At 31.3% G+C, this 72089-nt stretch overlaps 5 protein-coding genes across 6 annotated transcripts in view; 2 read left to right on the forward strand and 3 right to left on the reverse strand.

The window, feature by feature from the left end:
• Positions 1–692, reverse strand: part of LOC114164814 (uncharacterized) — a 769-nt gene extending 77 nt beyond the window's left edge. Inside the window, exons 1-3 of one of the 2 annotated variants that reach the window (XR_014984304.1) lie at positions 532–692; positions 164–409; positions 1–72 (exon numbers count right to left, since the gene is read on the reverse strand). The exon at positions 1–72 is cut by the window's left edge and continues 77 nt beyond it. Coding sequence is in view for 1 of the 2 variants with exons in the window: in XM_028049588.2 (XP_027905389.2) it covers positions 234–409; positions 532–607 (252 nt within the window). In the remaining variant the exon portion in view is untranslated. Of the gene's footprint in view, positions 410–531 lie in introns of both variants that reach the window. The other variant, XM_028049588.2, reaches the window with a different exon arrangement.
• A 12000-nt stretch (positions 693–12692) lies between these two features.
• On the reverse strand, positions 12693–13725 carry LOC114164686 (protein GOLVEN 2). The gene is made up of 2 exons (XM_028049433.2): positions 13435–13725; positions 12693–13127 (listed from the first exon to the last, which is right to left on the reverse strand). Exons 1-2 carry the CDS (start codon positions 13508–13510, stop codon positions 12961–12963), a joined length of 243 nt encoding a protein of 80 aa, XP_027905234.1. The 5' UTR covers positions 13511–13725; the 3' UTR covers positions 12693–12960.
• A 31363-nt stretch (positions 13726–45088) lies between these two features.
• Positions 45089–46165, forward strand: LOC146883892 (uncharacterized). The gene is made up of 2 exons (XM_085666767.1): positions 45089–45541; positions 45641–46165. Exons 1-2 carry the CDS (start codon positions 45089–45091, stop codon positions 46163–46165), a joined length of 978 nt encoding a protein of 325 aa, XP_085522893.1.
• Positions 46166–53264: 7099 nt separating this feature from the next.
• Positions 53265–58110, reverse strand: LOC114195902 (putative serine/threonine-protein kinase At1g54610). Its single transcript, XM_028086342.2, has 7 exons — positions 56848–58110; positions 56443–56727; positions 56013–56324; positions 54233–54454; positions 54070–54164; positions 53883–53997; positions 53265–53796 (listed from the first exon to the last, which is right to left on the reverse strand). Exons 1-7 carry the CDS (start codon positions 57256–57258, stop codon positions 53464–53466), a joined length of 1773 nt encoding a protein of 590 aa, XP_027942143.2. The 5' UTR covers positions 57259–58110; the 3' UTR covers positions 53265–53463.
• Positions 58111–58148: 38 nt separating this feature from the next.
• LOC146883893 (uncharacterized) lies at positions 58149–59274 on the forward strand. The gene is made up of 3 exons (XM_085666768.1): positions 58149–58238; positions 58363–58890; positions 59047–59274. Exons 1-3 carry the CDS (start codon positions 58149–58151, stop codon positions 59272–59274), a joined length of 846 nt encoding a protein of 281 aa, XP_085522894.1.
• The last annotated feature ends 12815 nt before the right edge of the window (positions 59275–72089 follow it).

Consider the following 72089-nt stretch of genomic DNA (forward strand, 5'->3'; position numbering starts at 1 on the left):
GATCTTTAACATAGGAAGAAATCGAACAAAGTGAAGATAATTTCAATCACTTAGTTGACACCGAAAGTTTCACTGTTGCCAAAAAATGATAATACTTATATTAATTACCTTATGTTCAAGCTATTATAGTAATTAACCTTTGTACAAAAAAAGCACAACTTACTTATTCTTGAATATGAGTACAATTTTTTTTTTCTGCACTATCTACTTTCTTTACCAAAATTGCCAAGTATTTAATTGTGAATCGGTGGTTTTCTGGAGGCTGGAGTGTAATCCGCTGCGAACACATCACCACCAACGTTAACATCCTCGTCTTTGGGCTTAAACACCTCAGCATGCGATTCCTTACTATGCTGAACTGTGCTGGCATCCCCACTAGTTATATTGGTTTTTTCTTTCCACGTTCGAGCTGCATACACAAAAAAATGAAAACAAAACATTAATAAAAAAAAAAACTTGAAAGAAATTAACAGGATATATACTGAAACATGGGAATATTAATGTTCTGACAGTCTGTGACAAAAGAAGTACCTATTATTTGGTTGGAGAAGAGGCAGAGGATGACGAAAGCCAGTAATAGAATGCGGTTGTTGTGTGAAACAGCCATGTTAAGGAAAAGTATTAGACTTGTGGTGTGGTCTATTATTTCTTAATTGACTCTTTATCTGAATGTGCTCTACCTATGCTTGTTCCACTCTTATTTATAGACGCAAGAATGACACATGCCACTGAGATGATTAGGTACGTATCCATAGACAACAATGGTAATTTGTACATGAGGCTAATGGTCTACGAGGCTGTCACATCGACACTGTCTGGCTTGAAATAGATGGCTATATGTGCTTTGTTGGGGAAAGCATTCAAACGAGAAAAACAGAAATCAACCATCTACATGTGAAGCTCGAACTGTGTATACTGTATACGTGTATTTCATGCCCTTCTTCTTATTCCTATACATCTATATATTAATATTGTTCCCCAACTGTTCCATGCATATTGGTTAGTGATAGCTTTTGTCCCTAAATCTGGAACAAAAGTTAGGGGTTTTATCTTTTCAACCGGTGTTCTGTCACATGCGAGAAACTCCCATATAGGACTCTTGTCTCTGTCTACTGATTCAATTAAGTATAAGCAAACTAATTATTAATGTGCATGCAGAGTTTATAAGTAGTAGCTATATGCTGATGTTGTAGTGTAATGGTATCGGTATGAGTCTAGAGCAATAATAGATGCTGAAATTTACATGTGAACTAGTTCTTGGAAATTTGAAGTTACGTTGAAGAAGTGATAACCAGTTGAAAATATGAGATACATCTAGGCCAGAAGAAAATGACATTCATGATTCAAGTTGGTACAGTTTAGGAGAAAAATATGTGAAAAAATTGGAATTGGGCCATTGGATCTGTGTGGCAGAATGTGCAGACAAGATAACATCTTGAAGCCTGCAACATTGAGGCGGGGCCCTATGTCAGGCCTGCAACCTGTTTACCCTGCCAATCTCAGGCATTGTACCTCACCTTGTCAATCTCTTAATTCACAATGTGAAAAGATTTAGTGAAGCATTAGAGGTAAACAATTTCTCCCTCTTTTATTGATTAATAATTGAATGATTTGGTGAAATATGTGTCCTTTGTCAATCAATCTCAATCTCTATAGGAAGGGGCCCTTGTGGAAATTGTAATTAGTTAATTAATTAATTAATTAATTGTAAGTAATGATTCAAATGATTAATATGACACTCACACATAGTTGGAAGCGGGGTATGTATTTTCCTGCTAATAATTCCTGGCCATGATAAAGTAATGAGAAGTAGTTAATTAACTAATAAAGTTTGCAAGTTCATGCATTATTCGGGGGCTGGTGTGAATGATTGAGTTTCTAGGGTGATGAAGGTTTGATTTAGTTATTAATTGCTTAGTGAGTCACAGATAATGGAGGTTTTGTTTGTTGTGGGTGTTTTCTTGCGCTGGATTTGATTAATTAATGATGGAAGATACAAAGCATTAATGAATGGAGGGAGAAAAGGCGACATTGGTGAGACTAAGATCAGTGTCAGATAAGACATTGGACAATGTTTTTCTTCTTTGGAAGAGTAAGACAATGGACAGTGTTCGTATATATCACATGGGACGACTCCAGCGATTATCTACTTGGTAGGCCTCCCTTGTCGCTTGCAAATTGCACATGGACCCAACATCATTTACAGCCTCTGTCATCATCCACACAATACACAATACACAACAACAACAACAACAATAACCCACACCAAGTAGCCACGCTATTGCGATGTGCAAGTTTCACCATACACTTTTCCTTCCTTTGCCTCAACTATTACTGAAAAATACCAACCCACAACTTCACTTTTCGTTATTCAATTTCAAACTAGTGCCATTATTACTATACATTTAGCTGCCGTCAACTCAATATCATCACGTCGCTGCCTTCTACTTTCTTCTCCCTTCTATCAATTTTGGGATAGTGCCTTCAACACATCATCTTATACACTACACTTTCTCAATACTATGAACTATCTTCACATCAAATCTAAATCTAAAGTATCTACTTAGAACCAGTGTCACAAAAAAAGTTGCTTTGTTTTAAAATTGAAAGTTATATTCCTCTTATTTATGATTTATGACTGAGATTGTGATTAGGGCAATTCTATATATCCTCTTCTATTCTACAAGTTATAAAACATTAATTGATACTTCGGAAGCTTATACATTATAGGCTTTCTATGGATCATGTAGTCTAACATACAGACATTTCTCTATGTTCTAAATATACCTTAATTATGAGGTATTCATGTATAAATATTGATGCTTTTTGTTTTTTGTTTTAATGTTCCTCGGTGATGAATCTGGTTGAAAAGCATTTTTTTTATGTATTTATTGGAGATTAGTTGATGCTGGTGCAATTTATTCGAAGACCAGTCCATCTTATTGCGGTTAGCTTTGATAATTTTTTCTATTTTGATGATACGACTTATCCACAATGTGGAAGATTTCAAAAACTTATATATCGTAAATAATTATGTTTGGTTTGTTGGAAATTTGTTTAAAAAATCTGTGCATAACAACATAAAAAACACTACAACATTTTGTAGTTTAGACCACACTAAATTAGACAACAGCTAAATAAATGTGGTCTATGTGGTTGGGCTCAGGTCTCATTGGTGTTGTATCCCCCAGTGAATCCCCTCTGTAAGTGGTATCAGAGCCGATGGTTAAAATCGGCTCAGACGAGTACAATATGGTCATAGTATCGAAAGTCTTCCTACCTAGGTTTCCAGGTAATGCGTGTCCCGTTAAGAAGAACGGCAGTACAGAAAAGCGCAGAAAAGGAGTACTCGTGGTTGAAAATGCTTCCGCTGGAGGGAGAGTGTACCAATGTGGTTGAAGGGACTCACCCTTGAGGGGGAGATGGTTAGGAATCCAAGTGTGAGTCTAAGTCCCACATTGGCTAGAAATGAGAAAGTAGAACACTATATAAAAATAAAGACCCATAAACCTGTTGCCTTAAGGTTTTGGGTTGAGAGTGGTGTTAATGCCTTATGTGGTTGGGCTCAGGTCTCATTGGTATTGTATCTCCCCAATGAACCCCTATGTAAACCTAACAGTCTAAACAATATAATAAACAATATTTTTATAAATATTGTATAAATTTTATGAAAGCCCATGATTATATATTTGTTGCTTTAAACTATGTGGGCAAAACTAATAAAAATGTGGTCTAAAAATATAGATGAGGTCTAAAATCAACCTGAAAAACTGTTGTTTATTGTGAGGATTTTAAGCAACGATTTTAAATGTATTGTCGTACTAAAAACCGTTGTCTATTACCTATAGTTACACTCACTTATACCACGTCTAAAAAACTTTGGTCTAATCTTTAAACCACAATTTTTATAATTTAGATCACAATTTTCTATTGTTGTCTAAAGTGATTTTTATTGTAGTGAAATTTTCTGGTATTGATATTCAGCCTCGTAAATCTAATTTTCAATATTCAAGTTTTATGGCAGTTTTCTATGGGTAATTGAATCAAAATAAATACAAATGATTCTGTAAGGGATTGTCTTGAATTTGCAACCTGTGAAGGTACTTTCAAATGTAGTATAGGAGAATTTCAAAGTTGATGGGTGTGATTTTGGTGATAGAGTATGCTTGAAGTGTTAATTTCATAAAGTTTTAGATCGAATGTGATTCTACTTTCGCATGTTTACTTTCCCTTCTACTTTGGTTGTGCCTTGGATGCAAGGAAATGCTTACATTTCTATAGAAATATGCAATTTTGATTTTCTCATATTTTTTAGTAAGGTAATCATAGTAGATAAATTGGTTGCTTTGGATTTAATACATAGAGAAGATTATACTTGGTATCCTATTTTGTATTGATTATAAGTTTATATTATTTTTCCATCGAGTAAACTCATTTTTTTGAGTATGATGATTTATGAAGATTATAAACAGTCTTTATCCATTAGGTGTACAAATCCAAAATTTTTATTATAAAGTAATATGAATAAACATGATCATTTATAATCCTTAAAAAAAGAATAAGATGATTGTTAATACTTTTAAAATAGGAAAGTTTAACAAGAAAACAAATTTGAATTTTTATTTTTGAAGGGCTCATGAAATAAATGCTTCAAATACAAAAAAAAAAAAAAAAAAAATTCAGGGTGACATAACTTTCTTCATCTTCATGAATAAAAATTGAATTAAACCAAGTTTCAAAAGTTTCTCCTTGTCTTAGACTTATTTTTCAAAGAGATAAAGATAATCAACTTCGAATGTTCTTCCTTCCTAAAGTGAATTATGAAATTTTATATCTAAAGAAATTAAAAAATAGTCATATAACTCAGATCTTATATTAATTACGTATATATAACATATTACATAATTAATTTGGAACATGATTATTGTGAAAAATCAGAATTACGCATAGAAGCTTCCTAGGAATATAAAAAATCAGAATTTTTACAAGGTAATATGCCTCGATTCTGTTTTAACCGAGGTAGATGAATCTCTATGCCTCGGTTTCAAATTAACCGAGGAAGTAGCTCTTCGTTGGGTTAAAAACCCTAAATCATTTTATTGTTGCATAACGTCTTCTTCATTTCGTTAGCAGCATCTCCATTGCAGCGTGCCAACCACTCCTTTTCGCCTTCCACCATCGTTGCACTGTCGAAGAGGCTATTCTGGCGTTGCCTCCATTGCCTTCGTTCAATCCCGCTCCTTTGTTATGGTTTATTTTTACGTTTTGGGTCATTTTTGGTTTTATTTTTTGCATTTTTTGTATGTTCTCGGGTTTTCAATCTTGAATTGTAGATTATGATGATATATGTTAGAAATTGGGTTTGTATTTTGATGGAGGTTGAGTTTGTAAATTGTTTTTGGCTTGTAGAGATGAGATTGTTGATGATGGAAAATAGTTTGGTTTTAAAAATAGGATTTATGATGATGAACTTTGCTTGCTTTTCCAAATTACATAAATTACTTTGGACTCTAGGAGTTAGTATGCATTGATTTCATCAGAGTTTATTTTAAACTTTTGTTAGTGTTCACTTACTATTGCCCCACATTGTCAGACTGTGGGTACGGTTGATTCTACTCCATTGTTGCTCACGTTTCATTCCGGTTGGACACTTTAAGAAGATTAATCACTTTTTAGTAGTTCATTAGAGCATATATATATATATATATATATATATATATATATATATATATATATATATATTAATATACATATCTTAATATTCATGAATATTTGTCATCTATGTTTTGGTATTGATCTTTAGGTGCATATTTGATTGTGTTTGATAATGACACACTTTTATATATGGTGAAACTTCTGAAACATAGGCAGTATGTATCTTTTTGAAAATTCTTCATATTCAAGGAATATGTGTAAGTCACTACTAGAAATAAGTTTTTTAGCGACCAAAATTAGCGACCGCAAAAATTAGGTTGCTATTTGCGACCGAAATAGGTACTGAACAATATTTGTTGCAAATTTGCCACTGAAATAGTAACGGATTACCTTTCAAGTGACAACAATATGGTTAGCAACTAAAATAGCGACCGGATTTTTCAGTAGCAAAAATCTAGTGGCTAAATCGGTTGCTATTTATTCAATTTGGAAGCAATATTTTTAGCAACCGAATTAGCGACCAATATGGGTCTTGTATTAGCGACTGAATATTTGGTGGTCGCTAAATATATACAATATGTTAATTAGCGACCGAAGTACTTTGGTCGCTAAGTATAATGTATTTAGTGACCGAATTAGCGACCAAATAAATATTTTATTAGCAACCGAAAAATTGGTGGTCACAAAATATGTATGATGAGGTAATTAGCGACCAAACAATTTCGGTCGCTAAATATAATGTTTTTGGTGACCGAATTAGTGACCAAAAAGTTTTAGTCGCTAAATATGTTTCAAGTTTTAATTACTAACTAAAATATAACTAAATAAATGTGTAATGATATTAATTTGTGTAACAACTAAAACAATGATCGATAATATTATTAACAAAATATCTACCACGATGACTATATAATTTGAAATAAAAGTTTTGTTTCTGAATTATATAAAATGCTAAAATCTTTGTCTTGTTCAAAAAAAAACTTTGTAATTTGGGAAGTTTCCAAATTGTTCGATATGGACTTAAGTTTTAGGATGTTGATTATTGTTATTGTCATGATTATCACATTTTGATGGTGAAAATATCACATAGTCATAACAAAGATAATTGTGTGGTAACAAATATAATTATGATTTAAAAATATTTATGATCAAGTATTAATTTTAACATTAATATATTTATGTATGTTGCTCTCTTAATGTATAAAAAATAACTAAAGAAATTCACAAACATAATATTTTTCTTTCAATTTTTTTTCAGAAACATGTATTTATCATTATTATTGCTTTGATATGCTTTGATCTGCTAGACATAGATCGTAATAGTCTCGTTAGGTCGAATCCGAACCAACTTGACTGTTGTTCATGGCTAGCAAACATAGTTGAAGGGAAGAAAATTTGAACGAAGATTATTCTCGTACATGTATATTTAAGTCATTGTCCTCTATATAAGCACTTAACTATGATTTTTCTAAAATATTAGTTTCCCTTACTTGGATTGCATATCCAAAATAGTTTTATTATCAATATAATAATATAATTAGAAATTAGATTTATAACAAATAATTAACGGGCATAAAAAATATTTATTTAAATTTTACTTAAATCTTATTTAACTATGCAAAAATTTAAAATATTTATATATTATTTCAATAATAATTTTGAAGATAATTATTTATTTTTAAATTCATAAAATTATTTAAAATTAGATAAATATATAAAAAACCTTATGTAATTCTTTTAAAAATATTATACTTATTATTACATTTAAATTATAATTAAAGAAAAATTATATATTATTAAATTAATTTCTAAATCTTTTTTTTTTCCAAACCCTCTCCCGCCTCGTAAAAAAGAAAAATTCATTAGTTAAATCTTGTTTCCCTCCCTTTCATCTTTGAAACCCTCTCATTTCCCCCATTCCTCTGTTTCATGTTCCTTCCGACAAACCCTGGAAATGCTCCACAACATTGGATTCAACTACATTCTCGACTTCATTCAGGGTGACCATTGTCGCAAGCACCACTCACAAGCGCCACTCTCACAAGGGCTTTCTCCTTTTCTCTCTAGCACCAATTGGGATTTTGATTTTCGTGGCTAGGGTTTGTATTCAAGCGTTTGTGGAGGTTGAGGCGAATCACCTTGTGGTTGATTTCAACCATTTCAACGAGATTTACGAGGTAAGGATAGAAACCCTTCTTTAATTTGTTGATTATTTTTTATTGACAAACCCTAATGAATCCCCTAATATTGAACTCGAACGTGAGGTATTCGTGAGGAAATAGAATTGAGGTTCTTGACACAGCCATCATGTGCCTCCTCGAGGCGTACACGGAGAAGTTCACACAGCTGAATCGGGGAAACCTAAGAGGAAGGAGTTGGGAGGAGGTTGCGTTTGTGGTGAGCGAACGGTGTGAGAACCAATCGAAGAGCGTGGAACAGTGTAAGAACAAGGTAGATAACCTAAAAAAGAGGTACAAATTGGAGCGACAAAAAATGAACAGTGGCTGCATTTCTACCAGTCACTGGCCTTGGTTCAAACAATTAGAGCAGATCGTCGAAAATTCTCTTCTGGCCAAATTCTTAGATGAGGATAAAGCGGTTGTTTCTGTCGGAACTTCGCTTAGACAATCAAAGAGGTATTCTATTCAGCATGCAGCGCAGAAATATTTAATAGTTGTGTCACTGCTTTTGCTAACGAGTATTAGTAGTTCATGTTGATAGTTATTGCCTTATTATATTCACCATAGGATTTGTTTTTTTTTTTTTTCTGATTTGGTTTGGTACTCTAGTGCCCGAATCTGTTTGTTGGCTGCATCATAAATACTTAGTTTAACCGAGATGCTTGAAGACTGGAATATTGTATAGGTTTATGATATTACTTTGCGGTACAACTATGCAGATGTTATAGTTAGTAGAATGTAGAATGTTTTCTTTTACATCGTGTAGGTTTTTTTTCATTCTTTTCGTGGACTAGACTTTAGAATTGGTTCTTGTAATAAATATGGGTGTGGTGTTTGAATTGAATCAGAACTTTGGAGGTATTGCTGCATTTTAACAAAGTGTCACTAATACGCTTTTAGTTTAGGAAACTTAAAATGGTCATGGCGTTACTTTAGTTACCTGTATTGTGTTATTGTCTCGATGTAGTCATTTAGTCACATAATATAATAGTCACATGGAAACAATTTTATTTTTGTTATTCATTTAGTCATAAAAATATAATAGTCACTAAATTCTTCTAAATTTGAAAATTATTTTAATTAAAATAAAATAATATATCTATTAGCGACCAAAAAATAATGGTTGTTGTATTATCATATCTGCGACCGAATTAGTAACTGATTTTTTTTCAAATTTAATAATTTTTCCATGTTAGCCACCGAAAAAGAGAGTTGCTAATTTTTTTTCATTTTTGCGACTGAATTAGCGACCAAATATTTAGTGGCTAAATTGGTCTCATTGAATAAGGTGACCAATCCTTTTAGTGACGGATTAGCGACTGAAATTTCGGTTGCTATTTAGCAACTGATTTGTAATTCGGTTGCTAATTGATTTGCCACCAAGGTTTTCGCAACTATATATTTTCGGTTGTTATTTCGGTCGCTAACGGTTTAGCGACTGATTTTATACCTTTTAGCGACCAAAATGGTTGGTTGCTAAAATGCATTTTTTTTGTAGTGAGTTTAAAAAAGCACTTTGTATTACCTATTGTCGATTATATAATGATGAAATTAGCAATATAACACTTATTAATTCAGGTCTTTACAGTCAGACTTTCTAAACTTCAAATGTTGAAAATATGGAGTAAAAAAATAACTTTGAGTAATTTTGGTTCATTAAAGGAAAAAAGTATAAGTAATTTCATTTTTTTTCTCTAGCTTAACAAATTTATCGTTTCTCTTGCTCTCCTTAATTTCAAATATGATCCTAAAAAGCTCCGTGGATCATCAATTGTTGTAATTCATGACCACACAAGTCTTAATGTCTTAGCGACAAGTCTAAACTTTAATAATAAAATCCCTACTATCTTAACAATTTTTATTATAAGTTCGCATTAATGATCAAAATTCTAACGTTACGATAAAGATTTTAAGTTGGGTTATGTTGTAAGTGTCTCCATAGCATAAAAAAGCATATTAATTTAGACACTTATCAAAGGCTTAAATTGTTTTTATCAAGGAAACAAACCCTTCTTTACTTACATTAATTAATATCCTCCTTTGATGAAGGAAAAATGTGAAAACTAAGGAAATCACACTATTTTGTAGGAGAAAAGAGAGAGAAATCATGCACTAAGCTAAGCCACTATTAAGGAGCTCACCCACGATAATTGAGAATTCAGAACAGTCACAAGGATTCTTTGGCTGAGCCTAACAAGTGTCGTTGAACTACACATGAGCTTGAAATCAATAATGAGGTGCATTACATGGAACTAACAGTGAAGTGAAACCTCAAACATCAAAATAACAGAAGGGGTTCATGCGGCTAAGCACAAAAGTAGCAAAACTTAGAAAAGAAGTTCATGTGGCTAAACCTAGAAACTTGGTTAAGCAACACCCACATCAAAATATAAAACAAGACCCTCTTCTCTGGCTAGATCATCATATCTGTAGAGAATATGCCTCCTCTTTTGTAAATTCTTTAGAAATATTGTTTAGGGATAGAGAAAGTGGAGATTAAGTGGACTCATGTGTATTAATGGGGTTAATCTCCATCATGTGTGGCTAAAACTCAAAGTGCAAGGTTGGATGTATTTGAAATTAACCTTTTTTTTGCATATGATTAATCTTCTCATGTATCTATTTCTATTATGGTTCATTAGACTGTGAATTGTGTTAATTATCTTTAATTATTCTAACTAGTTCAAATTGAGTTGGGAAGCTGGTTTGAATGTTGGGCAGAAAAATCTTGAGCAATAAAGTAGAAATTTATTCTACCAAGAGAAAAGAAATCACCTTGGGTCTAAATTTTTCTAGGTTCTAAATTGCAGGAATGCATCTAGATCTACCTATATAGAGTACTTCGAGAGCAATAATCCATGATAGATCTTAGATGAAAGAAGGAAAATCAAAACAAAATTTGGGAAAGGGAAAAAACATTTAACCTTGTCACTTGATTTTATCATACTTCTTACTAGTATTTCTTATTTGAAGCTTAACAACAATCAACAGAAGCATCATTGTAGTATAAATAGTAGTAAACTTTGACAAATCTCTATGGATACGATACTTGAATTTTACTACAAAACACCAGTGCGCTTGTTGAAATTGACTTTTAAAGAAAAGACATCAGGTCATGAATTCCAACAAAATGATCCACGAAGGTTTATAATCATATTTAAAATTAAGGAGAGCAAGAAAAATGAATTTTTTTTAAGTTAGAGATTAGAATGAAGTAACTTCCTTTAATGAACCAAAATTACTCAAAGTTAATCTTTTACTCCATATTTTCAACATTTCAAGTTTAGAATAACGACCTTAATTAGTAAGTGTTATATTGCTATTTTCATCATTATATAATCAGTGAAAGGTAATACAAAGTGCTTTTTTAAACTTATACACATATTCCTTGTATATGAAATTTTTTTAAAAAGAAACGCACCGTCTATGTTTCAGAAGTTTCACCATATATAAAAATGTATAATTACATACACACTCTATTTGTATTTTTTTAGAGATCATAAAATAAAACTCGATTGCTCCTCATTATCCTTTACTCACGTGTAATACACAGTCGCAAGTGTAAAGACCACAAAACATAACAAAAATAAAGCTTAAGTTAGTGACAATTGAACAAAATTACATAAACCATCAACTCACTCAAACAATATTCATCTTATCACGCTCTCTGCATCCCTATCATAAAATTTGATTCAAACAAAAATTAACCTTACAAACAAGATTCATCATCAATTTTACTTGATCGTTAGCAACAAGAATCAAATGTCTATCATAGCATAGCCAATATTTTTAAGGTTAATTAATAAATTCTTCATCATAATTAAAGTCGTACACTCACATATTCTTAGTAGTTAAATGCATGAAATGGCTGCATCTACACCTACTTAATTAAAGAGTGACATATATCGTACGTTTTGTGATGGCTTAAAGATTTAATATATATATATATATATATATATATATATATATATATATATATATTCACTCTATTATTTCCGCATAGTATTTTTTTTCTTATATATATTTATTGACTTACGTTTACTTTATCTTAATTTAATCAAGGGAATTTAATATTATATATTCTTTTTCCTTCTTATCAACAAACATGCCACAGGAACAGTTGTCTGGAATGATTCAATAATAATAAGTGATGGAATAATGAAATAAACTGATATGTTTGGAATCATGCTCCATAATTTACTATTTGTTTCTCAGTTTTCGCCAATTAATATTTTTTACCGTTCGTTTTTTTCCCCATGTATTAATTCATCTCCATAAAATCGTCAACTTATTAATTTGTATTCTTATTAATAATAATTAAGCATACAAATTAAAAAGTTTGGGGTGGTTTCTTTCTTCTGAGCGTTCTCGCTTCGTTGGCTCCAGTTTATAACATGATTACATTCTAAATGAAGTAAATGATTGATACTCATGAAATCATGAGAATCTTATAACTATGCAAATTTGGTATTGAAATATACTATTACATTTGTTGACATATCTTTGTCTTCATATGTACTATATACTTTTGGTTATAAATATAATGCACATAATTTAATAATAATGGCTGTGATGACTGATCCACTCATTTGTGTCTGCATATACTGTTTCATTTACCTTCATGCATTTCTACAGCTTCTACATTAAGTTCTAATTAATATGGGTTTGACTTCAATCATTCCCAGATTTTAGTTACCCACCAACATTTCGATTGATGTTTCAAGTTGATTAAATCTCCATCGTTGCTACTCTTTCAAATTGTTTACAACATGATCATATATCTTTATTTTTTCATCTGCTCCAATCCAGTTAATTACCTGAGATGTATTCCAATGCGATTCTTGGGGAAGAAAATAATAAAGGTTTGAGAATCGAAAAGACAAGAATGATTATATTATGCATCTGTGTTCTTTATGATTGGCACCTCTGCAAATTCTATCAACTCTATGCCCCCCTTAGCTGAAGACCTATTTACATAGTTCTAACTTCTAAGTTCATGAAGTTACTAGTTCTTGATCAAAACAACTAGGTAGAACTTGCTAGTTTCATCAAAGTTCAGAATCCCAGAAAAAGCATTAATTGTATGCTCTTCCTAACAAAACTGAAAAATAAAAGAAGCTAAGAACTAATTATGAATTGGAGGGTTCTTTTTTGCAGGAGTGTAGTCCATTGTTGTCAAGTCACCAGTGTCTTGTTCCTGTTCCCCTCCTTGGTTTACCTTAACTTGATTTTCATGGCTCTTTTCTGCAGAAACTGGAGCTAATTCATCCTTAGTCTCTCTTAAACTTCTGGCTGTAACCAAAAATCAAAGAACAACCAAATTATACACTCAGATTATACACATAGTAATTGTATTGGTTACTGGTTAGAAGAGTAAAACATGTTTTTACTCCAATTGATACTAATTAATGCAGTTCTAATTTTCCTTTTTTTTTAAAGATAGTTCTGGCTACCCAGTTAATGATAGTCGAAATGTTACCATTAAATGGGACAACATCATTAAAATTAACAAGTTTTAAAAAAAATTCAAAACAACACGAAGTTAAATTTAGAACCAGAAAAATGTAATTTGTAAAGACGCATATGAAAGTAAAGGTACCTGTAGCATTAATGGAAAGAAAACAAAGGAAGAGAAGAGCAAGGAGAAAGAAGCGTTTGGTGGGTAACATAGCCATGGTAGTTGAATATGTATGGAATTGGAGAGAAACCTTGAACTTGGTTGAAAATGTTCTGGTTGGCCTCTTTTTATAGGCAAAAATAGAAGTTGTTTCCAATAGGATGTGAAGACATGTGATGCACTGCACTCTTGAGGACAAGAAAAACAATGGCTACAATTTTGGTTCAAATCATTGTCTCCTGCTCTGTCCTGCCTGAAAATGACACCCTTTTGCTTGGGAAAGAGGATCCAAGCTAAGACCATGAATGGCTTCGTTAACTTCTTATTATTTAGTTGGCACCATGAATCTATGAACACTTCGCACTTTGCCATTCGTTAATCAACAAAGATCTGCAACCTAAAAGAAAGTAAATAATTCTAAAGTTAAGGACCAGTTTGATAAATATACGATTTTTTTTTCTTATAAGAAGAGAGACTCCATTCGTATATACAAGTACAAGGGACTTATTAAATATGTACTTATAACAACGAAAAGATAATCAACTTGGGTTAGGTTTAGAGAAAAAGGGTTTAGTTCTTGTAATGGGCAGTGGTTTGAGTCAAGTTATGACTTGTCTCTAAATTTTGCTTATAACAGGTATTTACTTATTTTTATTTTAATCCATTCACTATTAAAAATTTTCATATTATATATAAAAATTTTATTGTAGATTTGTTAAAAGAATTTGTAAGAAAATATTTTTTTTACTATTTATTTTTTTAATTTTAATTAGCAGGTAATTCTTTTGTGAATAATTATTTTCTAAAACATTATAAAATTCGTAAGTATTTGCTACAAAATTTGTTGCGAAAAGTATTTTATACAAAATATTTTAACAAAATTTAATAACAAGTTCCTGCAATTTTTTTCTCATAACAAAATTTATAAACATTTAAAAAAAAATTTAAAACAAAATTGACAGAAAATATAACTTTTTTAATAATATACTAAAATCACTGATTTTTTATTTTGATTTACGATATTATTAAATCTTTTACAGGCGTGATCTAATTGAATTCATAATGAATTTTCACTTTCTATTAATATGGTTGGAATTTCGAAAGTACTCACACTTAGACGGGAATGATTTTTCGAAACAGAATTATACATGTATGATATTATATAAATGGAAAATGATATTTTAACTCACTCTTTTTGACCTACTTTTAACTCATTGTTTCAATTACTATTGGGTTATCTTTTTTAATTTTTTTTAGTGATGTGATGTGATGATCTAATGGTAATTAAAATAATGAATTAAAAGTGAGTCAAAAAAAATGAGTTAAAATATCATTGTCCTATATAAATTAAATGATAGTTTCTTACAATTCTTAAAAGTGAATAGTTTTGACATAAATTAAATTATAAAAAAATAGTTTAAAAATACTGACAAAAGAGTTAATAGGTTGGAATCTTTAGTAGAAAAATAAAAATATTAATATTTACTGCAAAAAATAAAATATAACTAGTTGGGTGTGAGATAAGACGCATTGAGATAGAAGTATTCTGTTTTTCTTTAAGTTTTTTTTTCCTAAAGTTTCATTGGAGTTATTTTTCAGATTGCAACTTTTTTTTACTATTAAAATTTCATCATTTTAAATATAATTCAACCTTCAAAATTAATTAGGATGATATTTGCACTTGCTCATATATATATATATATATATATATATATATATATATATATATATATATATATATATATATATATATATATAAATATATATTATAATTCAATTTTATTTTAAGTTAATGTATAATTTCTAATACACTTTTATATCGATAAATTAAATATTTTGAGTGTAACACTAAATATTTATTGATAATAATCTAATACAAAATGTATACTAAATTTTGTTAAGAAAAACTTTGGTGTGAAAGTACGAAGTCATATTTTAAGCCTATAACTCGGTATATAAAAAATCAACAGGTTATAAAATGAGATATTTATTTATATATTATACTTTAATTTGATTTTAAGTTGATGTAAGATATAATGAGTGATATATGATAGTGGAGATGTTTATTTATTAGGATAGATGAGAGCGGAGCATTAGATTAGATTGGATCTTTCACATCTGGAGACTATTTACATCATATACATAACTAAAATTTTAATTCTTGCCATAAGTTTTGTCTATATGTAATATGTACATGTTCCAAACGACAATGTCTGAGATAAAGAAAAACATCAAAGCTATCACCTTTTTCTTTCATATGTTTCAAGAACATAAAATTGGTGAATTTTAATTTTCCCTACATATATATATGTCAGCGTGACGCAATTTGTGAAATTTCTTCATCTGGTATATGTCTATAAATAAATAAATAAAGAGACGTTATAGCTATGTTATTTTAGTACTACTGTGTAAAATTAGGTAGGAAGTATCTGAAAAAAGATTTGGATTAATTATTTGAGCATCATCTACTTTTGAATTCTAATCTTAAAAATTGTTAGTTTTGATATTTTGAGTATGAGAAATTTTGGCAGATATTTTATGTGGCCACCATTTCCAGGTGAAGAATCTTGGTTGAGTGCAAAAGGTGCAGCGTAAGAAATTCAGAATCTGCATTCATCATCGTACTAAGCACACGGCGGTTGGAGTACCACATGCATGGAGTGGTTGATATAGATCCATGCATATATAGAGAGAGAGAGAGAGAGAGAGAGAGAGAGAGAAATTATAAGGATAGAAAAAGAGGAAGAGCTTCATTCAGTGAAGGCACTCTCTTATCATTTCCATTAATCATGCATAGTTCTTGACTAAACAAGAAAGGAAACAACATAACGAACCACAAAAGATAACCGACATTGATGGGGGCTATTCCTTCCTTTTCACACAAAAATCACGTGCCAGGACTCATTGTGGGGCTGCATTGTCCCTTAATTGCTTCTCAATTAAACATCAATTTATATTATTCATGACAACTATCAGAGACAAAACACTGATGGAAAACAAGGATTACCATTTAATAAATTAATAAACCAAGAGATATACCCTTTACCTAAGCAATTACCCATAAACTAATGTTCACAATATCCTGTTAATTAATATTCTAAACAATTCAATTACTTTTTACTGTAATTAAATTCTTTATTAACAACTGTAATTAAATTATTATTATGATACTGATGTGGAATAGGTTGATAAAGGGAACAGATTTGACAAACAATAACAGTAGATCTTCTTACTATTTAGGTTGCTAGCTATAGTTTTGATCGTAATAGAAACAATACCTAACCCAATAAGATATTATTTTAAGAACATATTTGAAACGTATGACAAAAAGAGGATATGTTTGATAATGCTTTCCCATGCAGGATCACTTGGTGGAACTTCTCGCAAAAGATCACTTGATAATGTTTTTACTCCAAATTTTTTAAAGGGTTGTTTTTAGTTTTAAAATGCTTTTTATATTTTGCCTTCTGTATTTCTCTTCTATTAACATGTTGTTCTCTTTGAATTTGATGGAGTGATATATAAGTCACTAACGCTACAAAATTGTTTAGGACTAAAAAGCGAAAATTAAGAGAAAGAGTACGTAATAGATAAATTCAATTGTATTGACATGTCACATGATTGTTGTAGATATTAGTATAATTCTACCAAAATGGTAACAATATACAATACCATATATAGTACCCAATTCTCTTTTTTATTTCAAAAACAAAAATGAATTTCAAGTATTTTTTTTTTCCTTCTTTCTTCTACTCCTCTCTCGTATAATCAGATATATTATTAAAAACCAGTTTATATGTTTGAATCATTTAGCTACCAATTCACAAGTTGGGAAGGAGTGTTTCCTATTCTAATGTGATCTAAAAAATATGACTCATTTCAAATAGGGATGCTTGATAAATAGATATAGGTTAGTGAACTAACGAATTGGCTCGTAAAAAGATAGAAAGAGAAAAAGTTTAAAATTTGTATTTTATGAAATTAAGTTGACAAATTTAGTTGAAATATCTAAAACACATTAAAAATTTCACTTAAAGTTAGGTTGAATTGGTAATGGAGAAATTAATATTATAAAATAAACTAGCAACAAAAACGAATATTACTCCGGTGTCTAAACGATTAATATTATTTTTATATCATTTTTTCAAAATTATTTTAAATAGGTTTGTTCATATCCAATTTATTTTGTCCTCTATAAAGAAAAATAATCACCTTCCCAAATATTTGTGTGATTTCATATAAGAATGCTTAAAGATAGAAAACAAAAGAAAAATATATATATTTTTTTAAATAAGTAGTAAAACAAAAAAGTTTTATCAATCTAAACTAATTAAGATCTTAGTTTACTATTTAAACCCTTAAGATTCATCAAGTAACGATAAGTTTGAATAAATTTATGAAATTATTGATTCAAATCCCAATAATGATTTGCATCAAGAAAAAAATTTAAAATTAAAAAATGTGATTTTAATTCTTATTCTTTTATATAAAGTTGATTTTAGGAAATATATGTAAAATTGATTTTATTAACTTGGAAATAAATTGTCATTTAGCATTAAACTTAAATATTAAAAATATTAATGAATGTTTTTAAAAGTTAAAAGAGTAATTTACTAGACGTCGAGTAAACAAATTTTCAAACAAAGATTGAAAAAAAAAACACATTTTGTATTTGCCAGCGTGTTGGCTTTGGAATATATAGTTTACAGTAAGTGGTTTAGAAAATATAATATAAAGTAAATGGAGAATGAAATATTGTTTAATAAATAGGTTTAAAATAATCTGTTATTCATATTTTATAACTATTATTTTTCTAAATTTTGTAATTCAGCGCCTATTTTTCTCATTATTAAATTACACTTTGTGATATAATGAAAAATAGATCAATAAATCAATCATAATCTTGAGTTCGATAAGTTCCTAATTTCCCTACAATTAGTGGTATTTTTATTCTTTTTTTAAGTATTTGAAGTTTTATACTTCATCTTTATGAATTAACTACAAAATAAAAAAATTTCTGGATATTTGAAAAAGTGGAGGTGAATATTTAATATAGGTTGAAGTATAGAACTTTCTCTATTTAGAAGTCTATTTAAAGAGAAATTAATAATTTATATTTGTACAATTAATTTGTTTAAGATGCATCGAAAGTGTTACGAATTTTATTTCTATGGATTTAAAATACATGGAATTTAATATGATTAAGCTAATTTTAACTATTGATTGAATTAATCTTATTTAGCTCGAGTTATTCTATAGTTAAACTTGAGTAGAAAAATATTTGATTGCAATTACAAAATCATGTGAGATCATTTTTCATTTTATATTTTATTTGAGCATTAAGCTAACTGCTTAAATAATATTCTATTAATTGATGTGACATAACATTCAAACAATAATATTTATCACATAAGTTATGGTTTGAAGTTTAAATACTAGAGATATTAAAATAACTCTCTTATAAAACTCTTATCAAAGTATTATTGAACACTCGATCAATGAAAAGTCGAGGTCTTGAAGTGAATTTTTGAAAGTTTGTGACTTGATGAAATAAGCCATGCTGCCATACCTATGATATGATACTTAAAGTGACGTGGGTTAATGTTGATTCTTCCTCCACTTGAAGTTAAACACTTAAATGTTTGTTTGGTTGCTCAAGCAAGAAAGAGATCAAACTAATTTTCTCTCCTTTAAATATATTATCACTCAAGCGACACAACTTCGTAAATGACATGAAGTATTGCTAGTGATGGGTTCAAACTTTGAGCAATGAACCTTCTCCTATCTAATTTACATGTTTTTAAGTGCAAAAAGTGTTCTATGTATTTGATCGTGTGTGCCAGTGTGTGAAATTATTGAATTAAGATATATGAGGAGCACATATACATGTATTATGATGTTTTTGGATTGAGAAAAGATTGATACTTAGATGATATTGTGGCTAAAATATGGTTGTAGTATTAAGTACAAATACTCATTAAGCAAATAATACAATAACATAACTCACAAATTAAATTATCAAATTGTGTGAAGTTAAAAGAATTTCTTGCATCAAACTTTATAAAGTAAGTACGGGAAATGCCTTGACATTGAAAGTTAAGGTTGACTTTATAAAGTAGGTTAAGCATGTTTTAGTCTCTGAACTTTTATGAAATATTAAAATTCGTCCTTATTTAAAATCTTGATACATGTTGATTCCTAAATTTAAAAAATGAATGAATATAGTCTTTTTAACCTAATTACATTAGATTTTTTTTTACGTGCCAAACAGATTTCCCAGTACATATTGAAGTGGGAATGTGTTAAACATTGTAAACAACTCAAATACTACCATAAAAGACATTTGACACGTCAAAAACATTTAACGTAATTAGGCTAAAAGGACTGTATGCATCCACTTTTAAAGTTTAAGGACCAAAATGTATTAAAGTTTTGGACATGGACGAATTCTAATTTCGCGTCAAAGTTCACAAACTAAAAACATACTTAACCTAATTACCAATATTACTTCTAATTTGCCATATATTAATAACTAGTAAGGCATATTTTTTTAATCAACAAAGTCAAACTCTTCCTATATACAAAAAACTATCAAACATGCATAACTATAACCTAAAGAGTTGAGCTCTTCCATTTAAGATAACAACATATTTTACTGTATGAAGCAACAAGTTGGCAGACATCAAACGCCATTTAAACATAGTTTCTATTTGAAACATTCATACAACTTATATATGGTACAAACAAGCTTTTTATTTTGTATCTAATGTGTGTACATGTCCCTTCCTTCCATCCTATACTGGAGTTGCTTGTATTTTTTTTCTTATGCCAAACAATTACTTACTATGTCCTTGCACGAAAAAAGATTGCAAACATGTGTATTCTTGTAACCCTCTATGTCTATTTTCTCTTTATATTGTGCCCCTCTTCTTGTCCATTATTCTTCGATCTCTCTCTTTAAACTCTTGAAAGTTAATTGTTATATATACTTGTAAACCTCCAACAACATTACATTATTATGCAAAATCAACGATAACTCATTTAAAGGGATTCATAACTTACCCTGCTTCATTATCCCAATACAATGCTTTGTAAAAGTCTCTTTTCCAAATAGAATACATTAAATTTAAACTGCTAATAAAAAAAAACATTAAATTTAAACCACCTTATCTCCTCAATTATGTTTATCTCTAAATTCATGCCAGACTTATCCCTTTGAAGATTCTAAACATGTTATAGGATTTAAGCATTGATTCAAGTACGAGAAATTTTCTTTTGGTTCTTTACCTGTAATCTATGCCCATGCATGTAACCGAATATCTCTTAAGTATCCACTCTATCACTCTTAAAAATTATATTGTTCATTTTTTCCATATTATCCTAACTATAACAACCTTTATACATGTCCAAACTTGGTTCCCCTCATTGTTTAGCATCAAAAGGCTAAATTGAACAATGCGATGTGTACACCACAAAAAAAAATCATATTATCAACGAGAGAAATTCGTTCGTAAAATAGAATTTACCAACGAATTTTACTGACAACAAAAATCTATTGATAAAATAGAATATACCGATGGATTTTACTAAAAAATTTTAAAATTTTAATTATCGACAAATATTTCTGTTGGTAAAAGGTGTTGGTAAAAACCAATGCAAAAATTTGTTGGTAATGAATAATTTTCATTTCTAACGGAAATAACCATCGATATTCGTCGATAGAATGGTTCTAGCTTTAACTTTGACCATGTGGTGGTAAATTCCGACAGTAGATTAATCGGTATTATTTTTTTTTTGTAAATGTTCATTGGTAAATCTGTTGATAATTTTGAATTTTTGAAAATCTATCGGTAAATTCATCAGTAATTGAATTTTTCAAAATTCATAAATTCGTCGGTAATTGTACTTTTTAAAATTTGTCGATAAATTTATTAGTAAAATATGTGTTAATCTTTCCACCAAATATGATGAAATATGTGTTATAAATTAAATGGATAAAGGTTATATGCATAAGAGAAGAAGAATAGGAGAAGAAGGAAGTAGTAGCAGTAACCGTGGTGGCAACGAAGGCAAAATCAATGACGACAACGAAGTAAGAGGAATAGGAGAAGGAGCCAAAGGTGGGAGATGCAGCCATGAGAGTGGCAATCATTACAATAGACAACGACAAAGGAGGAGGAAGAGAAAGAGAAAGAAGAAGAAAAAAAAGGAAAAAGAAGAATAGAAGGAAGAATTGGAGGAAGACCAAATCACTATATTTACCAGTAGATTCTACCAATGAAAGAAGATATGAAATAATTACCGAAAAATATTTATTGATGAATAATTACCAATGGATTTACCAACAAATTTTTAACCATCATAAATTACTGTTAGATTTTTAACCGTTAGAAATTACCGACAATTTTTTTACCGTTATCCGTAAATTGTAGTATATCCACTTTCACTGCCTTATGTCCTACCTTTACTTCTCTCGTTTTCCTATGTACTTATCTTATCCCTCCAACTAAATCCTCTATCACTACTAAGTATAAGAAAGGAGTTATGACCATCCAACAACAAAAACCATGGCTAAAAAGATAAAAGAAGATGAAGCCTCATGGAGTAAGACTCTATATTTGAAGAGTAAAATACAAAAAAAAAAATAATCCTTCCTTTTAGTCTTATACAAATGTATAGAATAATTTTTAGACTTTGTATTTTGGCCATTTAGCGAGAAAGTTTCTAGATAAATCAATTGTGTAGTATTATAATCAATTAATATAGAACTTGTTCAGTAGAGTAGATGTTTTGGCTTTGAAGATAGATTTCTTTAGTGACCATGTCATAATGATCAAAATGGGATTTCATTTGGGCTAGCTTGGACGTTAAGGAACCCTAGAATGTTTACTTCTTTGTTTAGGAGAGCTTTAGCTTGCATTTTGGACATGTTGCCAACATGAACCTACCAACTGGTCAGTCACATTTGAATCATGTCTAGTTTAGAGCCTTTTTCAGTTTTGGATTTTCAAATTTCTCCCTCTCTTTTGTTGAGTATTTAGTTAGCTCCTAAACATATAAATAGAGGGCTTATCCTTGTAAAGTAACTTGGAATTGATATAAAGAAACTATGCCAAAATTATAGTTCTCTCTTGTTTTCTAAGTTCACTAGGATAGTCTCTTTGCTAGACTTATTTCTTAGACATTTTCCTTAAGAGTTGGTCGAACCTCTCCTAAGAAACCACTCCAACCCACTCACCAAACACATATAAACGTCAATTCAATTTGCTTCCACTTCCAACATACTAATTCATCACTATTTCAGCATGGAGAACCTTCAGTTTGCCTAGAGCTAGTTTCCATCAAGCTAGGGGATCGCCTTGTCTTAAATCTTTGATTGTTTGAAATAATATTTTAGACTATCATTGACAAGGACAAAAATAGTTGATGATTCAAGACATTCATTAATCTAATAGGGTCATTTTGACAAAATCCCAACCTTGGCATATATTATAAAACATGTTATCTTACTGAATTGTATACTTTTTTCAAAGACAAATTTTACAATAACACAACTTCCATTTTTTTTTCTAGACTTCTTAGATTACTTTATTAGCTACTAAAACATTGTCCATCAAAACCTTACCCTTGATGAAAGCCAATTACTTTTGATAAATCACTTTATGCTTTTCATTATAATGGACAAAATCTTTGATATTATCTTATATATAGAACTAATTACTAGGACATAATTAATATAAATCTTTTGGAAGACATCAAATTGTAACAAATCACTCTATTGTTATAAGAGATGCAATGAAAATTCTTACAATCTTAAACTGTGAATGAGATGTAATTGTCTCATAAGTTTTATATCCATGTGTATTGATATAAATAACATGTGTGTGATTTAAATTATATAGGAAGAAAGATACAATTGATTGAAATTATTTTACCTTTTGCATTTGATATTGCATTTATGATCATACTTGGTTTAAGAACATATAATATTGTACGTAAGGATAAGAGTTACACGACCATTATGAGTATTGTAGTTTACTCTAGTATTTTGAGACTATATGTGCCTATCGAAACTTGATATTGATAATTTACAAAAGAACATTATAATAATTGTATAAAGAAATATATATATATATATATATATATATATATATATATATATATTCTTATATCAAATATGGGTTAAACCACTGATAACAAAGAAATCTTACCATTTTATTGCAAGTCTCAGCCATTTGTTAATTCATTCTTATTAATAACTTTTTAAGATTGAAGCAAACAAGAAAAGAAGTAGAATTAAAAAATCAATAATAAATAATTGTTTTTTTTTTTGTTTATTTCTTCTAAGTTCATATTTTATTATTATGTTTTAACATGTAAAGAAATTAATTGAAACATAAGAATAAAAGGTTTGATGAATGGTAGGTATTTAGACTAATAACCTAACTCCAACAAGATAGAAATAGCTATTTCTGAAAGAAGATAATTTTAAGAATCAATTAGATCGTAATTAATGTTTGAGTTCAATGGAAAGGGCGGATCATGTAAAGGACAGGGAGGGTCATGGCGCTCCCAATATTTTTGAATTTATTTTTTAAATTATATGTATATTTTTGAATTTTTTTAAATTATATTTATATTTTTGAAATTATTTTAAATTATATATATCTTTTACATTTTTTTAAAATTATATGTAGTATATTTTAAAAATTAATGGAAATTAAATTGTGTGACTTTTTATTTCTTTTATAAAACATAACCTTTAATCTCAACAAAGTTGGTTATCTAGTTTTTTGGTCTGGTTCCGATTTTTGAAAAAGTTAATGCAATTTAGTCATTTTCATTAAACATTAGACAACTAGACATTTTTGGACAAATAAAGAAACAAAAAAATAATAATTAAACTAAATATTTATTAAGATATTTTTTATTTTTTTCTCATTGTCTTTCTAGTTTTTCACTAATTGTATTCATCTTTCCTTCTCATATGTTTTCTTTTTGTTTTTGAAGAAAAAAAAATTAGACACAAACTCATTATTATTTTTGTCCCGATTTCTCATTTGTTTGCTTTCTTTCTTAAAGAAAAAAAGGTAACTCTCTATTGTCTTATCTGATAATAAAATATTAGTTTAAGAGTTATTAACATGATTTTTTATCCCACGAGCCTTTTGCAAATTCATTTTTTTATGAATATATAAGAAACAAATTGTATTCTAATATTATTTTGAAAACAAATATATATACAGATGGAAAATAAAATAATAGATTTATTTTTTTAAAATGATAAAAGGGAAGTTATTCGTGAATATGAGAATAGATACATTCTACTTCTTCATACTAGCGAACACACAAGCGTTGTCACGCCTTTGTGTTTGCATTTTTTAACTTTTATAAAGATTTGAGTTAAGATCAATAAAGAAATAATTAATTTTTAAAATAATTGTTAGTTGTTAATTAGAAAAAGAAAATATCTGTAACAATATATAAAGAGAATTCCCTCTTTTGTATTCACATTTCATAATACTAATTTTACCCTTTACAATATAATTATTTATTAAAATTTTTGAAATTAATGGTTATTTTTACCTATTTTCTGTAAAACTATTTATCTTTTTATCTTTTTTGTTATTCATTAACAATTAATTTTCTATTCATTTCACTTTATTTTTTATAAATATAAATTGATTTTACATATTAACTTAATAACATTACATTATTATCACCTACTAACATACTATTATTCATATCTAAGAAACGCATACACAGGAGCGATAACGCCTGTGTGTACGTTAGTATATTAGTATACATAAAAGAGGTTTTTAGAATAGTTGTTAAAGATAGAATATGTTTTTAAAATAACGGTTAAGAAGAATTTTTTAGAATAACGGTTAAAGTGAAAATATGAAATGTGGACACAAAATAGGGTATCCTCTTTATTATATATTACTAGCGTACACACAAGCGTTGTCACGCCTGTATGTACGCATTTTTTAAATATACCTGATATTAAGTTAATATATGAAAAATTATATTTATTAAGTTATTAAGTTAATATATAAAAAAAATTATATTTATTAAAAATAAAGTGAAGTTGAAATCAATTTCCAAACAACTAATATCCCACCAATACTTAGATAATCTATTTGTATAATACGTCTATATTATTTGTAAAATCTTCTTATCAATTTCTTCAAACTCTATGAAGTAAATATTAAATAAAAAACGAATAAATACATTAATATGTTCTATATAAAAAATGTTAACACTTTATTTAAAAAGAAGATGTGCCTATAAAAGAAGAGGATTTGTAAGAAAATATTGTGCTACGATTTAGACCTATATTATTCATTTATTGTATCTTAACTTAGTGCTGAATGAGAGACTAATATTGCATAAAATAATTTACAAGTGGCATGAAGTGCTTTGAACCTCGAACAAAATCCAACCAAAAGAAATCGAACATATAAAGAATTTGCTTTAATTAATCGCTTCAAAGATAAGAACTGAATACGCTAAAGTCAACCTTTCCTTTTGGCAACCAAGATTTTCTCATCATTTGCATCTTCACTAACAGTGATTATTACCACTTTAGAACTTATTTGTTTAGTTACGTTATTTCATTCTGTTAATTAATGGTGGTTAATATAAAGTAGAGGACATTGTAGAATATTATATATTCAACACTTGTACATTAATTCCAACATCAATAGTTGACATGTTAGGCAGAAATTCCAAACCAAGGAAGGAATTGTGACTAGGAAGAAAACCCAATAAAGGTAAGAGGGTAACTTAATTAAGCAACAAGAAGTTGGGTAGAGTGTGACCATGTCTCAAACCATTGTGCATAAGGGTTCCAGGGTAGGGACCAGTGGGTCACATCCTTGGTTGAATCGAAACGCGTGGACTCGAGCCACGTCGCGAGCATCACATGCATACAAAAGGAGGTCATGGTTTTGTTTGGAAAAGTGGTCCCAACTCACTTTTGGTTCATCACGTGATGCCATGCAACTTTGCATTTGCATGTTAGCATGTGGAAAAATTATGATTCAAGGTTGCTTGACTCATGAATGGTGAATGAGACTAATACCTTTAACTTGTCTTTGCTTAGTTGGACAAAGGAGAAGGGTTGGAGGGTACAGAGTCACGTGCTTTTGTTGCTCCTCTACCTTAACACTGTCCCTCCCCATAACTCAACTATTAACCTCGTCCTTTCCGACCCTTCTACTTTCCGACAACCATGTTTCCTTTCAACAACTTAGGGATGCACAATATCTTTACCAATCTCCAAACTTTATTCAACTCTCAAAAACCCATCTAAATTCTCCTTCTGTTGTTGCTTACCAAAAAAGATCTTCAATTGTTATAGGTTACCAACACAAACGGCATAGGAGAAGGATCATCATTCATATACATCACTGCTCCTCGTAAGTGTCCTCTTCTAAATGGGGTCTTGGTGTGGGTTGATATTGTGACAAAACTTTGTACCATAGCTATACTATGGTATGTCTTGTGTAGTGTTTCGCTTTTATTGTTCAATAATATTTTCTTTTTCTGCTTAGACGTACAACAAAAATATGGAGGGAGAAAAATGTTCAAATAGTAGGTCACCAAATCTTATCACTTGATCTTCTTTTTTCAATCCAAAGACTAAGATTGATTCATCAACTCAATCACGTTTCTTGATAGTCACATCCTTCTTCCAAACCTATCGGAATGTACACAGTGTCAAAGTTAATGCAAAGCTTAAAAGAAATTAGAATCCAAACAATAGTGTATCTCAAGGAATTTTTTTGATAACAATATAAAATAAAAATTATCAATGAGTAGATGATTATAGAAATCTAGATTGAAGTATATGCAAGAGAGAAAATACATTCCACAAAATAATGGATTCCTCTTCAAAAATACAACATTTCAACTTGAGATCAATCAAATACACCGAAATAGCCGAAACCATATAAATACGTTTTTTAAAAAAGTAATATAGAATATAAGGATTGATTTTTCATTTTCTTGACAGTGCAAATCTGTGACCTTCTACATGTAAGCAAAAATAATTGATAGATCATATGTGATTGAGTTGATAAAATAATCTCAACTTTTGAGTGGGTTAAATTATGGAACAGGACATGATGTCTAAAAAAAGGAAATGAAAGAGCTTTATAAGATATAAATAGAGGAAAAGGATACGATAAACTTTTATAGGAGTATTATTCAATGTTTGATGTTCGTCAAATAATATAATCTGTTAGAAAGGTAGTATATATATATGCCATCATATCACAAAAAAAATATAAAGTACATAGTTATCATGCATTTAATGTTTTCAGGAGATTAGACAATAATATTACAATGATAACCATGTATAAAAATCACAATTATTAAAGCAACTCTTTAATTATTTTTAATTATAAAATAATAATCCTGGTTCTAATTTGCCATTTTAATGTTGTTGGTATTAATCTCCATCCATTTTTCCTCAAATGTGTTCTTATCCACGCGACAATGCATGACATTGGGGGCCAAGGCCAGCAAAATTTAAAACCTTTTTTAATGTTAATTGTCTAATCATTGTTGAGGCCGTCATCATGATGGGCTTTTTTGAAATAAAAAAAACATTATTACTAGGACCAAGTTTCAGTTCTTAATAAACAATATTTTATTACAATTTTATAGAAACAGTAGTAAGATACACTTTTATTGGACGAGTTGAAGAATCATATTTATGGACTAGATATGTTATTTAAGAAAATAAAAAAAAAATCTATTATTATGTGTAAATGATATAGGTTTTAAGAGTCATAATCATTAGTAATAAGTTTGAAAAATATTTTAAATGAACATTAAGTTATATAAAAATTAAATAACTACGAAGTTAAAAAACAACTAAATATCAAATAGATCAATATTTACAAGTAATATGAATAATTATTTACACACGGATTTGTATTTGGTTATATAGGAAAATCTCTCTCTACTTTTAATTTGAAAATATAATAGAATATAGAATGGAAATGTAATTATCTTTCTCATTCATAACTTAATTAATTATTAAATATTTTTTTGAATTGTGTAAAATATCTTCAAGGTTTTATCAAATAATTAATTCAAAGAAAATTACTTTTAGAATCTTTAGCTCAATTTAATTTAATTTTTTTTTATATTTTATATAACATAGTTAGTTCTTGTCAGCTTCGAGAGTGGCAAATTCAACTTAAACTAAACTTGAAGCTTGTAGTTTGATTTAATCATAATTCATAATGAGCTTAAGGCCACAAAATTTATATAAACTAGTTTCTTACAAAATTGATGTTTCCTTTTAGAATCCTAAATTGAATTTGATTTCTTTTTTAGCCAACCTATAGTATAACTTCAAATTTTTAGAACACCTTGACTTTTAGCCTGTTCACCTTGATCTAACCATTGGTTCATGTAGGTTTAGTTAGAAACAACTTTTGCCGGGCTTACACATTTAGAACGGTATATTTTATATAATGAAAAATAGATAAAGTTATATGCATATTTAATCTCTTGAGATGAATCTTAACTTTTTTTTTATTGTTTAGTTAACTCAAAATTAGCTCGCATAATAATGAATCTATTAAAAGTAATTCTGTAATACAGCAGTAATTTAAAATATTTTTCTGCAACAGAACCCGAATTAGTGCATTTTCAACTAATATTTGTTTTGTTGTAATTGATTAGTGGATTGATTTGATTAGCATATACATAAGAAAAAGTCATAATCTACAAGGTAATAAGTCATCAATATGTGTTATTTTCTTTTTTTCATACGATACCAATATTTGCGGGATAATTTTAATCTCTACAAGGACACAAAGGCATAGGCTACACCCATGAAAAGCCGACTCCGACTCTAACAATAAAAATTATTTTAAAAAAATATATTAATTCTTGCTAACTTTAATAAATTGGGAAACATGATTAATTTATGTATAGCGTCGGTCTAGTTGACACAATACAATAAATTTAATGGTATCGGATGGCCGACACATATTAAGTGAAATTGTTTGCGTGGAATGGTCAATGCATATGTTTTAAAAATTTAAAAACACATTTTTATTGGGTTAACTTGGATAGAAAATGTTTCAGATTTCACTTTCCACCCTCATTACAAGCGTCAGAACCATTTCCCCTGTTTCATCTCCTTTTCCCCATTTATGTTTCCACCTTTTTTCCTTTGATCACAAGTGCGAGGTTTCTATCTTTCTTCCAAAACATGAGCGTGAAGAGTTGGAGTGGGACTGCGACGAGTTCAACTTCTCCGTCGAACAACGAAAGCTTCAACTTTCTATATGAAGACGTGCGACAACGAGCGCAACTCTACGAACCCTTTTTTGTGCAAAAGTGAAACAGGGGAACTACGAACAAAGTTCATAGAGAGCGCATTGTGAGTCGCTCCTTTCTCTGCAAATAGCAAAACCTAGACATTACGAGGGGTTTGGGTCGCACTAGGTGAATTTCTAAAGCATCCAGGTTAGTGATTGAACCCCATTTACTCCATTATTGATTAAAGCCCGTTGACTAAGTAATTTTTTGGTTCAAGAGTTTTAGGTATAGGGGAAGGATTTTTGGCAAGCTAAAATTGTGAACCTAAGTGTGTCAACTCAAGGTTAGCTATGTTTTGATTGGATAGTGAGGGACCTTCTCTTTTAGTTTTAGCTTGATTTTCTTCTTTCAAGTGTGCATATGATTTAATTGTCCTCTACAAGCCCTCCTATAAGAAAAAAAATATATGATATCATTAGTATGGGACAAACACCTAGGAAAGTATGATTATGTATATATATTCACAACAATAGATGTAATAACCTTAGTACACCACTGAAATATCATTCATTTAAGAATAGCATCTCATTTCATAATATATTATATAATCCTAACTTAGCATTATAATTGATTTTGGAGGTATGAAGTTAGCCAATTTGTCATCATGTTTTTAAATTTAAAAGCATGAACAAGATTAATGTCAAGTCAATATAATATGCTACAATATATTATTACTTTTCATAAATATCAGACATGCATTGTACTATGGGATTGATGACACAATTCACATTGTGATTGTGATTGTATTCACATTAACAATTCTGAGCTCTTATATTTATGCCTATGTCAATGGTTCAACAACTTGTTACTTATAGTTTTTATGTTGAAGCCCACTTCTATGAAGTACTTAGTCAATGTTGCCTCTCGAGCTATGTCATATATTTGTGAATGTCAATGCTTTTGTGGCTGACTTTGATATGTTTTTCAAATCTAGCATGTGTTTCTAATTATGCTAGTTTTCACCACGATCTTTAGTGAATTAGAAAAATAATGATATAATGAACTCTAAAAACTTATTTTTCATGTTGTATTGTCTCTATGTAGTAAAGTATGTTGTATGCCAATTTAATTTCAAGTACTTAGTCAATGTTGGCTCTTGAGCTATGTCATATGTTTGTGAATGTCAATGCTTTTGTGGCTGACTTTGATATGTTTTTCAAATCTAGCATGTTTCTAATTATGCTAGTTTTCACCATGATCTTTAGTGAATTAGCAAAACGATGATATAATGAACTCTGAAAACTTATTTTGCATGTTGTATTGTCTCTATGTAGTAAAGTATGTTGTATGCCAATTTAATTTTGGGTACCCTTGCTGTATAACTCTTAAAATCTTTTGCAGTACAAAATCATTTTGGAAGGATCTTGATTATGCAATAATTTATGGAAGAACGAGATAGACCTAAAAAGGTAGAAGATGCAAGTATTGTTGTTTTTTTTTTTTTTTGCCTGGACTACTTGTAAAACATCTTGTATTTGTATTATGTTTATTTTAGACTTGGATGTATTATATGGGACTTGAATGTATCTTGGACATGGATGTTTATCTTTCGACTTGTATTATGTTTAATTAGCTAAAGTAACAAATTATAGGATGTATTAAATGATATGCTAAAAAAATTCAAATTCATAATCAATTAAATGATATGATGAATTAATGAATTGGATTGAATTGTATTGAAGTGGACTATAGCAGATTGTGGGATATGTTGGTCTGAAGCAAGTTCTATTTTTCAAAATCACTAGCATTTGCGTGGGCTAGGCCTACACAAAACCCACACATTATGCATGGGCTTAGCCGACACAAACCGTTTCAAACATGGTATTATATTTGTTTTATGTGTCGGCTTGGCCGACGCAGAGGAAATTGATTATTATATTATTAGTGTTGTTCATGTTTCCATCGCGGGACCAACACCATCTTGTTAGAGTGGGCTTTGGCCTTTTTGCGTCACAGTTTCACTTACGTCAAACGACAACATTCTTGTAGTGAGTGATGGTTGTGTAGGCTTGAGAAAAAACCCAACCCGTGCAAAACCACTTTGCCTGAAAAGAAAAATAGATGTGCGGGTCGGGTTTTATGGATTGGATTAGACTGAATAAAAAATTTCGGATTAAGATAGGTTTAAACGATTGAGTAAAAAGTTTAAAATAAAAAGCCATGGATAACCGACCCAACTTATATATTCAATTATAAAATCAAAAGTTTCACCCCAAATCCTAATTCTCTATCATCACACTTCCATCTCCAGAGTGTTTCCATCTCAAACGGCTACAACTCCATGTCCAACGACTCCATCTCTAGCGTTTCCATCTCTAACATCAACCCTAACTTTTATTCTTCATACACGAGAGGTTGTGTATGGAAATTGATCTGCACAGGGCAGTGGGCGAACACTAGATGCAAAGAGCAAAAATTATGATTAGTGGTCCTTGCCCTTGGTGGCTTCTGTCACTTTCGTTCAGATTTTGTTTTTTGGATTTTTTTTGTGTACATTCAGAGTGTTTCCAACTCCAGCGGCTACAGCTCCATGTCCAACAACTCCATCTCTAGCGTTTCCATCTCTAACATCAACCCTAACTTTTATTCTTCATACACGAGAGGTTGTGTATGGAATTGATCTGTACAGGGTAGTGGCGAACACTAGATGCAAAGAGCAAAAATTATGATTAGTGGTCCTTGCCCTTGGTGGCTTCCGTCACTTTCGTTCAATTTTTTTTTTTGGATTTTTTTTTGTACATTCAGAGATATGATTTTGAAGATTTTTTTTTGTAATTTCGTTGTTGATGCAAATACAATGTTCTTCAATCTAAGAAAAATCTAGCAAATGCTTTTTTTCTTACATTTGTTGAACTAGTCCGCATGTAACCGTATCTGATTTCATTTGTATCTGCATAAATTGAAAAATAAAATGGTCGGATTAGATATAAATATGTTAAATTTGGGTTGTGTCAGAGATCCGAATCCGATCCAACACGGCCATTGCTTAGCCCTAGTTGTGTGAAAATGGATTTAAAAGAGAGTGAGTGGATGAATTTGAGTGGATTTAAAGGTAAAGTTTGGGTTGTTTATTTTAAGTGATTTGGAGCTGAAAATGAGTGGATTTGGAAGTGAAGTTTATGAAAGATTGTAAGTGATTTGACTGATGTGATAAATAAAAAGAGTTTTAATAAATAGTAAAGAAAGATTACAAAATTGTCTTTGATGTTAAAAGTAATATGAAATTATTTTTTAATGAGTTAAGATTATTTTTCTTAAAACTATTATTCAATAGTTTTGAAAAAAAAAATAGTAACAAATAAAAAATACATCCCATTTTGGTATAAAAAAATTAAATATTTAGATATTAATTATTAGATTTAATTACTCTTTTGGTCCTGTTTTCGTCCAAAAATGTCAAGTTGGTTATCTAGTTTTGTTTAGTCTCAAATTGGTCATGATTTTTAAAAAATTGATGCAATGGCCCCTTTTGTTAAATTTCTTGAAATGGATTAAAGATTTTTCATCAAAATTGAAGTTGTTAATAAAGATGGTTTGCAAAGTTGGTGTTAATAAGGATGGTATGCAATGTGGATAAAAGTATGTTGAAATTTTGTACTCATTTTTCACATCAATAATAATTCTAAAAGTTGTTTTTTATTTCTAAATATTATTATTATTCTTAAACACCATTAATGATTATTGTTGTGATTAATTTAAATAAAAGTGTGAAAAATAATTAGCATAATATATGTTGTATAAAACTATGAATACTGTAGTGATTTTCCACCACATACTTTAAAGTCAACTAAAAATATTAAAACACATTATGGATTTGCACATCAGTAGAGAGAACACGATTTATGATACATCAAAGTGAAGTCTCTTCATTCATATAACAAGTAACATATTCCAACAATGTTGTGTCGACATGCCCATAATACATTGTGTATGTGATTGGAGTGAACAAAACAAGTCATAGCAGTGTTTGAATAAGTTATCATCCCCAATGTTCATTATTGATAACAACTTAGTAATTTGCACTGTACACGAATTAGGTTGTTTGTCCTAGTAAGGAGGGCATTTTTTCATTCAATAGCTGCACGTTGGCAGTTAACAAGGGCATACATTTGTTTGTCAAGATCATTTGCTTCAAAGCGCCTACATATTGTGTTCCATGTAGATATCATAGTAATAAATTTCATACAACAACATACTTTAATTTAATGATAGCATTATAAACAACCACAATTAAGTACATGAAGCTACGAGTTTTCATAATCTCTCCACTATTGATTTGTTATATAATCCCTAATATTACAATCAATCCTATAGTAATCTTCACGAACTTGAACATTTGTGGTATCTTCCTATTATCTTCCTATTGTTCCATCAACTCCTGATCAACCCCATCAATTGATGTGTCAGTCCAAACCGGGTAGGAAGTTGTGAAGAATGCAACATACTAAAACTATATTTGTCATTGTTTTCAAACAATAATGAGGCTCACTTCCACTTGTTATAATAGGGAATCATTTTTTTCAAAACATTGAATGTCCTTTTAGTGACACTTCTCAACGACGAATGTCGATGATTAAATAATTCGCGGGAATTTTGTGACCCTATTCGTGCGTACTCTTTAAAGTGATATCTTACACTTTTCAGCATAAATCCAACATTCCCAAGATAGTATTTTCCTACAATATTCACTACAAAAATCATGTATATCGCGACATTTTTAATATGGTAGTTAATTAAAATTGTCGTCTTTTGCAATATAATATGTCAATTTGATAACCGCCAAAATGTACATGTATAATATGGCATTTGTAACCACCACCTTTTATATTGTCGTACTGTTATTTAAATTTGTGTCATTTTGAATTGCCACTTTAAATAAAACATTATTTTTTCCATTTTATGAAATGATTTCCCATTACAATTTTGCCTAAGTCCATTTATTTATTTTTTTAAATATGTTCTCTCTCTTTACTATTTTCTTTTCTCACCCAACACTCTAAACACCCCCTAACTTAGATTAACTTTTCCAAGAGTCACTGAAACCCTAGTCACTCAAACCCCTTAAAAGTCACTTCATTGTCACAAACCTAGTTATTCTCAGTTTGCGGTTTCCATTTGGGTTCCTAGAGTCGTCCGTCTCTGTTTGTGTTTCCAAAGTCGTGTCTCTATTCGTGTTCTCCTTTCGGTATCTCTTGGCATCTCCTTTCGGTCTCCGTTCACGTGTCCATTCGTGTTCTCCATTCATGCTCCTACTTCATCGCATTTTGAAAAGGTTTGTGTTTGAGGGTTTTTTACTTTTGAATTGAAATGATGTAATCAAGAATATTTAGGGTTATGTTGGTCGAATATTTGCAAATTGGAAGGTTATATAACCATCAATTTGTTTTACATGTAGGCAAAATTGAAGACATTGAAGGTGTATGACATTGACGTTGTTATAGGATTGGTATTAACAGAGGATTAAACTCTTACAAGAGTGCATTTGGAGTTTATTGTCTTGACATTGTACATGCCTTTTCTTTTTGTGTGCATCTAGAAACTTTATAAAGGGTTAAATTATATAAAAGGAAGTTAAGCAAATTATATATCTTTTAAGGTTGTCTCCCAATGCTCTTTATAAGATTTATGCATAAACTGAGATAAAATGTTTACAAAATAAGCAAGATATGGTCTAGTCATAGACGAATAGATTAATCTCCCAATGAGTCTTTGATAGGGTTTCAGGTGTTTAAGAGGTGTTTTAAAAGCCAACACTAGTTTATGATGTTGTTCCATTCAAAGATCCACAGGCTTGACACCTAATAAACTTGTATCTTCAATGATTTCAATGCATATTTTTGTTGACAGAGCTAAATCTCCTCAAGATTACGGGCTACCTCTAACCCTAAAAAATATTTAAGACTCACAAGAAAGTATGAACCTAAGTAAACTTTAAAATTTGTCATGGTTGAAATATTGTTCCATACAATAAGTTAGTCATCAACATACACTAAATGTAAATACTGAATAATTTAAATAGGATTGGGAAAAGCAATAATATTTCAAGACACTGACCAACTTAATAAATCAACAATGCAAAGCTTGTTTTAAGTCGTAAGATGACTTTTTCAATCTGCAAACTAATTTTGGGTCAATCTTTTAAAACCTAGAGTAACTTTCATATACATCTCTTCAACCACATCACTATAAAAATACACGTTATGTACATCAATGCGCTACTTTTCAATTTCCGCCACGACCATGAAATTATTGTCACCATTGTTGCCATTAGGACAAAATTGTCACAATAGTTTATTTTCTCTCTCAAATGATGTTCAAATATAATAAATTTTACTTTCATATGCTTTGGGATCCTATCTGGGTGATGTTTTATTTTGTATATTCATTTACTAAAAAAACTTTTTTTTTCCATTAAGCCATCAATATATATGCATTATACATGACTCTGCTACCTAAATTAAAGAAAAAATATAACACCAAAAATATCAATCAAACAATGTCCATATATAAATATATAATTACACCCATAAATTAAACAATATATCTCTAAATAAATAATTAATCATATAAATAATATCTCAATAGAAATCACAATAAAATCATTTTATTGTTTTCCCCCTTCTAAATTTACATTTATTGTAACAAAAATCATGGAACCCCGTCTCTGAAACCTAAATCCTAAATTTCTAGTTGCAATTTTCTTATAAATATGTACTTTCATTTCTTTTTTTTTCCATCTTTGTAAATAATATATCAGCAAAACTAAACAGGACGTTACGCTGCACCTGGTATTTTGTAGACTCACTCATTCTCAATTGTATACTTCTTTTTATCTTTTTCAGAATACGAAATTAACAATGCTTAGCTAACATTATATTTTTTTTTATCAGATACGCTTCTATTAATTGTAATAGTCTTGGCCATCTAGTCACCATAATCACCTCACACCATCACCCCTATTATTTCTGTCACCATTGCTATGTTACTCTCATCCCACTAATATTTTCTATTTAATCATTCTCAATACTGCTATCATGTTCTTATCACCATTTTTTGTTGTTGTATAGTCACAACTATCAGTATCACCACTTTGTTGCCTTCACAACCAACATTATATAGACAATTATGAACACAACACTGCTCACATTTCTAATTGTCTATTTCCGTATTCTAAATAATTTTATTTTAATTTCTAAAATTATCTAAATACTATTATATACATTTAGTTTCAATAATTATATTATTATTTCATCCATACTTTTTCTTAATGTTATTTGCTTTTACATTCTGAACCAAAGCTCTCAGTATGTGTATGAAAATTAAATAAATACAAAAGTTATTCCTTGTACAAAATATGCCTTTAAAATTCAAGGACGGTTCTGTTTCTAAGAAAAATTATACAGAAACATGTATTTTTATTTTATATCAACCAGAATATCTTAAAAAAAAGGTTTAGTTGTAAGCTTAAGGCCTCATAATTATATGGTTCATTTCACAAATAATATTAATTACCTTATATTCCTATTTCTCCTATCATCTTAGTTCGCTGCAACTCCTATTTTATGAAGGTAATGTAGTTGTGTAACAATACTAAAACAAATACTTTGTTACTATTAAATTTAGACACAAAAGGTTAAAATTTAACAAAAAAAAACTTGTATTTTGTGTTTGGATCAGGTTTGAATAATTTAAAATTGGTATAATTACTGATTTAGTTTCCTAATTTTTTGTTTAGTTCAATTTGGTTTCTTGGTTGGTTCAATTTAGTACCACAATTATTTAAAAAGATTTTTGACATTTTCTATTAAGTTAGAGTTAATACCGTGTACGTACATGATACGTGTTGAGCCGTGAAAGTTTTTAATTTTTTTTTTACATTTTTTTAATTTTTTCTTTTTTAATTTTTTCTTTTTTAATTTTTTCTTTTTTTTCTTTTTTTCGTTTTTTTTTAATTTATAAATTTTTTTCTAAAAATTTATTAGATATGGGTAAGGGTATATGTATTACTCGAAGTTTTCAACTAAAAATAGGGATGAGAATGAGGATATACATATCCCTGTCCAAATACTCGTTCCCGTTTAAATTACTAAAATATCTATAATTTATTAGATAATCTAATATTAATATATATATATATATATATATATATAACGAAAGGCATATACGAACTTAATTCTAAGAAAGATAATTCTTGGATCTGAGAAAGATTATAACATTTTTTAAGGAAATAGCGGAACAGTAACAAGCAATTATTCCTTCATACCTCGAGTTTGGGTCATCATAAGCTTTCATATTAGAATGTAAAAAATTTACATTATATAGCAATATATAAGAATAGATTTAATAAGGTGTAAGGCCCTCCTTATTTTCTGCCTTTATTTTAAAGGCCGACATTTAATCAGTTGGTCCTACAAGCTGACCCGTAAGGTGTCAAAGACCCTAAAGCAGCCAAAACACTCTCATTCAGCTCTCACTTTGCCAACAACCACCTTACACTCTCCTTGAACTGTTTTCAGAAGCTCTGCGAGGGTTTGAGTGAGCTCTCCTATTTTTCCCCTCCGTTGAACGATTCCCTCAAAGTAAGTTGAGCTCTCTACGTTCCCTTCTTTTCTTCAAGCTTTAGTTCTACGCTAGTCTCTGTCATAGCTCATTTTCGTTCATCCGTTACTATTTTCAGTTCCGTTGTTTGCTTCCACTTTAGGTGCTAGTCCGCCAAGGATCTCATTTGCTTGAGTTAGAATTTTCCAAGTAAGACAAGCTAGGGTTTATGTTTTCAAAGTTATTTTGCCGATTTTTTGTCTGTTTGTGTGGCTGTGATTCTTGAATGAGGTTGTTGGTCGAATAAAATCTATGGTGTGCGAGTATGTTTGATTGATGTGGCGTTACTCTTTTTTCTATACTGTACACTTTTCGTAAAATGAAGGTTTCTATTTCGTTAACCGTTGGATCGAGCTAAAATTTTACAGTTGATCGTTAACACACAATTCTTGACTTTGACCGGTACGATTTTGAATCGGAGCTCTATAGTGAGAGCAGTTTTTATGGCAAGGTCACTGTAGTTTGGTTGTTTACAACACTGCACAATTTTCGTAAAATGAAGGTTCCTACTTCGTTAACCATTGGATTGAGCTGATATTTTAACTGATGATCCTTAACACATATTTCTTGGATCCGATCTTGAATTGGAGCTCTATAGTGAGAGCAATTTTTATCGCAAGATCACTGTAGTTTGGTTGTTGACAACATTGACCTGTGTTGCTTATTTGGTGCATAACTTTCTTTATAGTTATTCAATTAAGTTGGTTCTTGTTTCATTTGGTTCTTGATTCAATCATATTTAATTTGAATATAAATAGAAAATTTTTGGAGCTTTACACAAGCTGCAGTTTTATTTCTAAAATCCCAAAATCATTTGCATAATGTGTTGTTAAGTTGGATTGCTATGTTAAAGCATGAGATGAGTGAATATGCATGAGTAAAATGGTTTATGGGTTGTGAATGATGAGTTTGGCATGATCTTGGCGTGTAATGAACATGGGATGGTTAGTTATAAAAGTGACATGGAATTGGTATGAGCAATAATGTTATATTGATTGATGGAACATGATGTTGGTGTGGTCATGACGTAATTCCATGATAGTTTTGTGGTGGTGCCTCATTGGTCAGGGCGTAATTCCATGAGTCTCTAGGTGAGATCCCATGGTGGTGCCTCATTTGGTTAGGACATAATTCCATGACCCCTGTTAGTGGGAGTTTATGGTGGTGCCTCATTTATATAACTTAGTGAGGATTCAAGGTAAGGATTGCATCTTGACACTCTAAAGAGTCAGTTAGTCTCACATAGAGCGTACTGACTCGAGTGGTGAGAGTAGCAGGAGGCCTGGAACACTTTAAGGCTAACATTGTGCGTGGAGGGATGAAACACTGTAACAATTAGCTCGATAGAGTAGTAAAGGCCACCACAAGTGCAAGTATCTATTGAATCTAACTAATTATATGTATTCGGATGAGTCATGTCTTGAGTCTTAGTGTATTATTTGCAAGTCATAACATGATTGATTGACATATGCTTCTTGGACTATGAAATTGTATGTAACTGTATGATAAATTATTTTCTACTCTAGCTTACCCTTTGCTTGTTTGATTATTATGTGTGTGATATTCTCTCTTGGCGATGATCATCAATTTATTGATGTGAGCAGATGCGAGAAATGATTGTGGTCAACAGGGAAATGGTGATTCCGCTACATAGCCTCTTTAGGTTGGATTCCAACTTTCTTTTAGGGCCATGGCCCATGTAGTGTCTTATTTTTGCACCTTCTTTGTATAATGTTGACCCCTTACACTATTTTGGTTACTAGCATCATGGTGTGCCTTAATTTTTATTTTGGTTTCTTTTGGATAACTATAAGGAGTAGTGTCTATACTCCAGGATCTTGCCTCTTATATTATCTGTGTGACATTTCTTTTAATTAGATTTATTAATTAAATGGGATGTTACACAAGGCTCACTCTTCTTGCAAATGAAGTTTGTTTCCCTTTCCATCTCTTATCGGTATTGATTTCCCCAACCCTTCCTCAATAAAATGGGCAAAACTGTAATCAAAATTTAGTAAATTTTATGTTTTAGAATAAATAACTGAATGAAATTATTTACAAGTAATAATTAAATTTAAATTATGTATCATAGTGGCGGGATTGGCTATATTACATATACCACATAGGCAAAATTGGCCACTATGCCATAGTATTCAGATTATCCGCCATCTAAAGGTTAGTAGCTTGCAAATAGCCGCCAAGCCTGAAGGAATATCAAGTAGTCCACAACTAAGTACAAAACAAAAAAACAACGAATCAGCTAAATCTACTTGACGACCAAATTGATCAACTATCCAACCTCCTCAAACATCTACCCTAACCAACCGCGAAACAAGTATGTGGTGATGGACGTGGTGCCGCATATTCTAACTTAGAAAAAATTCAGTTGAACCATTATGAAAAGGTGTTAGGCTTGAAACCTAGGCCTAACCAAGTTCACAATAACCCAATAAAGGATTTGACCACTAAAGACATAATCAAAGGCCCAACACATAGTCTAATCCAACGCAAATAAACCATGGTAAATAAATATTAGACTTCTATAAATAAGAATGTACCCCAGCAATTAAAGACATACATTTCACTAGTGCATAATTTGATATTTGACTGAGAGCTTTGGCTGACTTAATCATCGGAGTCCTTTTTGCAGGTAACCCTCCAATGATTCAGGAAGTGTCGAGTGACGAGGACAGGACAAATAAAACTGAGTGACATCCATCCGAGAAGCTCAAAAATTGTGGTAAGATAAGGTTCAAAATATTGTCCCTGTAGGAAATTATGTTTAAATTTTAATTTATTTCGATGATATATGTTTACATTGGTTAAAGAAATTTTTAGGTGTGAAACAAAATATGGATGAGAGAGGTGAACTTAGACAAAAAAGAAATGGTGTAACTAGAATAAAATATTTCTTTTCTCAACTATCACTAATCCATATCCTCCATCTTCATTTTCCATCTTCTTCGATCCTCTGTATTCTTCATCTTCAACGTACAAAGCATAACATCTTCTTTGTCGTCTCTTTACTTCCTTCGTTGAAGTGAGTATGCAAGTTAGTTAGAGAAAGATGAATTACTAGAATTTTTCATTTAATTAGATTTTTCTTAAGAATTTATTATAAAATTTTGGTTAAAATACTCCATTGGTCCTCGTTTTTGTAACAAAATCTCAATTTGGTCCTCGTATTTTTATTAGTCTCAATTAGGTCCTCATGTTTGTAAATTAGTATCAATTAAGTCATTTCCGTTAGTAGAGAACTAACACCGTTAAATAGGTGCCACGTGTCAGCTCCTCGTTTTTAACTAACACCGTTAAATTGCTAAAATTTTATGAGAAACAAGAAAGTATGAATGTCACAACGTTTTTCTTCTCACATTTCCCAAATAATTATGAAGAATATGATATGTGGAAGATTTTTAGGAGATGTGGAAAGTGAAGGAGGTATTCATCTCGAGGAAGCTGGATAGGTGGGGAAACAAATTTGGGTTTGTGAGGTTCTTTGATGTTAAGAATGTTGGACAATTGGAAAAGGAAGTGGACAAGATAATGATTGGTATAACCAAGTTGTATGTAAACAAACCCAAATTTGGAAGGTATGACGAACAACGCACTGGTCCAAAAGATCTAAAAGCTATGACAATAAGGAAACCTGAGAACATAGTAGTTTGGAGGAAGAAAACAAATCTATAATCATACGCACAAGTGGTAAAAGAGGGGAAGAGAAACGAAACAAATAATTAGAATGGAATTCAATTTGAGATAGAAGAATATGGTATAGAATGGCTAAAAGGAAGCTTCATTGCTAAATTAAAAGAATTCCTAGACATGGAAACATTAAAAGAACACTTCAGCGAAGGTGGAATGGGATCACTAACGATAAGATATTTAGGAGATAATATGATCTTAATCACGGGCCACGAAGGTGAAGATTTGGGTAGGCTAATTGGAGAAAACAAAGAATTGTGTGAAAGTTTATTTGAATCAACAATTCCTTGGTCCAAAGAACAAATCGCAGGGAATAAAATAGTGTGGCTCAGATGTAGAGGCCTGCCTTTAACTCTTTGGAATGAAGAGTGCTTACGTAAAGTGGTGGCTCCAATAGGTCCAATGGTTTCAACTACAGATACTCTATTACTAGGTGAAAACTTGGAATATGTGAGGTTTAAAGCAAGATTACATATAGCTTGTAAAGTGCAAAAGAAGGTGGATATGAAAATAAATGATACAGTGTACCACATAACACTAGAAAAGGAGATGGTTCATGAACACCAAAAATACTGCACATGTGCTTCTGAATATATATTGTCAAATAGTAGCATATCAATCCATTCAATGGAGAAATGTAGCTTCTCGGACTTGAATGACTTAGAACATGGATTTGAAATTCACAAGGATGATCCAACTATTGAATCGTTGGAGATTGAGGAAGATGGCAACACACAACCGATGATGGCGGTTGAACAGGTAGGTAATGCAAGCAAATTGGAAAGTTGATAAGAAAACACAAAAAAGGAATTTGCTAAAGAAGACCAGACCTTGGCAGGGAAAAGGCAAAAAACACACACTAATGGGGCAATCTACTCTGACCAATCTTGTACAAAGGAAACGGTCATATCTAGGGTGGAAGAGACAAACCTTGAAAAGATTGAACAAGTGTTTTGGGTCGCTAAGGGGGATATTAAAACACATGAGGAATGGGCTACAAAAAAAGCCCAACCAAATAGAAAGGTGGGAAGCACTAGCCTAAACTAAACATAGGGGGCTCGTAACCAGGTGTTGCAAAATCAAAATAATGTTTATGGGAACATAACTCTCAAATTGGTCCTACATACATAAAACCCTAACACTGAAAGAAAAGATGAATTAATCGAAAATGGTAGGGAATGCGGCGGAAAGAATAATCCAAATGAAGATGATGACATTCATGATGAAGAAACATATACTAGAGTTCAAGAAGATCAAACAGAACGTCCGAGGATTTCTGAAAGTTAACTACCACAAGTGTTATAAGGAGTGAGAAGGTAGTAATGGAGAATTTTTCTAGAATACTAAATTGTAGCCAAATGAAGCTACCATTCAAGTACCTAGGAATGACAATTAGGGGGAATCCAAGGAAACAAAAATTTTGGGATGGGGTCATGGAAAACATCTCAAGTTTTGGAAGGTATTATAGGTAGCAATAATTTGGGAGGTTTCTAAACATAGAAATAACGCAATATTTAGACAAGGAAAGGTGGATGTTGAGAATATTTTTAGCATGACACAATTGAATGCTTGGTTGTGGATAAAGCATAAAATGCTAAATGTGACATTTTCATTTTCGGATTGGAACCAATGTCCCATTGAGTGTTTAAAAACATTGTGATTTGAGGCAACTAAAAAAAAAGAGAATTAAAAGATAAAGTATTTGGTGCAGAATATATTAAATACAAGGGACATTGGAATGCAAGTTTGGCCATTAATGAAATAGATTAGTAAAGTGCACATGTATATTACACTGAAAATATTTGTGTGTTGTCTAGTCTTGTAGATATTCAAATATAGGGAGGAATGTAATGGAAGACCTATACAAGTCAAATTTAACAACCTGGGACCAATGGAAATAAAAAAATCATGCTTCCAAATATTATTACTCAGCTTTGAAGTCATAACAGTCAGACACGTACACAAGGTGGCATTGAGAAGTCAGATTTGTTCTTCATGTGCATGTTAAGACCCTTGTCAACTGAGATCATTGGAGATGATCCTGTTATTGAAGTTGTGAAGTAGATGCATCTAGTTGAGTTGTAGCGCAACCACTCGTGCAAGAAGATTCAATGTTCAAGATCATAGATATATGTATTGCTTGTGTTGAGAAGAATTACAGTGGAATACTTGCACATCACATGGGTTCCAAACTTGATGGTAAGTCATCTTTCCTATACTATAAAGTTATTAACATGGAAGATATTAACTGTATTAGCATTTAAAGAACTTAAATCTAAAATGCTGATAACAACACCTTGAAGGTTAATGATGAACATAATGTTTTAATTCAATATTTTTTTTTCATTTTTTCTAAGAGTTTTAATTAATAGGTAATTTTTTCGTGAATAACTATTTCCTACAAAATTACAAAATTTAAAAGTATTTCTTACAAGATTTTCTGCGAAAAATGCTTTGTACAAAATAGTTTGCAAAAAATCTGGTAGCAATTTCTTACAAATTATTCTTCATAATAAAATTTGTAAGTATTTCTAACAAAAAAAAATTCAAAACAAAATTGACAGAAAATATGTCTCAGAATAATACTGATATTAAAGACACTAATAATTTTGCTATCACGATCAACAAAAAATCCTCACAATCAAGCGGCAACTCCTCAAACTAATTTTATTTATTATGTTCCTTTTCTTTTCTCCTTTATAAATGAGTCTTTGTCCTATGTGTAAACACATATATCAATCTTCTATGTAAGACTAATAATATGAGTTCCTTTTCACATGTTATCTTTCTCTCTCACCATCAATATCACTTTATCACTACATGGAAAGCATTACACTGCAAGATCAGCAGCTCATGCACGATACCTAATATGGTATCAGAGCTCTTCACCTGAAGAGTTCTGTTGCGCCTGATACTCTGCTTTTCTTTTCCTTCTTCTTTCTTTCTTTCCTTCTTTCTTTTTCTTTCTTTTCTCAGTCTTGACATGGCTACAGAAAGCAATACATCATCATCTAACATTTCTTTTCCTTCTTCATCTAACGTTTCTTTGTCTAGTGACAATTTCTTGTATTTGCATCCTAGTGAAAACCCTGCAACAGCCCTTGTCTACCTTATGTTGGATTCAACCAATTATCACTCATGGTGTAAATCCATGATTACAGCCTTGAGCGCGAAAAACAAAGCTCAATTTGTGGATGGTTCGGTTGAAGAACCTACAAAGACTAATGCTTCACACAATGCTTGGAAGCGTTGTAATAACATGGTAGTCTCGTGGATTGTCCACTCAATGTCACTACATATCCGCCAGAGTATTCTATGGATGGATAGAGCTCAAGACATCTGGAATTACTTACAATCCAGATTTTTTCAAGGAGATTTATTAAGAATCTCTGAGTTGCAAATGGAGACAACTTCTCTTAAACAAGGGGATATCACGGTAACTGAATTCTTCACCAAGTTTTGAATCTTGTGGGATGAACTGGAAAGCTTTCGACCAGATCCTGCATGTAGCTGTGAGGTTAAGTGTTCTTGTTAGGTATCTTTAATAATTTCTCAAAGAAAGACTGAGGACAGAGCAATGCAATTTTTGAGAGGATTAAATGAACAATATTCTAACATAAAGTCGCATGTCCTCTTTATGGATCCTATCCCTCCTATATCTAAAATATTTTCATATGTTGTTCAACAAGAAAGACAATTCATTGGACACAATTTCTTTAATCATTATGAATCTAATGTTGTAGTTGCTATAAATACTGTTAATTGTTCTTATTGTGGAAATTCGGGGCATACTGAAAATGTTTGTTTTAAAAAGAATGGCTTTCCTAGCAAGAATAGTGGGAATAGAAAAGTGTGCGTTTATTGTGGCAAGAATGGTCATACAGTGGAAATTTGCTATAAGAAGCATGGGTTTCCTCCTGGACATAAAATGTATAATGGGAAGAGCAAGGGTTATGAAGCCAAGGATGATGGCATTGATAAAGAAATGTGTCTAACTCAAAAGCAATATCAAGCCCTCATGGCTCTGATAAATCAGAATTTTGATCATGTTGAATCTTAAGTTAGTCAAATATGCACTATCTCTTCAGATGCTAACAAACAAGGTAATGTTGTTTCAAGTATTAATTCTTTTCAATCTCATAATGTTATTACATGGATCCTGGATTCGGGAGCCACCGATCATGTCACCATGTCTTTTAAAAATTTCTCTTCCTATTAAAAGATTAATAATATTATGGTTAAACTTCCTAATGGTTTTAAAACTGAAGCCACTCATAAGGGATCTGTAAAAATTTGTGATGAATTATCTTGAATAATGTCTTATATATTCCTAATTTCAAATATAATCTCCTTTCTGTTTCTAAGCTTGTTTTGCATTCAGATATCCAAGTTGTCTTCTCTAACATTGGTTGCTTCATCCAGAATCAAAAAACAGGCAGGAGGATTGGTTCAGTTAACCAACATGTTGGTCTGTACGTTTTCACCATTCCTGATCGTTTTGTCAACTATATTGATAAGTGTAATACTAGCAATTTGTGCCCCAATAGGCTTGGACACATTTTTGATAAAAGATTAGAGCTTTTAAAACAAAAATATTATTGTATTCATCTTAGAAAAGACCATTGTGAAGCCTGTCATATGGCCAAACAGAAGAAACTGCCTTTTCCTAATAGTGATTCTCATGCTCTTAAGATTTTTGATATTATTCATGTTGATATATGGGGACCCTTCCCTGTTTCTTCTTTGCATGGTCATAGATATTTCCTTATTGTTGTAGACGATCATAGTAGATTTACATGGGTTTACATCATGCAAAATAAGTCTGAAACTAGAAAACACCTTATCAGATTTATCAACTATGTTGAAACTCATTTTAATGTTAAAGTTAAAACCATTAGAAGTGATAATGGTCGTGAGTTCACCATGACATATTATTTTAACTCAAAAGGTATTGTACACCAAACTACATGTAATGAAACCCCTGAGCAAAATGGGATTGTTGAGAGAAAACATCAGCATCTTTTGAATGTTACTAGAGCTTTATTATTTCATTCTAAACTCTCAAATCAATTCTGGACTTATGCCCTCATGCATGCAACTTTTTTGATTAATCATATGCCTACGCCTTTTCTTCAAAATACTTCTCCATACGAAAAGATTTATAATAAAACTTATTATTTTAACCAATTAAAGGTTTCTGGATGCTTATGCTATAGTAGTACCCTTTCTACTAATAGGACCAAAATTGACCACTGTGTTAGAGCTAGCATTTTTCTTAGCTTTCCTTGCAATATTAAAGGGTATGTTGTGTATGATATTAAAAATCATGATGTTAAGATATCTCGAAATGTAATTTTCTATGAAGATATCTTTCCTAGTCTAGATACTCCATGTGATAATAACATTGAAGAGATTTCGTTGCCTACACATAATGCTCAAGATTTTGATAATGATGAGTTCATTTCGCACAATGATAATACTGTTTTTGATGCTCCTTCTGATAGTTAATTTGATAATGCTCATAATAATGTCATTGCTACCCCTCCTGACAATCAGTATGAGAACCAAACTGATATTAATCCTCCTAGAACATCCAATAGAGTTAAACAAGCCCACACCTACCTAAAAGACTATGAAGTTAATTTGACACTTGTTTCGTCCAAAAGAAATGTCAAGTACCTTATCAAATCCTTCATTTCTTTTCTAAATTATCTCCCTCTTTCAAATAGGTTGTTCTCACCATTGACAGTAGCAATGAGCCAAAGACTTACAAAGAAGCAGCCTCTAATAGTAACTGGCAAAAAGCCATGCAAGAAGAAATCTCTGCACTAGAGCATAATAATACGTGGACCATCACTACTTTACCTACTGACAAGATAGCAATAGGTTGCAAATGAGTTTTTAAACTCAAACATAGAGCTGATGGTACAATAGAAAGACATAAAGCACGTCTTGTAGCAAAGGGGTACACTCAATTGGAAGGTATGGACTATCTTGACACTTTTGCTCCTGTTGCAAAGCTCAACACTGTAAGGTTTATTTTATCTATTGTTGTTATGAAAAATTGGCCATTAAAACAACTAGATGTAAATAATGCCTTCTTGCATGGTGATTTAAATGAAGTCATATATATGCAATTACCTCTGGGAATGAAAGTTAAAGGAGAAAATCAAGTTTGCTTGTTGAATAAATCTTTATACGGATTAAAGAATGCTAGCCGACAATGGTATGCCAAGCTCTGTTCCTTTCTCCTCATGCATGATTTTAAACAGACCTCAGTTGATCATTCATTGTTTGTTAAGCATGTTCATAATAAAATTACCATTTTGCCTGTCTATGTTGATGATATTATATTAACTGGAAATGATATAGATGTCATCCATGATACTACTACAATGCTTGATAATGCCTTTAAAATAAAGAATCTTGGGGACTTAACCTACTTTCTTGGATTTGAGGTTGCTAGAAATAGTAAAGGTATTCATTTATCTCAAAGGAAATACACTTTAGATATGTTAGATGAAACTGGTATGCTTGAATCATCTCCTGTCAGTACACCTATGAACTTTTCTACAAATTAACCATAGAGGGAGAACAACTTGAAAATCCAACCCATTATAGAAAGCTTATAGGTAAATTAATTTATCTAACAAATACTAGACCCGATATTACATATGCGGTTAACACTTTGAGTCAGTATACTTCAGCACCCACTAAAGCACATCAACAAGCAGCTTCTCGTATTCTTCATTATCTCAAATGTACTGTTGGACAAGGCCTATTTCTTTTTGCCAACAGTGATTTCAAGCTCAAAGCTTATAGTGACTCGGACTAGGCTGCTTGCATTGATACAAGAAGATCTCTCACAGGCTATATCATCTATCTAGGAGATTCTCCCATCTCCTAGAGATCCAAGAAGCAGTCCACTGTTTCCAGAAGCTCATCTGAGGCTGAGTATAGAGCTCTTGCTCAAACTGTTTGTGAAATCCATTGGTTGAGCAATCTCATGAAGGATTTGTCCATCTCTCATCTTCAACCTATTATCATCTATTGTGACAATCTTTCAGCAATCAAAATAGCTTCTAATCAAGTCCTCATGAATGTACTAAACATATAAAAATCGATTGTCACACTATCAGAGATAAAATTCAAGAGGGTGTCGTCAAACTTCTCCCCATTCAAACCCACCTACAACTTGTTGACATTCTAACCAAAGCTTTACCTCCTGCTACTTTCTCCACTTTATGTTCCAAGCTAGGCACTCAAATTATTTATTGTCAGCTTGCGGGAGGGTCTCAGAATAATACTGATATGAAAGACATTAATAATTCTGCTATCACGATCAACAACAAATCCTCACAGTGAAGCGGTAACTCCTCAAACTAATTTTGTTTATTTTGTTACTTTTCTTTTCTCCTTTATAAAGGAGTCTTTGTCCTATGTGTAAACACATATATCGATCTTCTCTTTAAGACTAATAATATGAGTTCCTTTTCACATGTTATCTTTCTCTCTCACCATCAATATCATTTTGTCACTACATGGAAAGCATTACACTGCAAGATCAGCAGCTCATGCACGATACCTAATAATATGTGTTTTCGTAGTAGTGATAAACACAAAATTTTAGGATTGTTTTGGGTAAACTTTCCCTCTTTTCTCCAATTTTAATTTCATTTTATATGTAGATCTCTTGCATATATATTAGAGTTGTTTGGATGAAAGGATTTATGTGGGCTTGAGTTTGATTTGGAAGTTATGTATGACAGGGTTAGGAATCCTTAAGATGATGTACCTAGGGAGTACGGGTGGGAAAAAATTTTGGTTTTATCAAATTGCTCTACTTTTTGTTTGAACTGGTCCATTAAAAATCCATTTCTTTAATTTCTTTTATCTTGATCCATATTTTTAATCCATTTTTCAGTTCAGTTTTCCATCTTGTTTATATGAATTTTTAAAATTGGAAAATCCGCATTTCGATCTTAATAGGCATCTTTAAGATATCAAGTGTCGTAACTTGCATACTTAAGTTTTCGACAGTTACGAAATACTAGATTAAAATTATTGGTATTTGATTTTGTACATCATTAATTTTGAAAGATTTGGATTACAAGTTGTCACAACTTGCATCTGTTAAGGAAAAAAAGAATAATAAATTATCTCAAATTGCATCTTTAAAATATATCATTAAAAGAATGTACTTTCAAAATAGTTCTATTTCTAGTAAATCATATTTTGGTTAATATAAAAATTAAAAAAAAACTAATAAATTTTAACTAAAATTACAATATACAATTATTATTTAAAAAAAAATTAAGACATCAAACTGTCAATGGTTTGAATTTTATATTAAACCAAAATAATGTTTTTATAAAATTGTATCCTAAATAGTATTTATTTTCAGTAAGAGAATATAACGTTTATAACATTTATTATGCATTAATATCACTTTAATAAGTTCAATATATTTTTTACAAAATAAAAGTTATAAAATAATTAATAAAATTCAATATACTATAAAAAAAACAAGGTAAAATTAACAAACTTATGATTATATAATTGTTTGTAATCCAATATTCAGTCTAGTCGGCTTCGACCAAAATTTGACCAAATTTGATTGTATCGATCTCAACGACACAAGTTTTAGAAATTCAATTTAAATTTATTTTATAATAAATGAAATTTGGATTTTGAACTTGATCCAAATATTGGGATCTGGATTTTCAGAAAATCAAATCTAGTTCTGTAGAAAAAAATGGATGTGAATCCAAAATCCGATCCAATTATTTGGATCTAAAATAGATATGGATTAGATCTTTAGAAATCCAATCCATGATCATCCCTACTAGGGAGTTTTGGTATTTTTATCTTTCCCTTCAACTTTAATGTACATGGCTAACTTTGTCCTATATTTAGGTTACAAAGAAAAGTAATTTTGGGTTAGAGAAATAAGTTTTCCTTTTTTGTGATATTACTACTAAAAAAACTCATATATTTCATGTGAATTTTGTTTTGAAAATTTTTTCGTAGCAAATACTTAAAAATTTTGTTATGAAAATAAATTTGCAAGAAATTGCTGCTATTTTTTTGCATAATATTTTATATAAAACACTTTTCGTAACAAATTTTGTATGAAATACTTACAAATTTTATAACTTTGTAAGAAATAATTACCCACAAAGGAATTTTCTGTTAATTTAGATCCTTAGAAAAAATAGCTAGAAAAAGTATTTTCTTGCAAATGTTTTTAACAAATTTGCAAGAAAATTCTCATGTAATATTGTAATATGAGAATTTTTTGTAGAGTATTTGGAAAATTAGATTTGTATTGTTGTTACATCACTTGAAATGGAATTGAAAAAAAAAATTGTTGAAGGATTTTAGTATGCATAATTTTGTTTATAATGTAGAAGCTTCTACTCAAATTTTATGTTCTTAAGTGAGTTAAATTTTAGCACTGTTCAATAATTGATGTATGGATATTTGAAAGGATAATGATAATTTGAAAATATCATTATTCAATTTGAAATAGTGTGTTATGGTTCTAGTTTCTTGTGTGTTAATTGATGTACCAAAAGAATTAAAAATCTTGATGATATTTAGTTTGTTGTATGCATTTATTTTAACTCAAGAATGGGATAATTGAGTAATTATACCTGATAGTATATTTTGGTTTTGATTTTTCAATAGTGTGCTTTATATCCTAATTAGATTTGAACATGGTTTAAGGGTACAAAATTATTGTCTTAATTAGATTTGTCATTAGTGTCTTGAATAACTTAGTTAGATAACTCAAACAACATAGATTAAAAAATTTTGTTTCTACTTAACGGAACCATTTTTCAACATTTTTCAATAAAATGTTGAAAAATTTTGTTTCTCAACATAGATTCATGAATTCTTAATGATCATTTTTTTTTTCAACAAAATCATTTTTCTCAAAATTTTGCCACTATGGGACTTGACTAAATTTCGTTCAAAAAAAAAAATTATGTAGAAGTAACTCTGATGAGATCAAATGAGCATAATTTTATTTTGTTTAGTGAACTGTCTATAAAATATTAGTTATTGTGATTTAAAGTGTTATGTTATGTAAAATTTAATAAATTTTTTTATATAAATATTATCACCCCAACATAAAACATTAAACTCACGTTAATATATTAATGTAGGAGCGAAAATATGGGAAGATTTAATGAGACATGGATTAACTCATGCAAGGAACTCCAACATTAAATTTCACCCAAAATCTTAAAATAATATATTTGTGAATTTTTTTTCTTATATGCTGCTCAAATTATTTATTTTTATTCAACATGAAAGTTAAACTCTTCCTCTGATTTCTAACATTTATTGAATAGTATTTACTAGAAAGGTAATACATTTGTGATTGCTTATAATGCAAGTATCGAATGATATATATATATATATATATATATATATATATATATATATATATATATATATATATATATATATATATATATATATATATATATATATATATAGATAGATAGATATAGTTTTATTTTATATTTCTTTTACATTTTAGTGAGGATATAGTGTAAATAAATTTGATCAAATAATTTTTTTTTTATTAAAAGTGAAAATATGTCTGGCTATAACTTTTTTTACCAACCTAAATTAGATAATTTATCATTGAAATTCAATTTTATTTTTCATTTATAGATTTTCCTCTCTTAAATGAGAAATTACACTGTTAATTAACGATTCAGATTATAAAAAGAAAAAAACTGTAATCGTATAACAAACTTTTAAAGCTAATTATGATCTTAAAATTAATGTCTACGAATGTACTTAATCTTTTAAGCTACACGAAGTAAATTAAGTATCCGCCTTCAACATCTTTTGCATAGGGCTTTGAATTCACTAAAATCTTCAAATCCTACTCGAAATGTTTTCCTTACACAGTCTTCAATTACAAAGAAAAGTATTCACCATAACGAAAGGAATTTGAGATTGAATGCAAACACAAACACATGATCCTATATACTACTTATTTCACTCTCAATAATTATTTCTTAGAAATGAAAAGTTACAACATATCCAGAATAAGGACAATCGTTTATTTGTATAACTTTGAAATAAATATAATAAATACTAGAATAAAAAATTCAAATTGAATCACACTAAGCAGATAATGAAATTCCCCGATCCAAACTTTTTATTTAGAGTTTAATTTTGATCCCAAGTTCTAAATTTTTATCACATTAACATTTAATAATGTCGGATCTCATCGTTAAAAATGTCTGACCAATCATGGTCGAACTTTTTAATGATGTAATCAACATAATTAAATGATAACGAAAAAAAAATGATGTTTAGAATGGATCAAAATTAAATATGTTTATTAGATAAGGTATAGAGGTTTGGTAGCTTGTCTGGACCAAGTCGATAATCCAAGTGAGAGAAGGATTTTGGAAGATGAGGAACTTGGGTGGCTTGAATCATAGAGGCCTGTAAGAGTGCATTATAGTGGTTTATGTTCTTAAGAGCATTTGGGCTACCCTCTGTTTTGGGAGATTTTCTCACACTGCCACTGGACAGAAAACTTGGTGATAAAGATGTATTTGTGCTCCCTTCATTCGTGAATGGTCTTGACCCAGATGATGTGCTGCTAGTAGCACTATGCACAGTTTCTTGACTCTGCTTCTGTTGTTCCACATTCTTCTGTCAATCGCATCAGTGTACAAAATTCAACATGTGTGTAACGGTCTAAATATGATGAAATTGACAAAGTGTGGTTAGTTACTCACCTCTTTTGATGATTCTGTAACTTGACGAGGTTGTTCGGGAATCTGGGTTTTTCGTGATTCAGCTTCACTTTTACTTGTTTGAGATGGTTGCGCTCTTTTGGAAACCCTGTGCCTACTTCAATATGAAAGCGAAAAAAGAATAATTTAGTTGATATCATGTTGAAAGCTCATAAACACTTCAATATACCTTTTGGTTCTCTTAGTTTGTAAGCGTTCATCCTCGTCTTTGTTGATTACTGGTAAAGCTGAAGGGTCACATGCTAATGGACTGCATCGGAAGAACTGGAAGCAGTGCACAAAAAGTTTAATAAAATTTGTTGGAAAAATGTGTGAATAGCAGAAAAACATACTTCAGTTTGAAGGGCAGAGGCAGCAGTTCCACGATTTGTAGGGTTGAGATGAAGAAGTGTGGTCAAGAGAGGGTGCGAAGAGGAAGGAAATTTGCTGAAGTTTTCTTGGTACGTAGGTTTGTAATGGTGTGTAGGACGGTAGCTAGTTGTTAGCTTCAGCTTTTTGAAGTAATCCTCTGAAGGAGAACCACAAAGTTTGAAAATCATCTGAATCTGTTCAACCTGTATTATATACACGTTAAATGCTTGCTTACAATAAGAATCAGCATTTCAACCTACTATTAGCTGCACCTACCATCACTCAATAACAAGATCAATATAAATATTATCATCATCACCACAAAAAATCATTAAATAATAAAAATTAATTAATCATTGACTAAATTTGAGAACATTTTTGTAAATTAAAAATAATTAAGTAGATAACTGAAATCTCGGTAACAGATTTTAATTCATAAATTAATTATAATTTTTTATTAATGATAGAAATTAATTTAGATATCAATAATTTTTAGTATGACTAATTAATTTATGTTTAATTTAGTTGTTTAATTTTTTTTTAATATATTTATAGATAGTCAGTTCAATTAATCATTTTAAAATATAGAATTTCACTAATAAATTTCTTTTACTTGAAATAAATTAAGCAAGATAAAAAAAATCCCACCACAGGAGTAATATAACATAAGTTCTACAATTTTATAAATGAAGATAAACCTAGATGTTAAATTTTTACTTGCAATTTACTTCATTACTAAAGTAAACATATAATTTATCCTTTACCCCATAATTTAAAATTCCACTTGTCTAAAATTTTTAAAAGAACTCATTTCACTTTATATATATATATATATATTCTGAAAGGCTTTCAAAACATTAAAAACACAGCAAAATTTATTTGAAAATATTTGCAGTTATCAAATTTAAAGTTACAATTAATTAAGCATGTCCTTTTACCTTTTTACACTTGCCAACTAATTTGGCTAATTTTAAAAGTATTTTTTATTTAATTATCTAATTTACATACCATCAAATAAAAACATGTGAGACTTATAGAAGACATAAACAATCATATATAAGTCCATCACATAAACAACCATATATAAGTCCATCGACAATAAAATTAAGAGAAAGGAGATAAAATTAAGGGCAAAAGAACAAAACCAAGGTTTCCTCTAACATGCATAGACATGACCAGACGATGGAAATTGTAATTTGTAACCTTCTCTTTCGGAGTCGTACGTAAAAGGAAGCATCTTCAACCGCAACATAAAAAGATAATATCCAAATTCAAGAATTGGACGGCAAGGTATTGATTTCCTTAAAACTATGATGTTTTCTGTATTGTTATTTCCTTTTTGTTTCCACCAACCTTTTGGGCCTTCATCAAACTCATACAAAAGATCCCCTTTCAGAAAAAAAATTCAAACAGAAGAGGACAATTGGTTTTCCCGTACACCACGCATATTTTCAAGATTCTAAACATTGAGGTGGCATAAAGAGATCTTCCAATATGTTCTGTTTCTCTTAATTAACGAAGTTTTTCTCGTTACCGAAGTGACCTTTTGCCGGATTTTCTTGGTCGTTGCTGATAAAATAAATTAGTCATATTCCCACGTACGATACCATGCATAAAGTAAGGTTGGATCATAGGATTGGATTAATTTATTTATAAAACGCTTTTCAAACTATTGTAAACATCTGAACATGCATGAAATGGATTATATTGTTGACTTTGGAATCTAAATGTTTGATTAATATGGTAATACCAAAGTTTTACCTCTGTCCTGCCAGGCATAATTGGTCTTCCGACAAACATCTCAGCCAAGAGGCACCCTGCACTCCAGAGATCAATGCTATATCCATAATCAGTTGAACCCAAAAGAAGTTCTGGAGCTCTATACCAAAGTGTTACCACTCTATTTGTTAGAGGTTTTCCAGATTCAATGGAAGTTGCAAGCCCAAAATCTGCAATTTTCAGCACCCCTTTTCTGTCTATTAACAAGTTAGAAGCCTTAATATCTCGGTGCATAATTCCCCTCTCGTGACAGTGCTGCACACCACAAAGTAGCTGCTGCATATAGCACTTGATCTGGCACAAAAGAAATTAATAAAAAATACTGCATATAGCACTTGAATGCGTATCTGCAACAAAAAACATCTCAAATTGTAAGCTTTTAACTGTCGGAAAACGAGGTACTAAAGGGAACCTGCGGTTCGGTGAGTGTCTCCCCGGGTCGAGAGATAATGCGAGTGAGATCAGACTGCATGAAGTCAAAAACCAGATAAAGACTGTACTGCATTCTCGATGTAGCTAATCCTTTAAGCTTGATGACATTGGGATGATCAAGCTTCTGCAACATCATGATCTCTCTTGCCATAAACTTTATGCTTTCAGAATCCGACGTGTCAAACCTTACCTTCTTCAAAGCAACAATCTTTCCCGTGCCCTTCTCTCTCGCTTTGTACACATTGCTATACGTTCCACGTCCTATCTGCATCACCAAACGGAAATCCATTTCAGTTTCGTGCCACTACACAAACAGATTATGTAATGATAAAAGTAGATGAATGCGTTCATGCATGCAATATATATGTTTGTGCAAATATGTTACCTTGGCAAGTTTTTCATAGGAATCAGCGCTCTTGGGGACAAGCTTAGCGAGAACATTGGTGGGGATGTTATCGAGTAACCACTTCGGCCACCCATCCACAAATTCATTCTTGGACTCATTAGAATCCAAATCTTTACTACTCTTACTTTCTTTAGCAGCATCCTCTGGAACCATGTTCTTCTCTTCTTTAGCAACTGTTTTTTCCTTTTGTCCTCCTCCTCGGACGACATCACCACCTGAATCCTTATTCACACTCTCACGCGCTCTCTGTCTCTGAGTGTCCCTTTTCACCCTCTCTCCCACATTAGAGGAGCGTGGGCGTGAACCCTTGCGGCTCAAGACTCTCTTCACTGGGTGATTCCGGCGCTGAGCCTCGGAAGGCGGAGAAAACTTGCCACAAACGCATCCCATGAAAGCTAGGAGCAGATAGAAAGCGGGTGATACTGATATATCATGAAACTAAAGCGATATTAATAGGGTGGTGGAAGAAAGAGAGAGGGGATTGTGGTTGAATTGATGAGTACAGCAACAAAGGATTAAGAAGAAGAGGCTAAAGGGAAGGCTGAGTTTAAGCTGTGCTGGCATGTCCAAGAACAGTGTGAAAGGGTGGTGAGCAGAACTATGTAATGTCCATCAAGGGTGATTGAGGGAGACTCTTGAAATTTAATGATTGGATTATTCATGAGACCCACAACTGTGGTTGGTACTAACGAACCGGCACCATGGAAATTGTTTCCTCACAACACTGGCGTTATGCTACACAACTCCTTATTAATTAACGTATTCCATATGGATAAAACAAAATAGAAGGACAGACTAGACAGGTAGAAAGTAAGTCAAGAGAACAAAAACTTCTATTAAAGAAAAATTTATAAAATCAACATTAACTTTTCAAAGTTATTAAAATGTTTTTCTATCTATAAATAAGAAAAGGACATCTATTAAGAAATAAGATATTAGTAAGTTTATCTTATTACCATCGTTGGCGGGTAAACTTAAACGTGGATAGTTGGAAGTTGTTTTAATTGTCTAGGAGAATGCAAAAAGTTGAGAGTGGGTCTAGTATTAATTAATCATGCAATAGAGTTCATTAATTATGAGTTAGGTAGTAGTGGTTATATTTAATGAATGTAGTTGAAGGGTCATGTCCAGAGGTCTATAAAAGGATCATGTAGTGTGTTATTTCAAAACACAACAAATCTGAATATAAGAGTGTTTATCCAGAGAGACTTGTTTGTCAACAAATTGGCATCAGAGCTTGAGAGCCTGAGTGTTTGAGTGAGTTAGAGAGTTTGATCGAGATGGCCACCTTAGCTAACAACATGTCCCTGCCGAAGTTATCAAAAGGCGTCAGCTATGATAACTGGAGCCTGCAAATGAAGGCTTCCTTGGTTCCCAAGAAGTATGGGAGGTGGTCGAAAATGGGCACCAAGAACTAGAGGACATTGGAGAAATGACGATAGCCAGCTTGCTACGCTAAAAGCAACACGAGCAAATGACAAAACAACTCTGTAGGTACTGTACCGAGCTGTTGATGAGTCCGGCTTTGGGGAGATAGCAAATGCTATGTCTTCAAAAGAAACGTGGGATATTCTGGAGAAGGCATACAAAGGGGATAACTGTGTGAAGCAAGTTCGGCTTCAAACTCTCATAGGCGAGCTTGAAAGGATGAGGATGAAGGAAGATGAAGGGGTTGCCGAGTACGTCTCCCGAGTTGAGACCGTAGTGAATCAGCTCAGTAGAAATGGAGAGATATTGCCCGCTTGCCGAGTGGTGGAGAAAATCTTGAGGTCGTTAACCGACGACTTCGAGAATATAGTTTGTGCAATAGAGGAATCCAAGGACTTGATAGCGCTCTCGGTGGAAGAGCTTGCTGGGTCTCTTGAAGCGCATGAGCAACAAAGAAGGAAGAAGAAGAAGGAGTCCCTTGATCAAACACTCCAAGCAAAGGCAACCATTAGGGAGAAAAAGGTTCCTTATACTCAGAACACTCGAGGTCGAGGTGGTAAAGGCAAAGGAGGATATGAAAGAGGTCAAGAACAGGTCGGCCAACAAAACTGGCGTGGCTGAGGACAAGGTGGAAGTCGTGGTGGTAGAGGTCGAGGAGGTCAGTCGAACAACTCAAGAGTTGAGTGCTTCAAATGTGGTAAGTACGGTAAAGACTGCTACTCAGGAGTTAAATGTTACAATTGTGGGAAGGTTGGACATTTTGCAAAGGACTACCGATCTGAAAGCAAGAAGGAAATGAACTTCCTTTCTGAGGATGTTGAGGAAGAAGGAGTATTAATGATGTCCAGGAGATCAGGTGCCGAGCTAAGTACGAGCTATTCTGACAATTTAGTTTGGTACCTTGATACAGGAGCAAGCAACCACATGTGCGGGGACGAGAATCTTTTTAAGGAGCTCACCAAAAGTCAAATCGATTGATTGCCCGAGTAGAGATGAAGAAGAACAGGATGTACAAGCTGGACCTGAAAATAGTCCAAGAGAGGTACTTGAAACTTGACGTGAAGGATGAAGCTATGATGTGGCATTTCCAGTTTGACCACTTGCATTTTGGTGGGTTGGCCGAGTTGGTGAAAAAAAAATGGTACAAGGACTCCCGACTGTGGAGCTTGAAAAGAAATTTTGTGAAGACTGCGTGCTTGGGAAGCATCTGAGGACCTCATTTCCAAGGATTACCGAGTACCGGGCAAAGGAACAACTCAGATTAATTCACACAGACATTTGTGAACCAATTACCCCTGAATCTTTTAATGGGAAAAGGTATTTCATTTCTTTCATAGATGATTTTTCAAGAAAAACATGGGTGTATTTTTTGAAGGAGAAATTCGAGGTGTTCCAAGTGTTTAAAAGGTTCAAAGCAATGGTTGAAAAGGAGACCGAAATGCCTATCAAATATGTTAGGTCTGACCGAGGAGGCAAGTTCATCTCATTCGAGCTCATGAAGTATTGTGAGGAGCAAGGAATAAGGAGATTTCTGGCAACATCATACTCACCCCAACAGAATGGAGTAGCCGAGAGGAAAAATCGAACCATACTTGACATGGTTCGAACAATGTTGAAAAGCAAGAACGTGCCTAAGGAGTTATGGGCGGAAGTAGTGCAATGTGCCATCTATGTGCAAAATAGATGTCCACATGCTAAGTTGAACAAGAAGACACCGCAAGAAGTTTGGAGTGGAAGAAAGTCGAGTGTGTATCACCTCAAAGTGTTCAGCAGCATTGCTTATGTTCATGTTCCAGCTCAACAAAGGACCAAACTTGAAGATCAGAGCAAGAAGTACGTGTTTATTGGGTACGATGAAAAAACCAAGGCGTATAGGTTTTTCAACCCAATAACAAAGAAGGTGATTATGAGCCGAGATGTTCAAGTTGATGAAGAGAGCGAGTGGAAGTGGAACAACTCGGAGAAGGAGTCTAGAAGCTTGGAAATAGATACACCACCAACTATGAGAAATCATGAGACTTCTGATGAAGAAGATGAACCTCTACAGGCTAGAGCGCGAAGCTTGCAAGACATACAACTCGATTGACGAAGTACATGTTGTATGTTTCTTGGCAGATTCAGAAGACTTAAGATTTGAAGAGGCTATGCAAGAGTACAAGTGGCAAAAGGAGATGAATGAAGAGATCAGAGCAATCGAACGCAACAACATATGGGAGCTAACCGATCTGCCCAAAGGAGCTCGGCCTATTGGTGTAAAGTGGGTGTACAAAAAGAAAACAAATACTGATGGTGAAGTTGAGCGATATAAAGTTTGAGTCGTAGTGAAGGGGTACAAGCAGAAGGAAGGAATAGAGTATGATGAAGTATTCGCCCCAGTTACGAGGATGGAAACAATCAAGTTGTTGATTTCCTTAGCAGCTCAACACAGATGGATAATCTTGCAGATGGATATGAAGCCAGCATTTCTAAATGGAGTCTTGGAGCAGGAAGTATATGTTGAACAACCACTCGGATACATGCGAAGAGACGAAGAGAAGAAAGTGTTGAGATTGAAGAAGGCACTTTATGGCTTGAAGCAAGCTCCACAAGCATGGAATGAAAAAATTGACACCTACTTCAAGAAGAATGGGTATGAGTAGTGCCCTTATAAACATGCTTTTTACATAAAGAAGAAAGGAGAAGATGTGATGTTCATTGCCCTCTATGTTGAAGGAGTTCGAGATGACCGACTTAGGTCTTATGAAGTATTTCCTTGGTTTAGAAGTCGTTCAAGGGAAGGACGACATCTTTGTGTCGCAAGAAAGGTATGCTGAGGAGGTCTTGAAGAAGTTTAAGATGACGAGTTGTAACCCGATTTCCACCCCTATGGAATCGGGCACAAAACTTTCTAAATATGCAAATAGAGACCGAGTTGATGCAAGCAAATACCGAAGTCTGATTGGAAGTCTCAGGTATCTTACAAATACCAGACTAGATTTAATGCTGAGTGTTGGAATAACAAGTCGGTATATGGAGGAACCAAGGTATACTCATTGGAAGGCCTTAAAGAGAATTCTAAGGTACGTGAGAGGAACGATGTCACTTGGCCTAATGTATACTAGGACGGATGATTACCGACTAGTCAGCTACTCAGACAATGATTGGTGTGGAGATGTTGATGACCAAAAAAGCACATCCTGGAGCACCTAGCTTTCACCTAGCTTTCAAAGAAATAGCCCATTGTAACACTATCAACATGTGAAGCAGAATATGTTACAGCATCCTGGAGTGTCTGCCATGCAGTTTGGATTAGAAACCTTCTAAGCAAACTGGAATTAAAGTAAGAAAAGGGGACTGTGATCCGAGTTGATAACAAGTCAGTCATTGAATTGGCAAAGAACCCGGTCAATCATGAGAGAAGCAAGCACATTGATGTTTGATTTCACTTCGTCCAAGAACAAGTTAAAGAAGGAAATGTAGAGTTGGACCACGTCGAAAGTCGAGCACACGCTGCAGATATGTTTACAAAGTCGTTGTCATCCTCTCTGTTTGAGAACAACAAGATGATACTTGGAATGAAGGACAAGAAGAGCATTTAATGTGGGTAGTTGGAAGTTGTTATAATTGTCTAGGAGACTGCAAAAGGTTGAGAGTGGGTCTAACATTGATTAAGCATGCAACAGAGTTCATTAATTGTGGATTAGATAGTAGTTATATTTAATGAATGTAAAGGACCATGTAGTACTTTGTTCCAAAACACAAAAAATCTAAATATCAAAGAGTGTTTATCATATAGACTTGTTTCTCAACAACCATGTTCTCATTAAAAATATATATAACCGACTACTTATTGACATAAAATAAAGTTAAGAGCGCTTGAAATTACACTCTCATAAGATACTTTATAGTTACAAATTATTTAATTTATAAATCTGTATTTTTTTAAGTTTAAATCAAATCTAATTGGTTAACGTTTATCCCAGAAATTGTTTAGTCAGGATTTTGATTTTGATTTTTGTTATTTCGGTTGAAATATTTTTCCTTCTTTCTAAAAATTTGTTCGGTGATCAGAATGTTATTTGTCTAATTTGAATGGTGCATCCTTGACACGATTTCGATCGAAATATCCTCAATTTGATCTCGATCAAAGCATTGCTAACACACTCTCAAGTAAAGCTTCACTAGTTTGACCTCAATTGTAGCATTAATGGTACAACCTCACTTATCACTTGACCCAAAAGTCTATTTATACTACACGCCTGCAAATTGTAAACTTAACTAGGATAACAAGGTTAAAAAGATTAATAGATCCGATTCATCACATAAACTTTTCCTTATTTTTTTTAAAGAATAATTTATAACAAAGTCAACAAATAATAAATCATTTTACTAACAATAGTAATACACAAAACATATGTAACTGCTCGTATTGCCTTTGATCCAAAAAAAATTATAACAAAAAAAATTAGATAATGAGGGAATAACTTTGACTATAATGCAATCACTATGTAAAAATAAATGATATTTAGCACCGGTCAAACTTTAAAAAGTAAAAACACACATTAATTAGTTAATAGTGTCACAATTGTCTTGTATATACATATAACTCTAAAATCATGAAAAATTCACAGTCACACATATTAAAAAAAATTACTTCTTCTATTGCAAATAGTATAAATAAGAAAAAAAGGTTTAATTAGATTTTAAATATCTGGTAAAATTTATAGGAAAGTTTGTTCTTAATATGATATTAAAATTATTTTGAAAAACTTATTTTAAACAAATTTATTATTTATTATATCTATAGTATCATTTACTATTAAACCTATAAATATCTAGTCTTACATCGGTAATATCTCCTTAAAAGTGGAAATAAATAAATAAATAAATAATATAGTTCCATTTTTTCTAACAAAATTGTAAAGCAAAGAACATCCATAAAATTGAAGGGCAAAACCCTTTCCGGAGATGGTATTCATAGTTAAAATTGAAAAGTGAAAAAAATTATGTAATATTTAATGTATAATTAAATACGTTTTTAGTTTTTGAATTTATATGTAAAATTAGAATTATGCTCTCTCTTAACTATTGATATATTTTGATTCTAATAAAATTTAAAAGTAAATTAATATATTTTTTTTTTACTTTTTTTTGGTCTTTTAAATAATATTTCAAGATAATATTTAAATTAGAATGTGTCAAAATGATATAAATAATTTAAATGTCATCTTAAAATGTTGACACATCAAAAAAATTTAATACAATTATTTTATAAAGACTTTAACCATTCATTTTAAAATTTAAAAATCAAAATATCAAAATATGAAACATATACGAATTCTAATTTTTTTATGAAAATTTAACCGTTTAACCGTTTAACGGTTTAATATACAAAGGTCAGAGTTATTTGTCTTTTTACTTTTGTTTTTCATCATTTTTTGTATCTACAGTATCTACTTCTCCAGTTTTTCAATCAGCAATAATCTCCAGAACTCCTCCGATGTATCATCTAAAGCTGCCACCAAACAAATCCAACGATGCTAACACTGTTTTTCCACTGCATGCCAAATCAACTCTTAGCTGGCCCTGCGTCACAATCTTATAAAGTTCCTACAATCATGCTTTTGTACTATTTTAAACATAATAACATGGAACATAAAACATAATCACCATAGGGTTAAGTTTTTAATTAAAAAAATCTAAGTATCCATTTAATTATTGTGCCTATCTTCACACAACATATTTTTTAACTAAAAGAACTGGTAGCTATTTTACGTAGATAATCATCTTTTCCTGCTAAAATTTATTTTCTAGTTTCTAGGCATCTTTTCTGCCAAAAGTGAAAAGGTGAAAAAAAAAGTCGATATGCTATTTCAGGTTAAATATTTTTTTAATTGTTTTCATTAAAATTTGTGACTGATTTAACAAAAGAAATTAATACACTACAAGAATTTGCAAGTTTAACTACTAGAAGTTATTTGTAACATAAATATAACTATTTATTGCTAACAAAACTATTTTCTAGTTGGGCATCAGTTTTGTCAAAAGTCCAAAAGTGAAAAAACAAATGTCACAATCTTATTTCAATTAAAATATCTTTCAATTATTATTACAAAAAAGTATTATTTTAATAAAATATTTTAATATGGTAACTGTATTTCTTGAATATTAAATAAATATTTTTAAAGTATTGTAAAAAAGTCTTGGATATATATTAAATTTATATTAATAGAGGAATTGTTTAATATATTTTTTTATCCTGATCGTTTTGGTAAATATCTAATTAAGAAGTTTATATAGAAAATAACCTTTCAAAATATACGCTTTGACAAAACCATATCACTACCTCTTCTTTTCATAGAATTATTTTTTTCATAGATTCAGTTCCGACAGTGACGACGACAAGAAATTGGTTGAAGTAGCCGAGAGCTTTTGTTTTTGTTTCTTGATTCACTGATTTTTCTTTTTTGATTATTGATTTTAAGCCAAGTTATTTTCGCTTTCGCAACGTTTTTCCTCGTTTTTTTTTTTTTTTTGTGCTATATGGTTTTCGTTCCCAAATTTGTCTTCATGCCTCTTTTCAAAACTCGTCTTTTACGAAATGTTGGAAAATTAAAAGGAAACCTGGTCTACATTTTTAACTTGCTTAAAACTGAAGAGTATACCCCTTATTTGGTAATAACAAGGGATCCTATGATCAAGTGCAATTAGGATAAGATTTAGGAAATTTAGGGTCTAATACCCTATAGAATGTGTAGACACTACTGCTCATAGAAGTTTCATAAATTATATAAATAAATATAGATGAATTTATATATATACGAAATTGTAATTAAAATTTTGATAGCTAATTTTACAGACGAATTTACAAACTAATTATAACTTTTTATTCATAATAACGAATTTTGTCGCGCTCAATCGCATTTATCTCCCCATTCATTGCAAGTCGTCACTCCTCATCTTGAACATCTAATGTAGCTCTCATATTCATCTTCACTTGGAACTATTTTTGCAAATTTTAAACATCTTGTTCAAGTTCCAAGCGCTGCTTTTGCAAAGTCTATTCCCTTCTCTCTAAGCTTGTTTGTAGAATTGAATTGGCTCTAACCTGCTTTTCAATTATTTGTTGCAAATCTATTTTTGCAATCTATAACCTTTGGATTACAATCTCTTCTTCAAATTTTAGGCTACTCAAGCTTTCCACATGCTCCACTGAGCTATCTGAGTACTCCACTTGCTCTGCCAACTTATATAAGGTATCTACATGCTCCATTAAGCTAACTAGGCTCCCCACCGAGCTATACAGGTTATTCACCTGCTCCACCGAACTATCCGGGTTGTTAATCTGCTTCATCAAGTTGTTTGGGCTATTTGTATATCTTTCGATTGTCTTGTCAAGTTCTCCTTGTAACACCTCGTATAAGATGCCACTGATAACAATTATTTTGAAGTAAAACATCCAATAAGATTTTTTGATACCATCCTATTAAACTAGGAAAATTCAAAACTTTAAAACACAGTACCTGCCAATTTCATACAAATAAAATCCATGCAGAAATAATTAAGAATTAACCTCCATGGTTAATATTTTAAATGTAAAGCTAAAAATTACTCGTGGAAAACCATAGCAATAAAACCATCTCAAAATATTTTGTAAATAATTAGAAAAGAAAATTCCCAAAGCTTTTCCCACGCGTCTCTACTCCTCGCCAGTAGCACTTGTATCGTCCTCTAACCCGCATAACACAAGTTATACATTCATTGCACAAATGCAAACAAAAGAAAGGGTGAGCTAACATCACACCATTAATCATGATTAATTCGCATCATCTCACCCAATAAACATCACATTGCATAACACATCAATCCATAACAAATGCTTTCACCAAGAAGGATATCAATTTAATCATGAACTTGAACACGCACATGCATACACCATCATGAATATGCCAAACCAATCACTAATTATGCAAACCAACGTCAATAGAAGATGAATAGTAACCCTCGCATATAAGACTACACATGATGCCACTTCCCATTACTTTCGTACTGAGCCTCTACGAAGTATACAACTTCTCATTACTCGTATCATGAGCCCTGGCGAAACGTACCACTTTCCATTACTCATCGCGTGAGCCCCGACCAAGTGTACCTTATCGTTACTCATATCAAGAGCCCCAATGAAGCGTACCACTTTCCATTACTCATCATGTGAGCCTCGACCAAGTGTACCTTCTAATTACTCATATTAAGAGCCTCGGCGAAGCGTATCACTTCCAATTACTCATCTCGTGAGCCTTAGCCAAGTGTACCTTCCCATTACTTTTTATCGAGAGCCTTGACCAAGTACACATATCCAAACAATTGTGCAGAGTTACATTGCTTACCTTCATAACCACATATGACGCACCTCCTCGAGCTCATATATAAAATCACAAACACATGAATATCTCCATTCATGATCAATAACCACAAGGCACATCAATATCTCACCATTACATGTATGTCAACACATGAACATCATAACCTTATTTTCGTACACCTTAGGAGAATCATAATAAATTCCCATAAAACCATCAACACAAAATGTTACATTCAACACACAATCTTGTACAACCAAACAATATATAAACTAGGAAGAACTCACAACCATTGCCCCAAAATGTCAAATGACAAATAATAACAATGATAATATTAAATATCAGAATAACAATAATAACAAAATAAAACAACAACAACAACAACAACAATAATAATAATAATAATAATAATAATAATAATATCAAAAGAAAAAAAATAATCATAATAATAAATAAATAAAATAAAATATAACAATAAAAATAAAATAATATTAATAACAATAATAATAATAATAAAATAAAACATTAATAAAATAATAATAATAATAATAATAATAGAGTAAAGTAAAACTATTATAATAATAATAATAATACTAATAATAATAATAATAAAATAAAACAATAATAATAACAATAAAATGAAATAAACAATAATAATGAAATAATAATAATAGTAATAAAATAATAATAATAATAAAACAATAATAACAATAAAAATAAAATAAAACAATAATAATAATAATAATAAAATTAAAAAAAATAGTAATAAAACAAATTTTCAACTTTTACCCATCATTCACTTTTATTTTTAGGTTAAAATACTCTCTTGGTCTATGTTTTTGTTCAAAAATCTCAAATAGGTCCTAAGATTTTTTTTAGTCTCAATTAGGTCCATATTTTTTAAAATGTGTAACAATTAGGTCCATCCCGTTAGTATGGTGTTAACGGTGTTAAGGATGTGCAACGTGTCAACTCCTCTTTTTTTTTGAATTTTTTTGAATTTTGGTAATTTTTTTTAAAACTTTTTTAATTTTTTTTTCAAAATTATTTATGCCACGTGTCACGTCAATATTGTGCCACCTGTCAAGTCAGTAAGGTGACACGTGTCAAATCATCGTCTGAATCTCAATTTGGTCCATATATTTGTTATTTTTATTACATTTTAGTCAATTTTAAAAAAAAATAAATATATTTATTTTAACTTTTTACAAAATTGTTTTAAAATTTTATATTTAAATTTATAAAATTGTTAAGGATGTGCCACGTATCAGCTCCTATTTTTTGATTTTTTTGATTTTTTTAAATTTTTTTTGAAAATTATTTATGCCACGTGTTACATCAATATTGTGCCATGTGTCAAGTCAGTACGGTGACAAGTGTCAAGTCATTATTTGAATCTCAATTTAGTCCATACATTTGTTATTTTGATTATATTTCTGTCCCAAACCCAATAAAGAGATTTTAACCAACTAAGCTACACATTGTTCTTTTTTCCATAAAACCACTTATTAATTTTTATAATTATCTTTCTACTTCAATTTCCATTCTTTAATTTAACAAAATAATTAATTAATTTTGTTAGGTCTTACACTTCTTTATACTTGTCTGTCTTGCCAATTTATCCACTCTACTCGATTGTCTTGCTGAGTTCTCCATTCGTTTGTGCTCGACCTCCGAGCTACGTGCCACCATCATATTACTTTTTCTTCTTGTAGTTTTACTACGAGGTTGGTTGTCTCTTCTCTTCCATTCCCAGACCAACAATCTTTGGCAAAATGTCCGACCTTACCACAACTAGAACACTTGTTTGAGTAACAGTCCTTTGCACAATGGCCATATTTACCACACTTGAAGCACTCAACATTTGAGTTGCTCGACCCGACCCACCTTCTCTCCATGGACCTTGTCCTTTTCCATGCCAATTTTGTTGATTGGACTGTTCTTTCTCTTCTTCTTATCCTCAACTTCTACAACCAGAACTGCTTCCTACCTCATCGGTATCATCCTCTACCTTTATTGTTCTGAGCTTTCTCATCTTTAATTGACATATTCGTTTGGAGTAATTGATCAAGTGGCTCCATCTTCTTCTTCTTTCGCTGCTCATGCGCCTCAAGGGACCCGGCAAGCTCTTTAATTGTGAGTGTTACAAGTCTTTGGATTCCTCAATCACACACACCACATTCTCGAAATCGTCAGTCAATGACCTCAAAATCTTCACCATAACACGGCTAGCAGGCAATGTCTCTACGTTTCTAGCAAGTTGGTTCATCATGGTTTCAACCTGAGTTATATACTCAGCTACTCCTTTTGTCTCCTCAATCCTCATGCTCTCCAACTATCCTATGAGTGTTTGAAGTCGAACCTATTTCATTCGATCATCCCTTTATACGCCTTCTCCAAAATGTCTCAGGCTTCTTTTGAAGATTTGACACTTATAATCTTCTCAAAGCTAGACTCATCAACAGCTCGGTATAATATGTATAAGGCTACCTTGTCCTTCAGACGTGCTACTTTCAATGCATTCAAATGAGCATTCGACAAATTTGTGGTGTTTGTTGAATCTCCGTGACCATTTTCCACCACCTCCCAATTGTCTTGGGAACTAAGAAAGGCCTTCATTTGGAGACTTTAATTGTCATAATTGACCACCTTTGTCAACTTAGGCAAGGATACACTATTTGTAAGACTTGTCATCTCACTCTCTCTTTGTTTAAAGAATGCTAGCTCTCTCTTATTCTTTTTTCCTCATTCAAGCTCAACTGGTTCTTAATACCACTTTGTAGATAACAACTTTATACTCTTGTGAAAAAACTTGATTCACATCTTGTTGTTGTTGTTGTTCATTCATAGAATTCATAATACAATTTATAGACTCATTTTTCTGTCTGTTGTACTCACAACGGCTATAAATGACTAGTACATTAACTATCCACAACGGCTAGTACATTAACTATCCACAACGACTAGTACATTAACTACCCACAACGGCTAACTCATTAAGTACCCACAACAGCTAACTCATTAATTGTTATTAAGACTCTAATGACTAATTCATTTAAGTTTATTCTAAACCCAACAAAGTTGAATAATAGTGAGAGTGTGTAGGGCGGGAGTAGTGTTAAAATTAACATTAGGATCAGCAGAAAAGCGATTGTTTGGTAAAGCATTGGGAAAGACAATTTCTTTAAAAACCACATGCTAAGATACATACTTTTTACATGTGGAAGAAAGACAAATCTAGCCTTTGTGATGAGGGTTATAACCTAGGAACAAGCATAATTTAGAGCGTAAGCTGAATTTGTGTCGATTATAAGGTCTAATAAAAGGTAACAAGCATTTTTCTTGTAGGAGTAAAAGAGATTCAATGTCTTCAACACAATAAGGGTCAAGACGCGACATGACAGAGGTGATTAATAGGTCATACTCATCAAATAACCCATACAAAATGGCATCAATGTGTTTGTCGGTTATTAGAGGATAATCGATAGCAAATAAGAGTCAACGATCTTCTTCATGCCAAGAAGATCAACAATGATGGAATGATCTTTCTTAGACTGACGAAGTTGAACTTTCAGTTTCTTTATTTATGCATTTGTTTGGGAGGCATAATAAGCGGCGAGCTTTTTCCAAATTTGAGATGATGTTTCAAGACCCACCATTTTGGTGAGGATTAGAGCAGTTGAGAGTGTTGGAGGAGTGTTCCTTGTCAAAAAGAAATTGAGGAGGAAAATTTGATCCATCAAGAATTTTCATCAAAGAGTTTTAAGGTGATGGGTGTGGTAAACGTTTGAGGTGTAAAAATGAAACCAGAGGAGAATAAGTACTGGTGACTTCAAAAGATGGCATGATGAAAACAAAGGCAAGTCCAAAAATTAACTCTAGATACCATATAGGGAAAGAGAAAGAGAGGAAATCAAACAAGAGACTTATGCAAACAAAAGAAGACATATTTTCATGTTATGTAGAAAGAAAACAAAAGTTTACATGGAACACATGCAAATGTACAAAAGAATGAAAGTGAAACTAAGACACATGCAATTACGTAATAATTGAAAACCTAATTTTAAAATTATTGCATAAGACCAAAAAATTATTCCAAAATATTTCCATAAAAGATTTTCTATACAAACATCTCAAGAATAATTTCAATTGTTAACACATGATTTATCATGTTTCTTATAAAGGTAGTTTTCACGATAGTTTGTAGAGGTGACAATACATGATTGACCTAATGCACCACACGTACAAGCGCAATAATGATGAATCTGTGAGATTGTACAACATCCCCCGCAACCTCTTTGGGGTGCTAAGGGTTTAGAGTTTCGACATAGCTACACTTTTTTTATGTTTGTCAGATATGGGAACTATGTTTTTATTTACACATGTTCCAGTTAATTATGGCAATCAGGATATGTACAAAATCTTCAAAAGATGAGGGAAGGTAGATGATGTGTTTATCTCAAGGAGGATTAGTAGGAATGGAAGTATATTTGGTTTCATCAAATTCGTTGATGTGAAAAATCTTATAGCACTAGAAAGGGATCTAGATAGTATATGGATCTGGAACTCCATGCTAATATGTCGAGGTTCAACAAATATGAAGATGAAAGGATGCAGGTAAACATAATCAAGGCAAAGAAAGACGATATCAACATTTTGGAGAAGGAAAACGACTTACCAGACATATGCTCAGGTGATAAGTATGAAAAATACTTATTATTCTTGTTTGATTGGACCTCTTAAATGTATTCATTCATGTGTTTTGTGGGAAGTTTTAGGTTATTTTTAGGTTTCTTTTAGGTTAGGTATATTTTGTATTTTATTGGAGATTATTGTACATGAGAGTGAAGGATTGGAGGAGAAGTGGGGTTGTAGTGTCAAGACCTTGTCCCCCAACGAGCATGCCAAGTCGCCCAGCGAGATAGCCATGTTGCACGGAGAGGAAGTCATCTTGCCTAGTGCAAGGATGATTTTCTGAAGTGGTTATAGTTTCAAAAGTTACATGAAATTGACGTGTTGGTGTGTGGGAATGCGACAGAACCAGGAAAAAACACGGGAAAGGCCATTCTAGGGCAAGGAAAACTCAAATTTCTTCATTCTTTCCATCAATTTCATCCATCTTTTGTTCTCTAGATGTCTAGGAGTGACTAAACTACTCTTTCATTAGGGTTGGATGTAATGAACTTGTATTCTCTGTAATTTTCCTATCCAATGTAATCTTTGTCTTTGTTCATATGTTTTATCTCAATTATTAATGTGCATGATGGAAATCTTTGCTATTTGGTTGTATCTAATTATTGGGAAATGAATTCGAACTTAACCTTGGATAGAACAACCATGAGATTAGGTTCTAGGAATACATGTAATCTCTAGGTCATTCTATACATCAAATCTTAATGCAAGTCGTGTGTTAAAATAGTTAAGGAATTAATGTTTTGGCATATTGACTTAGAA

Source organism: Vigna unguiculata, chromosome 9, assembly GCF_037176805.1.
Source record: "Vigna unguiculata cultivar grain cowpea cultivar isolate G323 ecotype 2 chromosome 9, ASM3717680v1, whole genome shotgun sequence".
NCBI classification, from domain to species: domain Eukaryota; kingdom Viridiplantae; phylum Streptophyta; class Magnoliopsida; order Fabales; family Fabaceae; genus Vigna; species Vigna unguiculata.

Bases quoted from the DNA above. Each gene is read 5' to 3' on its own strand.
- LOC146883892 (XM_085666767.1), top strand. From the start codon at position 45,089: ATGGCTACAGAAAGCAATACATCATCATCTAACATTTCTTTTCCTTCT. The intron at 45,542-45,640 runs GTAACTGAATTC...TGTTCTTGTTAG, and splicing joins TTAAACAAGGGGATATCACG to GTATCTTTAATAATTTCTCA.
- LOC114195902 (XM_028086342.2), bottom strand. From the start codon at position 57,258: ATGGGATGCGTTTGTGGCAAGTTTTCTCCGCCTTCCGAGGCTCAGCGC. The intron at 56,325-56,442 runs GTTCCCTTTAGT...CTTTTGTGCCAG, and splicing joins AGACACTCACCGAACCGCAG to ATCAAGTGCTATATGCAGCA. The intron at 54,455-56,012 runs GTAAAACTTTGG...TATATAATACAG, and splicing joins TTATGCCTGGCAGGACAGAG to GTTGAACAGATTCAGATGAT.
- LOC146883893 (XM_085666768.1), top strand. From the start codon at position 58,149: ATGGCCACCTTAGCTAACAACATGTCCCTGCCGAAGTTATCAAAAGGC. The intron at 58,239-58,362 runs GTTCCCAAGAAG...ACAACTCTGTAG, and splicing joins TGCAAATGAAGGCTTCCTTG to GTACTGTACCGAGCTGTTGA. The intron at 58,891-59,046 runs GTCGGCCAACAA...AATTGTGGGAAG, and splicing joins ATGAAAGAGGTCAAGAACAG to GTTGGACATTTTGCAAAGGA.
- LOC114164686 (XM_028049433.2), bottom strand. From the start codon at position 13,510: ATGGCTATGTTACCCACCAAACGCTTCTTTCTCCTTGCTCTTCTCTTC. The intron at 13,128-13,434 runs GTACCTTTACTT...TTTTGGTTACAG, and splicing joins TCTTTCCATTAATGCTACAG to CCAGAAGTTTAAGAGAGACT.